Consider the following 63,673-nt stretch of genomic DNA (forward strand, 5'->3'; position numbering starts at 1 on the left):
TTCATGAACATTTACAACACCTGTAACAAACAAAAAAAAATAAACAAATCTTCAAGAACTGAAAACAGATCCTCAAATGGTGGGCGCCAAGATCCCTCTGGGATCTCTTATTTAATGTTTGTTTTGTTTATTGATGTTTGTTTTGTTTTTGATGTTTGTTTTGTTTTTTGATGTTTGTTTTGTTTATTGATGTTTGTTTTGTTTTTTGAATGTTTGTTTTGCTTTTTTAATGTTTGTTTTGCTTTGAAAATCTTTAAGTGGAAGCATTTTAAAAAAAATTTTCATCGGTTAATTTAAATTAGTTTGAGCAACTGGGGCCTGAAGGTTTAAAGTAGCCTCCTGACTATTTAATCACACTGCCAGCAGCCACTCAAGGCTCAGGGTCACACTTCATATACAACCTGAAGACACAGTATCATGTAACACTGGTGAAATACTCTTTAATTCCGACTGACACAACATCTCAATTGTGGTAGACCATTAATCTGTCTTTCTGTTCATATTTTACTTTTTTAAAATTAAGTTTGAGTTTGAATTAGAATTTTCTTGACATGTTGGCCTTGAAGACTAATCTCTTATTTATATTTATATTTATTTCTGTAGGAGAAGACTTGGCTTTGAATCTCTAACAGATTATTACAGCTGGTGCAGCTGTCAGCCATTCATGCATGACGTAAGTACCACATCATACAAAAAAACTCACTTTATTTTTGATGCTGGTATCAAATCAGTAATTTGTTACATTTCTTTAATGGTCAGCACCTTGAATGTAACATTACAGGATTTATTCTCTATTAATTTCTTTCTAAAATTAATTAAATCAATAAATAGTTCTTAACTATAAAATATTTTTAAAAAATTAAATACAGAAATAGGGAGCTTGAAAAAAGGAATATACAGAGTTACTTCCCTTATCTATTGTTTCATAACAAAGTTTTATTGAAATTTTCAATGAACATCCTTTAATAATTTATACACAAATGAGTGATAACAATTTATACATAATTATCTGTTTGATACATCATGTAAGAAACAAGCTCCTGAAGACAAAATGCATTTTTCTCTCATATCCCGCCATATTGGATAGAGTTTGCCCTTGTGAGATAGCTATGTAAGAAAATTCTATCTTACATGGGCAAACACGTGCGCGGAGTAATCTGTGTTCATGGGAGACAACTCTTACAGCGTCGTCTGCTTGTTTGCATCGATCTGTCAGCTGTCATCGTCATGTCAACAAACAACATTCAATCGAGATTTAAAAAGTTAGATGTTCAGACACTGATAGAGGACTAGGAAAATGAAAATACACTGAAGAAGATTGGTTCACATGTAAAACTTCTGCCACCATTTCATCAACATCAACAGTTACTAGGCCTACATCTGATGTCACACTGTGTTTACCATCGTCATCACAACAAGAAAAGACGGTTAACACCTACAATCCTGTATCACAGAAACAATCTGAAACTCGCATCGAATCCTTGTTTGCTGGTTCTCACATTGAAAATTGCCAAATCACCGTAAATATCACCACAAATGTTCCACCACCCAAACGTCGTCGAATGATGGTGATCGAGAGCGACAGCGACTCGGAAAAGGAGATCGTGTGACGTCACGCCTTGAATTTATGAATGGAATTCCTTTGACTATGGTGACGTCATGTCAGCGTCACAGTATTTTGAAAAAATGTTAAAACAGTAAAAAGATAAATTGATATATTTCTTAAAATGATCAAATATGTGATTTTGATGATAAAACTATGTGTTGAATTATAAAAATCCGTTCCTTGTTGATTTCTTTGAAGTATTTGACAGAACAAGTTCTTTTCGCGGATGTTTACTTACACATACTATATAATCACAGAGATCATTTTTGTTTTTTTTTCATCTGCGAATAATATATTCATCCTGCAATATACCGAAAAATGGTTTGAAATTTGACAGCAAACTGAAAGCTTGCAAATATGGGTATGATCGTTTAGAATATCCAGTTCGTTTTTTATAAAAACCTTGGATTAGAAAAATGAAAAAAAAATGAAGATAATGGCCGACAGACTGTCCTTTTCCCAAAATTTTGGTAAAGATATGAGAGAAAAAGACTCTTTCATTATGTGTGTATGTAGGATAGGGATATTCCACCCTCGGGGTTACAAAATATGGTAAAAACCTCGGCAGAGCCTCGGGTTTCACCATATTTTGTGACCCTCAGGTGGAATATCCCTATCCTACATACACGCATATGAAAGAGTCTTATAATAAACAAATTACACAGAGGCACATTGAGGGGAATCTTAATACTTTATTACATTATAATGATATGGGCTAAGGGGCTATAACAGCTGTAGTGCCTGCCAAAACTTCAGTATTACCCAGCCAACAGGTAAATGCTTAGATACACTGTCAAGATATCAAAGCTGCTGGCTGAGCTATGTACCTGAAGAGAGGCAACTTAACTATTTACAGCCAAATAGAATTCTTGGGGGACTTACGAATTACGTAATGAAGTAAAATGCCCAAATTGAAGACGTACCACAGCTGAAATACCCCCAAGAAGTGACGCATCACTTCAGAAGAAACTTCACCATACACATATGGTTTTTAAAACAGTGTCAGAAATCTGTTGCCCTTAGGGACACCGACATTTTTCTATAGAATAATGTAAATGCTTTAATAATTCTTGTTTAGTTGTAGAATAAAGGCCATGTTGCACAGAAAATTTTGTATGAACTCCAAAAGGATTGACAAGGCAACTTGGACTGTTGAGAATGGCACTCTATGTTCTTTTTAATTTGCTGATCTTATATATTTAGATAACACGATCTCTTACTTCATGACATAATTTCAAAACTTGTTTTATCTCCTTTGTAGAGTTAGATGTGTTTTTTGGGCTATTTATTTATGCAGTTTGAGTGTTGGTTACAGTGACGATGAGTCTAGACACAGCCTCTAATAAAAGACCAGATATCCATCATTTTTACATGAAAGATTAACCTGGTCTTACTTGTAAAACCAAACACAGTAAATAGCCTAAAATCACTGATTTTGTTTACAGATTGAAATTCCTTTGTTTCTACTAAATGCTGAAGATGATCCCATTGTGCCCATGACTTTGGTCGATGTAGCGAAGGACTATGCTGGTAAGAGATTTAAAATAGGACACAAATATGGTTTGTTGGTTGTTTATGAAGCCCTGTCAACAACCAGTCATTATAAAAATATTGCCCTGTTAACAGCCAGTCATTATAAAAATATTGCCCTGTTAACAGCCAAAGTTATTAATAAAAATATCCCCCTGTCAACAGCCAGTCATTATAAAAATATCGCCCTGTCAACAGCCAGTCATCATAAAAATATTGCCCTGTCAACAACCAGTCATTATAAAAATATTGCCCTGTTAACAGCCAGTCATTATAAAAATATTGCCCTGTTAACAGCCAAAGTTATTAATAAAAATATCCCCCTGTCAACAGCCAGTCATTATAAAAAAGCCCTGTCAACAGCCAGTCATCATAAAAATATTGCCCTGTCAACAACCAGTTATCATAAAAATATCGCCCTGTCAACAGCCAGTCATTATAAAAATATTGCCCTGTTAACAGCCAAAGTTATTAATAAAAATATCCCCCCTGTCAACAGCCAGTCATTATAAAAATATTGCCCTGTCAACAGCCAAAGTTATTATAAAAATATCCCCCTGTCAACAGCCAAAGTTATTATAAAAATATCTCCCTGTCAACAGCCAAAGTTATTATAAAAATATCCCCCTGTCAACAGCCAAAGTTATAAAAATATCCCCCTGTCAACAGCCAAAGTTATTATACTGCTAGTAGTAGGTGGTGAATACCTCACTGAACAACATGTGAGAGGCCCATCATTTGTTATTTATAGCAGTTGGGGTATAGGGTCTTTCGCAAGGACACAAATATGGAAATCATTTTACCTTAGTACAGAGTTACTCAACAAAAACATTTTCTCATGCTTTCTTTAATTTGAACCAAATTTTAATTCTTGCAAATGTTAAAATAAATTTATAAAAAAAAAATTCACATTACTCTACTAGAACAAGACACTCAACACCATTCCCATGCACATTCAGACTAAAGAAAATGAAATATCAATTAACAAGATTTAAATGCTGTTTATCTTAGATAATACACATACACCCTCACAGGTAAAACAAACAAAAGGAACTCTGGTCAGGTGACCAAACAGGAACTGTGGCGTAGATCACAGGTGTGACAACAGAGCCTAATGTGTGTACTTACTAATATAACACTCAACAAATTCCAAATCATTTTACTTAAGGAAGATATTCTTTTTTTGATATTAACCTCCATGTCAAAAGAGTTCCTCATAAAAGTACATGTCTTGTGGAAATTTTTCTTGTTATATTTTACTACAGAATGTGTAATCTTCATTGGTCTCTTCTATTATGTAAGCCATATAGATCACAGGAAATATTTAGAGAAATTCTCGTCCTGATAAAAACTTGAAGGAAATTCTTCTTTGGATATACAATGATATGGCTATCTATGCATCTTATCTGTATTCCTGTTGTAAATATTTAAATATAATGTCATTTCTTACATACAATAGAAAGGAAAAAAGGAGCATATAAAATAGATTATCCCACATCTGTTACCAGTGGTAGATTTGGATAGATTTTTATATTATGTATTACAGTCACCTCTTTATGATTTCAAAGATAAAATATCACAATTAAAAAATGGGGAGATAACTCCTATATATTTTTACTGCATATTTTTTATATCAATGAAAAATGTGTGCATTTATAGATTCATTTAAATACCATTTCTGTTTTTCATCTTCCTTTTTTCACATTTTCAGTTTAAAATTTCTAAAGTGCTTGGGCCCTTGTTCCTTTTTTTATGTAAAAAACAGTTTTAGTCAAATTTTCAATTTTAACAATCAATATGTCATAGATAATTTGATTTTCTTGACAGTAAAACACGACAAGAGTCTGCTAGCTGTGACGAAACATGGTGGCCATCTTGGATACTTTGAGGGGCGTGGTTTGTGGGCTGACCCTATCACTTGGCTGGATCGTTCTATTATTCAATACACCAATGCTATCATTGCCTTTCACATCCGTGGAAAATTGTGACGAAGATTGAAGTCATAGAAAGAATTAATTTTTTTGCTGCACCAGTGCTTCTTGTCAATTTTTTGATATAGATGTTGCTTTCCACATTTTTTACAAATGTTGACCAATTTAAATTTTCGTCTCTGAGTAAAAACAAATTTTGTTTATTTTTACATAAATTTTTTTTTGTACTTTAATCTTAGTGCATAAATTAGTTCTACAGTACAAGGTTTAGAGAAGAATGATACTCCAGTTATCTTGTGATCGGGGTAAAAGAAGAATGCACTAAATTTTGATCATACTTAACATAGGTCGGGTCTAAAGTATTACACACGTCTTAAAACACTAGTGTAATGGGTTTCATAAAAAACATTTTTAAAATCCAAGGGTTTTGCATAACAAACCATCTACTTTGCAATCTTGAAATATATAATAATCAAACTGATGGTAAATAGTGAGCAATGTTATTGGTTAAGAATCACAAAAACTGACCAATCACGAGGCTGATCCATTTCATTGAAAAAGAAGGGACCCCATATAAATCTGTCCCCCTTTACATTATTTTACAATTCTTTGCGTTGGAACTGACTGGTGTTTTGTAGGTTTGCGTTGGAACTGACTGGTGTTTTGTAGGTTTGCGTTGGAACTGACTGGTGTTTTGTAGGTTTGCGTTGGAACTGACTGGTGTTTTGTAGGTTTGCGTTGGAACTGACTGGTGTTTTGTAGGTTTGCGTTGGAACTGACTGGTGTTTTGTAGGTTTGCGTTGGAACTGACTGGTGTTTTGTAGGTTTGCGTTGGAACTGACTGGTGTTTTGTAGGTTTGTGTTGGAACTGACTGGTGTTTTGTAAGTTTGTGTTGGAACTGACTGGTGTTGGAACTGACTGGTGTTTTGTAAGTTTGTGTTGGAACTGACTGGTGTTTTGTAGGTTTGTGTTGGAACTGACTGGTGTTTTGTAAGTTTGTGTTGGAACTGACTGGTGTTTTGTAGGTTTGTGTTGGAACTGACTGGTGTTTTGTAGGTTTGTGTTGGAACTGACTGGTGTTTTGTAGGTTTGTGTTGGAACTGACTGGTGTTTTGTAGGTTTGGTTTGCGTTGGAACTGACTGGTGTTTTGTAGGTTTGGTTTGACGTTGGAACTGTACTGGTGTAGGTTTGTGTTTTGTAGGTTTGCGTTGGAACTGACTGGTGTTTTGTAGGTTTGTGTTGGAACTGACTGGTGTTTTGTAGGTTTGCGTTGGAACTGACTGGTGTTTTGTAGGTTTGCGTTGGAACTGACTGGTGTTTTGTAGGTTTGCGTTGGAACTGACTGGTGTTTTGTAGGTTTGCGTTGGAACTGACTGGTGTTTTGTAGGTTTGTGTTGGAACTGGTGTTTTGTAGGTTTGTGTTGGAACTGACTGGTGTTTTGTAGGTTTGTGTTGGAACTGACTGGTGTTTTGTAGGTTTGTGTTGGAACTGACTGGTGTTTTGTAGGTTTGTGTTGGAACTGACTGGTGTTTTGTAGGTTTGTGTTGGAACTGACTGGTGTTTTGTAGGTTTGTGTTGGAACTGACTGGTGTTTTGTAAGTTTGCGTTGGTAGGTTTGTGTTGGAACTGACTGGTGTTTTGTAGGTTTGTGTTGGAACTGACTGGTGTTTTGTAGGTTTGTGTTGGAACTGACTGGTGTTTTGTAGGTTTGTGTTGGAACTGACTGGTGTTTTGTAGGTTTGTGTTGGAACTGACTGGTGTTTTGTAGGTTTGTGTTGGAACTGACTGGTGTTTTGTAGGTTTGTGTTGGAACTGACTGGTGTTTTGTAGGTTTGCGTTGGAACTGACTGGTGTTTTGTAAGTTTGCGTTGGAACTGACTGGTGTTTTGTAGGTTTGCGTTGGAACTGACTGGTGTTTTGTAGGTTTGCGTTGGAACTGACTGGTGTTTTGTAGGTTTGTGTTGGAACTGACTGGTGTTTTGTAGGTTTGTGTTGGAACTGACTGGTGTTTTGTAGGTTTGTGTTGGAACTGACTGGTGTTTTGTAAGTTTTCATATCAATCAAATTGTTTCTTCCACCTGGTGGAGCACTTGATGCCCAACATAGACATATCCAGATCAGAACCCTTGGATTTTAAAGATATGTTGTCCATCCTGGCCACCCCTTCAAATGTATTTATGGAAAAGTTGTATTGTTTTTTTAATATTAGTCCATCCCATTTATCTTTTTTGGGGGACACAAGCTGAAATTTTTTATTAATTATTTTGTTTGATGTCTGATCATCTTGATTCTGTTTATAATCATGGTAAACAATAAGACTAGCTTTTTTTTTTTTTTTTATTAAAAGTGAAAACTATTGATTAAAATTTTATCTAAATCAGAAGGAAACTAGAGTTACCTCCCTTGTTCGTGACAGATATACTGGGGTAGTATATATATATATACATATATATGCATGTAAAACTTCTGATACTTTCATGAAGATATTTTTGAATCAATCTGTTGTCATAGAAACTGAATTTGTATTCTTTTATTTCACTACCATGAATATTTTTGATACACAGGTAAAAATTTTCATAACCAGAATTTGCAAATTTAATATTAGATCATAGAAAATTTGAAGAAAAATTAATAAAAAAATGAGATCTTGAATGTTGATATGAATGTGAAAATGAAATATATATGTATCTGTAAATGACTTAAATACATTGCTGGCCTTTTTCATTAGAAAAGAAAGTGTGAAACCTTGTTTTATATATGATAATATCATTGTATAGTATTGATGTCTGTTAATGTAATAGACACCAATTGGAATATTGTATTGTTGATGAAAACCTGACTTTTCATTTCTTACTTATCATTTTCTCTACATTGATCTCAGGGGACCAACAAATAAGCTTGTAAGGACTGAAGATGGCCTTCATATTCAAAAATCTTGTAAATGACTTTAGAATGTCCTCAAAGAAAAATTGCCTTAAAGATTGAATTCAACTTCAGAAATCCTGAAAAGAAGATCGCCTTTAAAAGTTCTGATACAGAAATCACCTTTAAAAAAGTTCTGATACAGAAATCGCCTCAAAAAGTCCTGATACTGAAATCACCTTTTAAAGTTCTGATACAGAAATCACCTTTAAAAAAGTTCTGATACAGAAATCGCCTCAAAAAGTCCTGATACTGAAATCACCTTTTAAAGTTCTGATACAGAAATCACCTTTAAAAGTTCTGATACAGAAATCACCTTTAAAAGTTCTGATACAGAAATTGCCTCTAAAAGTCCTGATACTGAAATCACCTTTTAAAGTTCTGATACAGAAATCACCTTTAAAAGTTCTGATACAGAAATCACCTTTAAAAGTTCTGATATGGAAATCACCTTTAAAAAAGTTCTGATACAGAAATCGCCTCAAAAAGTCCTGATACTGAAATCACCTTTTAAAGTTCTGATACAGAAATCACCTTTAAAAGTTCTGATACAGAAATTGCCTCTAAAAATCCTGATACTGAAATCACCTTTAAAAGTCCTGCAACAGAAATCTCCTTTTAAAGTCCTGATACGGAAATTGCATTTTAAAGTCCTGCAATGGAAATCACCTTTAAAAGTTCTGATACGGAAATCGCCTTTAAAAGTCCTGATACCGAAATTGCCTTTAAAAGTTCTGATATGGAAATCACCTTTAAAAGTCCTGATACGGAAATTGCCTTTAAAAGTTCTGATACGGAAATCACCTTTAAAAGTTCTGATACGGAAATCACAATTAAAAGTTCTGATACGGAAATCACCTTTAAAAGTCCTGATACGGAAATTGCCTTTAAAAGTTCTGATACGGAAATCACCTTTAAAAGTTCTGATATGGAAATCACCTTTAAAAGTTCTGATATGGAAATCACCTTTAAAAGTCCTGCAACAGAAATCTCCTTTTAAAGTCCTGCAACAGAAATCACCTTTTAAAGTTCTGATACGGAAATCGCCTTTAAATGTCCTGACACGGAAATCGCCTTTAAAAGTCCTGATACGGAAATTGCCTTTTAGTCCTGATACGGAAATTGCCTTTAAAAGTTCTGATACGGAAATTGCCTTTTAGTCCTGATACGGAAATTGCCTTTAAAAGTTCTGATACGGAAATCACCTTTAAAAGTTCTGATATGGAAATCACCTTTAAAAGTCCTGCAACAGAAATCTCCTTTTAAAGTCCTGCAATGGAAATCACCTTTAAAAGTTCTGATACGGAAATCGCCTTTAAATGTCCTGATACGGAAATCGCCTTTAAAAGTCCTGATACGGAAATTGCCTTTTAGTCCTGATACGGAAATTGCCTTTAAAAGTTCTGATACAGAAATCACCTTTAAAAGTCCTGATACAGAAATTGCCTTTAAAAGTTCTGATACAGAAACCACCTTTAAAAGTCCTAATTTAGAAATCGCCTTTAAAAGTCCTGATTTGGAAATCGCCTTTAAAAGTTCTGATACGGAAATCACCTTTAAAAGTCCTGATACGGAAATCGCCTTTGAAAGTCCTGATACGGAAATTGCCTTTGAAAGTGCTGATACGGAAATCGCCTTTAAAAGTCCTGATTTGGAAATTGCCTTTAAAAGTCCTGCAACGGAAATCGCCTTTAAAAGTCCTGATTTTGAAATTGCCTTTAAAAGTCCTGATACAGAAATCGCCTTTAACAGTCCTGCAACAGAAATCACCTTTAAAAGTCCTGATTTGGAAATTGCCTTTAAAAGTCCTTATATGGATATCGCCTTTAAAAGTCCTGATTTGGAAATTGCCATAAAAGTCCTGCAACGGAAATCACCTTAAAAAGTCAAGAAATGGAAATCATTTTAAAAAGTCCTCAAATCTGAACACAGGTATAAGCACCAGATAATTCATTTTTCACTGTTTTTCTTTGTGACTACCTATCAAGTTGCCTCCCCTTAAGTGTTGCTATGATGAATATGATGAGTTTCCCATTGTTATTCACCTATTCATATCTTAGTTGAATTCAGTTCCGACGGTATCACTGGCTTCATAATATATATTATTATACCATTCTGTCAAATTTAGGTCACTTTCATCAAATTTAGGTCACCTTCATCAAATTTAGGTAACTGTCATCAAATTTAGGTCACCGATATCTATATTTCTGCTTGCTTACTTTGATTAGACATCAAATTTAGTTTGTGCTTCATTGTATTTTAACATTATTACAATAGTAAGTCATTAAGTTCTATTTAAAAAATAATCTCTCATATCTTTCGACCTTTTGGATTTACTTTTTAATGCTGGACTTTTGCTGAACAAGTGATAACAGTGGACTTTTCCCTGTAAATATCTATGATTTTTTTTATTTCTTTTGCTGATAGTAAATACAGGATTTTTTCCAAAGTTTTTCATTTACAGAATATTTTGTCGATGGAATTTTAATTTGACCAGCATGTTTAGATTGTTGTCATTTAAGTTGTTTTTCTTTGTGTCATAAATTTCTTCATTACTATCAATGTCCAGTCTGGTATTTACTATACAGATAAATACCCAGCCTGTTATTTACTATACAGATAAATACCCAGCCTTTATTTACTATACAGATAAATACCCAGCCTGTTATTTACTATACAGATAAATACCCAGCCTGTTATTTACTATACAGATAAATACCCAGCCTTTATTTACAATTGATAACAGGCTGATTATGTGATAAAATTAATTACTCAAAGAACTTTGAAGAAAATTAATTCATTTATAAATCATGCATATTTCCAAAAAATGAGAAAAAAATCCCTGTTTGTTGATACTTTGATTTGATTAGGATTAAAGTTTCAAAAGTTGATTTTCAACATTTCTTTTTGTTCTGAATAAAAGAAGTTTAACAAACCCAATCAAAAGCAAGTCCCGGTTCCTTGTTATGTGTAAAATAATTTTAGCCAATAGAATTGTCCGTTTCAAAAAGTTAACATCTTAAGAAGATTTGTTTTTATTTAACATGTATTAATAATTTTTCATTTTACTTCCTAATAAATGTTTTTGCTGAAAATTAGAATTTAATACATGCTAACAACAACAACAGTGGCCTATTTCTGCTTTTTTGAAGGGAAAACTTGAAAGAAATAAGCTGATAAATTTTAAGCTTGTATGAAAAAAGTGTTGTTGTTTTGACTGAAAAGATTTATATATGTCTTACTTGTATGTAATGACCTGAAATTTTGTAAATGTTTCAAATCTCATTATCATATTAATTTGACTTGGTAGTGTGATGGTTTAGTTACAATTTTTTCGTTCTGAAAATAGTTTCAAATCTGATGATGAAAAAATTGTTTTTGTTATTTTAAATCTGTCCAACTTTAAACTAATGATCTTAGACTTCAAAGTCTTCACAAACTGGAGATGTTTAGCTTGAAAGTCTTCACAAACTGGAGATCTTAAGCTTGAAAGTCTTCACAAACTGGAGATCTTAAGCTTGAAAGTCTTCACAAGCTGGAGATCTTAAGCTTGAAAGTCTTCACAAGCTGGAGATCTTAAGCTTGAAAGTCTTCACAAGCTGGAGATCTTAAGCTTGAAAGTCTTCACAAGCTGGAGATCTTAAGCTTGAAAGTCTTCACAAACTGGGGATGTTTAGCTTGAAAGTCTTCACAAGCTGGAGATCTTAAGCTTGAAAGTCTTCACAAGCTGGAGATCTTAAGCTTGAAAGTCTTCACAAACTGGAGATGTAAAGCTTGAAATCTTCACAAACTGGAGATGTAAAGCTTGAAATCTTCACAAACTGGGGATGTTTAGCTTGAAAGTCTTCACAAACTGGGGATGTTTAGCTTGAAAGTTTTCACAAACTGGGGATGTTTAGCTTGAAAGTCTTCACAAACTGGGGATGTTTAGCTTGAAATTTTTCATGAATTGGGGATTGTCGGTTGTGTTGCTTAAATTGAAATATTTTTCTGTTTAAACTTCTGATGCAGTTTATGACTAGCACACTTTTACTGGTGAGGGAAAATGACAGTTTAAGCCATCAGATTTGGACCAGGTTTTTCAAACTATATTTCACAAATTAAACTTAAGGCTCCAGTCCAAAATCGGAGACATCAGAAGAAGCATCACTTTAAATAACTGTAAATTTTTTTGTTGAATAAAATTAAGATTGAAGGAAAGTAGAAGAATTACACATTTTGTAACAACAATTTTTGTTTGTGAACTTGTCATGATTTGTGCATCTTTGTTAGAATTTGGTTATTTTCTTTTTCTATTTGTTCATTTGATGTATTTGTTATACATTTATATATATATTGTTTAATAGATTTGCTTTTTTTATAATTATTTTGTGAAAAGTTAGAATTAATATATGAAATTATTCATGACTTTGTCTAAAAAACCAAATGTGTCTTTTTTGCAATAAGATAGGTGACTGGTCAGATTCCAAAGTTTTATCTTGTTAATTCACACATTGAAATGAATTCATCATACCTGTCAAAGTTTCTTCTTCATGGCAAATAATTTTTTTTTTTTTTGGGGGGGGGAGGGGGGGGGGGGGGAATGGTGCCATGAATTTTATTTTGTATTATCATGTTTTTCGGGGAAAGCAACACAATGATAACTTTGTACATCTACAGCAATACCAACTTATAAAAGATATAGAAACTGCATTCATCATGATCGTTTCAATGCAAAAAGCTGTAAAGTACATAACTGCTGAAACATGTTCACTTGAAGTATGCGGTAGTGCTTTTTGATATTAGCCACATAGGGCGGTATACATTTAGATCACAGAATTATGATGGCTGACTTGTGTTGTTTCGTTGTTTCGTTTTGTCGCCCTGACAGAACAATTATCATCTTTTCTCTAAGAATGAATATTCCTCCTCCTCTTAACCCCCCCAAGTTTTAAGAAATGTGTCGTAAGTAATAAAAATCTCTTCATACTTCTGTTCTGTATTTGCGCTTAATTTATGTGAAAAGGAAAAAAAATTAAGTTACGTAGGATGAATTTGACAATGTTATTTTGGACAAAGTTGATATGAAATCTCATGTACACTATACATAGATTTTAGTTAATTTTTATAAGATATTTACAATAAGTTTGTTGTTATTTATCTGCTTACGATTTGTTTATTGTGTTTATTTTGTGTTGTTTATGCTTTTTCAGAGTAATATTACACCATTGTTTTGTAATACCCGGCTTTATATGGTGGATTTTTATTGTCTACTAACTTTCTTGATTTTTGTATCACAACTAGTTTTAGTAATTAATGTCGCATAACTACATTGTCACCTGTAAACCACTTTGTTATTTTGTGTTGATAAACATCCATTGTTTCCATTATAAAATCTGGCAAAGTAAATTGCATTTGAGGGAAAACTATTTACAACATAGGAATTTTTATGACAGAACTATTTTTTGTCACTCTCCTAAACTGGGTGGTTCGTCATTAATTATAATCTTCCTGTTAACGTCTACATTGTTATCTTCTTTTAGAAAACTCTGTTTTCAATCATCATGGATTGATTAGGGAGAGAAATATGTTAATTTGTATCAACTAAGTTTGATTGTTGTTTCAAGTAGACTAAACAGAGATTTTAGATTTATTATTTATGATAAACATGTCTACACATATATATCTAATTATCTTCTCATTTTTTATGCATATGTAGTAAAACCTGTCTATAAAGACCAATATGATGTAATACAGTTTTAGCAATGGAACCTGTATATAAAGGTCACCAGCCTGTAAACACAACCTTTCTCTGCTTTTTCTTGAGTGATCTTAACAGACCAGTTTGACTTTCTATAATAATGATTTATTCATTCTGTACTGAAATGTCTGTTTATTTATTTATTTCTGTTTGTTTAGTATTTACAGGTTTTGTTTATGTAACAGTGTTTATTTGATTAAGCATTCAGTCCTCGGACCATTGTTTTATAAATTGTTATCAAAATGTTAAAGATCTTGGGTTGAAATGTTAAAAAGTATCAGATTATTGAAACCAATAAAACTTTATAAGGTTCATTGGTCACTAATGGTTTCAGGATTCACTTCCACTTTCTTATAAATGAGAGAATTTAAGTGATAGATATACATCAGAATTTGGTTTTGAAATTCAACATGAATTTTTAAATTTAAATTTTGAAAATACAGTCGAGCCTTGCTGGCTCAAAATCATCAGAAGTATAGAGAAGCTTAGTGTTATCCAATTATTGTTTTAAGTAACGTCAAATGTTTGGTGTGAAGTTTGGCTGGGACCACTGAAATACTTTGAACTGAAAAGGGTCTACAAGCTATGAGTTCTGGAAAATGAGGTTAAAGTTTAAATCTATAATAATAGTATGATTTATTTGATTTATTGATAAAATGTTACAATGTATAATGTCACTAGAAAGGACTTCAGCCTAGAATTAATAATTATCAGAGCTGATTTCTAGGAAGAAATTATTTTTAAAACGAAAGTGTCCGATTTGTCCAAGAAAGTCGAGAAATTATGTAAAGACTGATACTATTTCAATATTTTTCATAATTCTGGTTTGTTTTAGAAATTAATGAGATATAACTACGACTTAATTTGATATTTATTTTAGTGATTAAACATGATCTGTATTCAAATAATGATTGGAGGAAAAATAGAATTTTTATTTTGTGTTCAAATTACATATGTGTACAATTGTCTTAACATTATTATCAACAAAAAAAATCCTTATGTAAGATTTTGAAGTTTGTACAATATACTTAGTGCATGTGTGTGTTCCCTTTTTTTTTTCTTTTGGCAAAAAAATATTTAGAAATCTGTTGTTGATATAAAAAATGTTCATTTTGCAGGAATGTTTGATTTTTTACCTGTCTTATGTCTTTATTTAGTAGGTAAAACGTGATCAGGTTTGTCAGACACTCAGACATTTTTGTTCCCTAACAGAGTAATGAGTTTACTGAATAAAGTACATAAGTGCAATAATATTTCCAATGTAGTGAACACTTTATCAGTACAACTTTAATCCTATCAACATCTGTTCCAGTTGTAAAATGAAAACATGGAATTACAGGATTTTGTGTAAATCTTTATCTGAAATAAAAATTCAAAGAAACTTGAATTTCAAATGCAATGAAATTTGAATATTGAATCTTTTTGGAAGTTAAGAAATTGATATAATGTTTGTACTAATTATTATCTGAAATTAAAACTCAAAGAAATTTGAATTTGAATTTCAATGAAATTTAAAAATTGAATCTTTTCGTAAATAATGTGGGATTGATATTTGAATGCACCTGTACATATAGCTTTTTATCACAGAACAGCATTTATAGTTTTAAATGAATTTCTGTATAAAATATAAACAGACAGCATTCATACATAGATTTTAAATTACCTTGTTGTCCATGATCTGGAAGAGTTATATAAAGGGTATTTTTGTAAGTGAATAACAGCTATATTTGGTTGAGTGAGGTTGAATGTTTTATTGATGGAAGTGTCAGTTGCTAATGTCTTCTTTTGTGCTCTACTCGTTTCACACCTAAGACACAAGTACTACATCATTTATATTAAAGTGAATCAGATTTAACATTGTAATGGTTAAAGGCAGAAATCAATACAACCCTCCATTACTACAGGGACATACTTTCACAATATCTACAAGAGTTATTGTTCTTACATCTTCTGCAATGCATTTTGGGAAATATTTTCATTGGATGTGATCTGTTAGAAATGAATGAAAACTTTTATTTTCACCGTAAAACCTGATATTTCACTGCATAAAATGTACTAAAACAAGATATTTGATCAATGATTTCACGAGATAATGTTTCACCTTGACATATGCAAAATATATTCTTATCGCCTTTGTCCACTGTTGTATATGGATAAATAAAAATGTGATATTCTTATACTGTTTCTCGTTGTTGTATATTACCACTAGATGTATGTTGCTCAAGAGTAATTGAGTATTGAAAACTGAATTCGACCTCCATGGGAATTTTGGAAAAAAATAGACAAAAATGTGTTTGAAATATAAATGATCAACTCCCATTCATATCAGAATTTACAAGTACGACCTTTGACCCTTTAACTTTGACTGTTGACCGGCAAATGACGATAAGGTGTAGAACACAATGATTAAATACTATGTAGTAAATATGAACCAAATCCGATGAGTGTTCGTTCGATATATTATTTGAGAAGAAGACGGTCGGACATAATTAACACTACCTGCCCTCCACTGATGTAATGGCTTTAAAACTTGGATTTGACGGTAAACTACAATAGAGGGGTCTACTCTCGATGTTGGGGGTAACCTACAAGAGAGGGGTCAAGTCTCGATGTTGGGGGTAACCTACAATAGAGGGGTCTACTCTCGATGTTGGGGGTAACCTACAATAGAGGGGTCTACTCTCGATGTTGGGGGTAACCTACAATAGAGGGGTCTACTCTCGATGTTGGGGGTAACCTACAATAGAGGGGTCTACTCTCGATGTTGGGGGTAACCTACAATAGAGGGGTCAAGTCTCGATGTTGGGGGTAACCTACAATAGAGGGGTCAAGTCTCGATGTTGGGGATAACCTACAATAGAGGGGTCAAGTCCCGACGATGGGGGCAACCTAGAACTGAGTGGTTCACTCTCAACGTTGGGGGTAACATAAAACGGAGTGGTCCACTCTCGACGATGGGGGTGATCTACAACGGAATGGTCCACTCTCAATGTTGAGGGTAACCTAAAACGGATTAGTCTACTCTAAACATTTGGGTAACATACAACGGAGTGGTCCACTCTCGATAATGGAGGTAGCCTACAACAGAGTGGTCCACTCTCAACGTAAGGGGTAACCTTTAACGGAGCGGTCCACTCTTGACATTAGGGGTAATCTACAATGGATTGGTTCACTCTCGATAATGGAGGTAACCTACAATAGAGTGGTTCACTTCCTACGATGGGGGCAGTCTACAACTAGACCCCTCACTCTCAACGTTGGGGGTAACATACAACGGAGTGGTCCACTCTCGACGATGGGGGTGATCTACAGCGGAGTAGTCCACTCTCGATAATGGAGGTAACCTACAATAGAGTGGTTCACTTCCTACGATGGGGGCAGTCTACAACTAGACCCCTCACTCTCAACGTTTGGGGTAACATACAACGGAGTGGTCCACTCTCGACGATGGAGGTGATCTACAACGGAGTGGTCCAATCTCGATGTTGAGGGTAACCTAAAACGGATTGGTCTACTCTAAACATTTGGGTAACATACAACGGAGTGGTTCACTCTCGATAATGGAGGTAGCCTACAACAGAGTGGTCCACTCTCAACGTAAGGGGTAACCTTTAACGGAGCGGTCCACTCTTGACATTGGGGGTAATCTACAATGAAGTGGTTCACTCTCGATGATGGGGGTAACTTACAACGGAGCTGTTCAATCTCGACGTTGGGGGTAACCTACAGCGGAGTGGTCCACTCTCAACGTTGGGGGTAACCTACAACGGAGTGGTCTACTCTCAACGTTGGGAATAACCTACAACGGAGTGGTCTACTCTCAACGTTGGGGGTAACCTGCAACGGAGTGGTCTACTCTCAACGCTGGGGGTGTCCATGAACGACATTAGTTATTTTTGGTACATTGATATAGCACCCACAGTCACGCCTCTACTCCAAACCCGTACGTACATCAATTTCATCCAAACTCTCTAAAATTATAAGAAACGCTTGTACCGTTTCGTCTCTACTCCAAACCCGTACGTACATCAATTTCATTCAAACTCTCCAAAATTATAAGAAAACACTTGTACCGTTTCGCCTCTACTCCAAACCCGTACGTACATCAATTTCATTCAAACTCTCCAAAATTATAAGAAAACACTTGTACCGTTTCGCCTCTACTCCAAACCCGTACGTACATCAATTTCATTCACTCTCCAAAATTATAAGAAACCCTTGTACCGTTTCGCCTCTACTCCAAACCCGTACGTACATCAATTTCATTCACTCTCCAAAATTATAAGAAACCCTTGTACCGTTTCGCCTCTACTCCAAACCCGTACGTACATCAATTTCATCCAAACTCTCTAAAATTATAAGAAACCCTTGTACCGTTTCGCCTCTACTCCAAACCCGTACGTACATCAATTTCATTCACTCTCCAAAATTATGACAAACACTTGCACCGTTTCGCCTCTACTCCAAACCCGTACGTACATCAATTTCATTCACTCTCCAAAATTATGACAAACACTTGCACCGTTTCGCCTCTACTCCAAACCCGTACGTGCATCAATTTCATTCACTCTTCAAAATTATGACAAACACTTGCATCAATTTCATCCAAACTCGCCTCTACTCCAAACCCGTACGTACATCAATTTCATTCACTCTCCAAAATTATAAGAAACACTTGTACCGTTTCGCCTCTACTCCAAACCCGTACGTACATCGATTTCATTCACTCTCCAAAATTATAAGAAACACGTGTACCGTTTCGCCTCTACTCCAAACCCGTACGTACATCAATTTACTCTCCAAAATCAATTTCATTCACTCTCTCAAAATTATAAGAAACACTTGTCCAAACCCCGTACATCAATTTCATTCACTCTCGCCTACCGTTTCGCCTCTACTCCAAACCCGTACGTACATCGATTTCATTCACTCTCCAAAATTATAAGAAACACGTGTACCGTTTCGCCTCTACTCCAAACCCGTACGTACATCAATTTCATTCACTCTCCAAAATTATAAGAAACACTTGCACCGTTTCGCCTCTACTCCAAACCCGTTCGTACATCAATTTCATTCACTCTCCAAAACTATAAGAAACACTTGTACCGTTTCGCCTCTACTCCAAACCCGTACGTACATCAATTTCATTCACTCTCCAAAATTATAAGAAACACTTGTACCGTTTCGCCTCTACTCCAAACCCGTACGTACATCAATTTCATCCAACGTACTCAATTTCTCACTCTCCAAAATTATAAGAAAACTTGTACCGTTTCGCCTCTACTGTACTCTCCGTTTCGCCTCTACTCCAAACCCGTACGTACATCAATTTCATTAACTCTCCAAAATTATAAGAAAAACACTCCAAACCCGTTCGTACATCAATTTCATTCACTCTCCAAAACTATAAGAAACTCTTGTATCGTTTCGCCTCTACTCCAAACCCGCACGTACATCAATTTCATTCACTCTCCAAAATTATAAGAAACTCTTGTATCGTTTCGCCTCTACTCCAAACCCGTACGTACATCAATTTCATTCACTCTCCAAAATTATAAGAAACACTTGTACCGTTTCGCCTCTACTCCAAACCCGTACGTACATCAATTTCATTCACTCTCCAAAATTATAAGAAACACTTGTACCGTTTCGCCTCTACTCCAAACCCGAACGTACATCAATTTCATCCAAACTCTCTAAAATTATAAGAAACACTTGTACCGTTTCGCCTCTACTCCAAACCCGTACGTACATCAATTTCATTCACTCTCCAAAATTATAAGAAACACTTGTACCGTTTCGCCTCTACTCCAAACCCGTACGTACATCAATTTCATTCACTCTCCAAAATTATAAGAAACACTTGTACCGTTTCGCCTCTACTCCAAACCCGTACGTACATCAATTTCATTCACTCTCCAAAATTATAAGAAACACTTGTACCGTTTCGCCTCTACTCCAAACCCGTACGTACATCAATTTCATTCACTCTCCAAAATTATCCAAAAGAAACCCTTGTACCGTTTCGCCTCTACTCCAAACCCGTACGTACATCAATTTCATTCACTCTCCAAAATTATAAGAAACACTTGTACCGTTTCGCCTCTACTCCAAACCCGTACGTACATCAATTTCATTCACTCTCCAAAATTATAAGAAACACTTGTACCGTTTCGCCTCTACTCCAAACCCGTACGTACATCAATTTCATTCACTCTCCAAAATTATAAGAAACACTTGTACCGTTTCGCCTCTACTCCAAACCCGTACGTACATCAATTTCATTCACTCTCCAAAAATATAAGAAACACGTGTACCGTTTCGCCTCAACTCCAAACCCGTACGTACAAATCAAAATTACAAACACTTGTACCGTTTCGCCTCTACTCCAAACCCGTACGTACATCAATTTCATTCACTCTCCAAAATTATGACAAACTCTTGTACCGTTTCGCCTCTACTCCAAACCCGTACGTACATCAATTTCATTCACTCTCCAAAATTATGACAAACACTTGCACCGTTTCGCCTCTACTCCAAACCCCTACGTACATCAATTTCATTCACTCTCCAAAATTATGACAAACACTTGCACCGTTTCGCCTCTACTCCAAACCCGTATGTACATCAATTTCATTCACTCTCCAAAATTATAAGAAACACGTGTACCGTTTCGCCTCTACTCCAAACCCGTGCGTACATCAATTTCATCCAAACTTTCCAAAATTATAAGAAACACGTGTACCGTTTCGCCTCTACTCCAAACCCGTACGTACATCAATTTCATTCACTCTCCAAAATTATAAGAAAAATGCTTGCACCGTTTCGCCTCTACTCCAAACCCGTACGTACATCAATTTCATTCACTCTCCAAAATTATGACAAACACTTGCACCGTTTCGCCTCTACTCCAAACCCGTACGTACATCAATTTCATTCACTCTCCAAAATTATAAGCAAAATGCTTGCACCGTTTCGCCTCTACTCCAAACCCGTACGTACATCAATTTCATTCACTCTCCAAAATTATAAGAAACACTTGTACCGTTTCGCCTCTACTCCAAACCCGTACGTACATCAATTTCATTCACTCTCCAAAATTATAAGAAACACTTGTACCGTTTCGCCTCTACTCCAAACCCGTTCGTACATCAATTTCATCCAATCTCTCTACAATTATAAGAAACACTTGGACCGTTTCGCCTCTACTCCAAACCCGTACGTACATCAATTTCATCCAATCTCTCTACAATTATAAGAAACACTTGTACCGTTTCGCCTCTACTCCAAACCCGTTCGTACATCAATTTCATTCACTCTCCAAAACTATAAGAAACACTTGTACCGTTTCGCCTCTACTCCAAACCCGTTCGTACATCAATTTCATCCAATCTCTCTACAATTATAAGAAACACTTGGACCGTTTCGCCTCTACTCCAAACCCGTACGTACATCAATTTCATCCAAACTCTCTAAAATTATAAGAAACTTTTGTACCGTTTCGCCTCTACTCCAAACCCGTACGTACATCAGTTTCATCCAAACTCTCCAAAATTATAAGAAACACTTGTACCGTTTCGCCTCTACTCCAAACCCGTACGTACATCAGTTTCATCTAAACTCTCCAAAATTATAAGAAACACTTGTACCGTTTCGCCTCTACTCCAAACCCGTACGTACATCAGTTTCATTCAAACTCTAAAGTTTTGCATGAAATAAAAGTGGTGACAAAATGAGCGAAATCTGCTTTTCTCCAACACATATATAATATTGCAATATGTTGCTATATAATCTCCAGGAACAGATCATATGTCCGGTCAAAGATCTGATTTGTTGTGGGTTTAATAAGTACAGAATACCTACACCTAAAACGATTCGACTTGCGGACGACCGTAAGGATCACGTGACTCCACACCTTGATGACGAGAAGTGCAAATAAGCTCAGTGGAATATTCCAGATGTTAGCAGGTGTGAGCAGTGGTCACGTGATCACCTTATCTGCAGAAGGCCTTCGGCATTGTTAACTTGACATTAAATGACAAAATTAAAGTTTACGAAAAAAATGTCTGCTGTATTACAAAATCGTAATACATAAATATCAGAATCTTGAATCTTTTATTGAATATTGATCTCAGGACAATAACACATCTTATAAAACGATAAATGATTAATGCAGAATTTATCTATAATTAATTTTGACTAAAAAATCTGATTTTGAATTTAAATAAAATCTGTTTGATATTGAGAATATCATCTTCATGTTTATTCAAAGCAAGTGAAATACATTAAACATTGATTCTGTAATCTGTAATTACCACAAGTAAAGATATTATTTCGATAGAAACACAGAAAAATGAGCCCAGCATGCGAAACTTAAAAATTTTACGAAGATAAAGCAGTACTTCGTACTGGCAATTTGACTTAGTTTTTGCCGTCTGTCCTTCACTATGAAATATTCAATAAATAAATATACTTTCTACAAAAAATTTTTGTTGTATATATCAACAGAAATCATAAACAAGTACATTATTGAAACAAAATAAAAACAAAAACATGTAAGACTATAGTCTGTGTAAAGATGACTAGGAATGGCGCCATGCCTTGTTCGATGACCCCACAGAGGTTACAAACATTGGGAGTATAATAGCTTGAGCCAACCTTGGAACACTCACTAAAATTCTGGCAATATAACAACAGACAGCATGAACTCTTTGTTACCTCTTCTCCTTGTGGCCGGTCTGGCCTGTGTCTACGGTAAGTAACAATTCTCACAATGCTTGAAAGTATGTTTATCTTTCTTTATATTTATGTCCCATAAAACGATATTGGGGACTCCATTTCTTCTTCATTTTTCTTCTTCTTCTTCTCCTCGTTTCTCTTCCTCTGTCGGCGAGGTTTCCATCACGTTTCTCGACAACTACTGAATGGAATTTTAAACGAAACGTTACATGAGTGTTTGTTTATGAAAGACGGTGTGCAGGACTTTATCATTTTTCGATTGATCACCTAACCGGTCAACTGTGGCTTGTGACTGTGGGGGTAATGGGGGGCATCATACTTCAGTTGCCTCCTTAAATTAGTCACTGATGCCAATGACTTAAATTTGGAATCCAAGAAGGCGACTGGAGAAAATCAAAATTGATCGAAAGAAATGTCAAACTTTAGATGTTGAAGTACATTAGTCCCTCAACTACATAAACTTCAATGAATCTAGAACTTTCCATACATCTAGTGATATCAGAAAAACGTCAAGTAAATATGTAAGAATTCAAAGGTGGCAATCCTTGGAGATGACAGGTCCATCAGCAGTGTCTACTACCTGCAGAATCAACGACTGTACAAAACACACACTCGTTAATGAACTCTTTAATGCAAATTCACGATGAGACGGTATTCTTAACACAATTTTCTATAATTGCTCTAAAGCCTCTCCTTTTGTTAATGTTTAGATATTATATATATATTTACAAATATTATTGATATCATCATTTGGGGTAATGTCACGTGATGACCAGAAGGTAGACATTGGTTAAGTATTTAATTTCCTATTTACATATATTCCCTTGTAAGCTCGTAATATCTTAAAATGTTAACTGGAAATATTTTGTTTCGACATGAATGAGGTAAAGTTTGGATAGTGAATTCAAAACGAAAACTACATATTTGTGTAGTATGCACCGCTGTTCATCTCTATTAAGAATGCCACCCTCATCTTTAATAATTCAATCAATTTTAACATTTTGTAAGATAGTAACATCTCAAACGAAAAAAACATCGACGTCATTTCCGGTCTCTGAAGACAATGAAACGTAATTTCTCTGTTCAGGCGCCAATATCGATGCTGTGTTGTGTGGTCCAATGTGTATGATGTACTGTCCATACGGCAATGTGCTAAACGACAACGGTTGTCCCCTATGCAAGTGTAGTAAGTATGACGTCATCACAGAAGCCTCGTTCTCATTAAAACATTTCTGAAGTTAAATGAGGGGGGGGGGGGGGAGAGTGGGAAAACACAAGCAAATTATATGGTTAGCAACTTTGATAATTGATATTTTAGAATTTGACTTCAATCGAAATTCAAAATATGTAATTTTTTTCCGAATTCGCTATTTGGGGCATTTAAATCAGAAACCATTATGATCCAGTGAATGTACAACAAACAATAGCAATATATTTAAAATGACGCTTAGATTACACATGGTTATAACTAATATGGAAATACCATATAAGGAGATATAATTATTGGCAGCTCGACAAACCATCAGCATTATTACAGATATTTCAACTGCATGCTATCAATTCCTAACAGCTGTTAGAGACAAGTCACGGAGTAAAAAAGATAAGATTATTTAAAAGTAGGTCTAGAGTCATAACCCCCACGGGAGATAAAATTGGACACATTCTGCTATCATTTATTTCTATCACAGTTACGTAGGTTTCTTAGTTGAGAGTAATAATAGAAACATAGTTAATTCTCGAGCTGTGATTGGCTGTGATTGGCATATCAATTTTATCTCAGGTGCAATTCGGTCCCTTGCACATCTTGTTTTTTTGTTACGTCATCACGGGTGGGCGAAGCCACATTAATCACGTGACTTATTCGTCACCACGTTACCACGTGAAGTGGAGAGTTACACCAGCCGTAATTTTCGTATATCTAATATATTTCAAGCGTCATCCGGGTCATGTGTAAATTCTGAAACTGTTCGTCCCAATCTAAAACCTAACCGTAACCGTGGCACTAATCGAAATCATTAAAATGGCATGCAGTTATGGCAAACCTCGGCAATAGGGAGTATTTTCTGTTCCAGATCCTGCCCCTGAGTTGTCGAAGCTGACAACAGCGAAAGCTTGTCCACAGGTGATGTGTATGATATACTGTCCCAGTGGAAACTTGCTGGGATCTGATGGCTGTCCTCAGTGTGCCTGTAACTAAAACAGCACAGAGGATTTTCATGTCTTTTGTGTTTTTGTTCAGATGATAAAAAAACTAAAAAAAGTTTTTCAAATATTTTTGAGTCTTCTTTCTTTTGAAATGAAATTTACCACAACTAGAGAGTGTGGGCGTTCCACCTGTTTGGAAAGAGGTATTGAAGAAAACACAGTGACAAATCCAAAGGAAATAGAGGTGTCTTAGGAGAGAATGTTCAACGCTTTTAAGATTTCATTTAAATCCGAAAACCCATTAATTTTACTTCTCTTGTAAACCGCTCTTACATCACAATAAATTTGTAAGTCGGAAACGCTGAAATGCTGATGTATCGGTCAGAGTGATTGGTCAGTCAGGGTAACCAATCAGTGAAGTTACACTAGACCATCAATTAGATAGGTATCCCCAAATCAAAGTATTCAGCATTAGAGCTATATCTATTTTTAGAATCAAGGGACGTAACTGATTATTTCCTCTGGTATCAAAACGATTTCACCTGATACATAGATAATGTTTTTATGGACACTTGGTTTCGTGACGAATATAAGTTATTAAATCTCTTTATACTTGCTTCGGTGACACATGAACGCATGGATGAAGAGTTTCGACAAAATCGATCAAAATAAAACCTTCACGAAAATTAAGGATTTTACAACATACACAAAACTGAAATTGGTCTCCCCAGCATTTTTTAATTTAAATCAATGTTATTGCATAGATATTACACAAAAGGATCGGACGCAAGTTGTCACAACTTATTAATGTCCTCTCCATAATACAATTGTACACATGCACAGCTAAGCAATGGTCTAAATCAATCAGTACATAAATGAAATTTTCAAATTTTAATTAAAGAAGAAAAAGGACAGTGAAAAAGAAAGGTACAAACAACAGAAAGACAAAGGGATGCTGATATAATGAATAACATATCAGAACATAGTAGTCGTTCGCCAAGAGTTACGTCCCCTTCACATCTCCGTCGTAACAGGCTTCCCATTAGAAAGATACGACATTTGGCATGTTTTTATTAAAGTTAAGGTACAAATGGTTGTTGCTACATCTATTACATTTCGTGACAACGACACAAGGATGTTTTATGCATGCTCCAGTAGTTATAATGAAAAGTAATCAAAGGAAACATCCGTAAAATTACTCGAGTTCATCTTGCAGCTTGCTGCTATTACAACGTGAAACACCATGGCGGACGAACGGGTTTCCCCAAGTTCAATATAGGTTGCTATAAATATTTATCCAATAAGCTATTACGCTCGATATGACGCATTAGGGATTTAATCCCATCTGTCAAATGAAATTGGTCAACAGAAAATCTATTTTAAGCCCGTAATTACCGGCATGACGATGCAGTGTTGATGCAAATAGACGCCTTCAGAAATAGTTCCGGGCCAAGGAAAAACGGACCAATGACAACAAAATTGAAACAGTAACTTTATTAACAACAATAAATTGACATTCCTTGTCAAATAAAGCATATATCAAAACTAGATATACATATATCCATTATCAAAAGCCATCACTCCACAACTATTTTTTTTATTTAAAACGAAGTCAGAAACACTTGCATATTTATATGTAGCCACAATGGCTTGTCTAGATAATTAAGATAATAAAAATAATTTCGAAAAGTCCCTGTGATTTTGCTACTTCTGGTTATTAATTTTGTAAATATGTTTTTTTTTCTCACATGATGTACAAAATATTGCCCCATTAGGATATTCTGACAAGGTGAAGTTAACGACGCCATCAAAAGACCATGGCTGCAATAGTAATAATGGTATTGACTTATCTGCAAATAAATTGGCAACCATACAACTTAATGCTAGAATCACTGTAATTCCTCCACCAGTATGAGTGATTTACATTATTCTGATAGTGTAACAAACAAGCTCTGTCCCGTCAGTTTATCCTAATAGGGATCTATGAAGGTATAATGGAATGCTGACAATATTCATATATTGAACAATCATTTTAATTTGTCCCACGAAAAAAAAAAAAAAAAACAAGAGCCTGTTTCAGGTCACGAAATACGCCTGTGATTTTGTCTGACTATCACCTACACTATTTATGCTGTATATAATATATTGCATTTGTTTCAATGGTAATTGCGTAATACTTTGCAAAGTTATTGCACCGACATTGAAAAGGTTACAGACATTAATGGGCCGTAACTCTAAAAGTTGTGGATCAAAAATCATGGAAATCAAACTCAATCTAGCTTTGATTGTACTTAAGCTTGCAATGAGAGTTAAAAGAAATCTGTTAAGGCTTAATAAATTCCAAAATCGCTGGGACATTGAAATGTTTACGAACAGAGGGACATACGGACGGAAGATGGACGGATGGAAGACGAGAATACCATAATATGTCCTGTCATTTGACGGATGTATAAAATACATAAATATCAAACAAAAAAAAGAAGTAAATAAATGTAAAGATCATAAATCTAAAATAATAAGCAAAATCACTTGAGGTACGCATATTGTGCATAAAAATACATTGAAAAATTAATTTAAGATTAGAAACAAGAGGCCCATGGGCCTTATCGGTCACCTTAGAATCAATCACTTCACAAGCAATGGTAAGAACTGACAGTATTTCTGATATTGATTTACATTTATTATTAACAGCTAATAGTTGTCTGCTGTTTAAAGAATTATAAAAAAAATCATCACATGTTTTGTTTTTTATTTGTCTATTTCATTATATCTAGGAACATTTATCTTATAGTGATATAGCGACAGCTGTCAGTTGCTCACTTATTATGAGTCCATACTAGTTTATGGAGAAATTACTGAAATTAGCATGTCTATGTGTGCTTGATGATGAAGATAATGATGTTGACTGTGTCTAAGAATCTGCAGCATCCTTATGCATGGAAGTTAAAGTGTGTGAAGAAGCTGATAATGAGGATGTGTGATGCTGCTGTGTGATGCTGCTGATGTTGGTATATATGATGATGTTGAGGTGTGACGATGCTGATTTGGTATGTGATAATGCGGATGTGTAATGCTGCTGAAGTGTGATGATGCTAATGTTGATAGGTGACCATAATGATGCTGATGGTATGTGATGATGCTAATGTGAGACGAGGATGATGATTGTATATGATGACGTTGATGTCAGATGCTGATGTTGTTTGTATATGTAACAATGCTGGAGTGCTAGTATGGCTGCAAGTTATAAATATATGTTTAGAGTGATTGTGTTACATAGTGTCTATGATAGTTAAGATATAGTGTGCAACTCAAAATGCTGTGTGTTTAGTGGTGAAAATGATGCATGACTATACTCTGTAAGTGTGTGACGATGGGAGTTATAGACTGATAGTATATATGAATCTATTTATTCCTCATGTGTTTTTCGATAAATAAAAAATAAACAAATATATATAAATAAATAAAAATAAAATTGATATTATCCCTGTTAATAATTAACATTTAAAATTACTTTTGCTAAATGATTCTCTTGGCATGTTTAAATGGGTTAAAATTTCCCTTGCACCGGTTGCAGTGCGCTTCCATAAAATTCTACAACGATACTACGCGATCTCTAAAAACTACAGCTCAAGCACCATTTCATCAATTAAATAATATTAATATAATACAAAAAGAACTATTACTTACGCATAAGAACTCACCACAGTTCCCCTGTAAGCAATTTCTTTCCGTGAGGTGCGCGTAATACCCGCCATGCTTACATAAAAATAAAATCAAGTAGGAAAGCTCCGTGCGGGGAGGTAACTCTGCACGAACGTCAAAAATATTCTGATATGGAAAACAAAGTCGGCGCTAAGGGCTAGTCAAATGACACTGTCGACATGTACACATATAATGACCTGCGTTTTGCGACTTGATATAACAAATTTTACAGTGTTTCGGTCTACAGAAATCAAGTTTATAAATCCTGAAATGCATGGGTCAGATTCAAGGCCAGACGCGGGATTCTCAAAAGAAATACAGAAAATAGCACTCGAGAAAAATGTATAATTGTTCTGTTTTCATGTCGCAGAGAAAGATTCTCGGTGGTATGAAAGTCATTTAGTACAGTATTGTCTGCTAGTGTAATTACAATCTGTTGGCCATTTTCTTTAACTGTTACAACACTCTCACATCCGGCCTGGAAGATGACACGTGCGAGTCTAGGCCGCCATCAAACTGGAATAGCAGTTCAGCATTCAAGGCTCTGTCAATTATTTTCGAGAATTGTCGCTGCTGTCGACGATGGAATGAAATCGTGAGAATAAAGAACCGTAGAAAATACCATTATTTTGTTTTGTTAAAATACATATTTATATCTATTTATTTATTTATCTTTAATTTTGTATTTTCTGTATGTGTGGTTTTTTTTTGTTTCTTTGGATTTTTTTTGCTTTTTGTTTTGTTGTTTGTTTGTTTGTTTTTGTTTCTGCTCATATTTGAGGCATCTAAGAAAACGTAGCCTGTACAGTAAGTTTTGTGACCAGAACGTTGTATATTTTGACAAACGACGTCTTCGATCCTCACATATCTATAGTTTGGCACGCATCTCACGGAAAGGTCACCGGCAATGGAAATTTAAAAAAAATACTTCAGGTTATGTTATTTGTAGTGTAAACGATAACAAAAAAACTTAATACACATGAAATGTTTTAATATGATAAACTTAGGTAAAGGTCATCGGGGTTCAAAGTTCACTCATTGTGACTCATGCACTTCCATTAAGTTTACCGACGACGTCTTTGCTCTCCTGGAATTTCCTTGTAATATAGACTATGATCACCAATACAACAGTCAGTACAACTAGAACAGTGATGACACCGGCAATGAAACCTCCCTTGTTCATACAAACATCAGATTCTCTGTCCGGACCTGAAACATGTATAAAATAATCACAGAAGGGAAAATTATTAAAAACGTTAACAAACTCTGGCATTAGTAAGTCTGACCTTTCATCTTTGACTTGTCGTGACCTCTGTCATGTCAAAGTTGACCTATTCGATATGTAAACTTTTAGCGGTTGTACAAAAGACAAGCAAGTGAATAACTGCTTTCAAGAGACTTGGATACACTGGAACTTAATATTGGAGAGAGTCCTAGAAGGATGAAACTGCTGTATGATGTAACATCGCTGACGAGTCCTTGAAGGACGAAACATCTGTATGATGTAGCATTACTGACGAGTGATAGAAGAACGAAACAGCTGTATGATGTAACATCACTGACGAGTGATAGAAGAACGATACAGCTGTATGATGTAACATCACTGACGAGTCCACGAAGGACGAAACAGCTGTATGATATAGCATCACTGACGAGTGATAGAAGAACGAAACATCTGTATGATGTAGCATTACTGACGAGTGATAGAAGAACGAAACAGCTGTATGATGTAACATCACTGACGAGTCCACGAAGGACGAAACATCTGTATGATGTAGCATTACTGACGAGTGATAGAAGAACGAAACAGCTGTATGATGTAACATCACTGACGAGTCCTTGAAGGACGATACAGCTGTATGATGTAGCATCACTGACGAGTCCTAGACGGACGAAACAGCTGTATGATGAAGCATCACTGACGAGTGATAGAAAGACGAAAAAGCTGTATGATGTAACATCACTGACGAGTGATAGAAGAACGAAACAGCTGTATGATGTAACATCACTGACGAGTCCACGAAGGACGAAACAGCTGTATGATATAGCATCACTGACGAGTCCTTGAAGGACGAAATAGCTGTATGATATAGCATCACTGACGAGTCCTTGAAGGACGAAACAGCTGTATGATATAGCATCACTGACGAGTCCTTGAAGGACGAAATAGCTGTATGATATAGCATCACTGACGAGTCCGTTTATGGTATTTGGCACCCATCAAAAATGAAAATTTAATTGTAAATCGTAGGAATTTGATCTAAGAACTTTAATAACAGAATGCATTTTTGATGAGACGAAGCTAGACATAAGATAAAGATCTCTAACTAAATAATATCATTAAATCGTGATTTACGTGAACAAAATCAACCAAAATTCAAACAGTTATAGTCTGTTTCATAAAGCCTATCAAATAACATTAAATAAAAACATATCTAACTAAATAATATTAAATCAACGATAATGGCCTGTTTCATTATTCCCGTGAAAACATAATGATGTGGGTGGTCAGGTGGCGCTCGTCTTTCACCTAGCTGTCCGGGGTTCGATTCCCGGAATGGATGTGAAAAGGTATGGGTTTTACCCGGGTACTCCGGTATCCTCCCACACTAAGGCCCCTCGCGAGAGTTTGAACTAACTTTTCAGAAACTAACAATAACACGTACTCTGAAGGATGACTTCCTCTGTTGCTATGGTAACGGTGGTACCAACACTGATGTCGTCAATGGCGGGAGTGGGACTGGCTTGTCTCTTCGAGATCCCTCTCTTTTTACGACCATACCCGTTACCACTGGGACACGTTGCCTAGGTATGATAAATGGGTCCGATATTTATTTATCAGTACTATACAGAGGAATCAAAATACAAACAGGAATTGTAGAGTCAGAAATAACTGTCTAAAATAAATATCGTGTATATGTTATATTATATTATTATTATTAAAAAGAATAATAATTGGACTTAAGTAACCATATATTACAATATAAAGAAACTTTCCCTGACCAAAATTAACATTTTTCGGAGATAGATAATTAGAGACAGGAACATGTATAGGATCCATTAAAATAATTGATTATGTTGCTGTATATTGAAATGACAGCTTTTCTACAAAGCTGAAGATTTGTAAACAACACGTTTCGAATTGAAGGAAACGAAAACCCTTAGCGAGGGTTCCCTTTGTACTCATACAGCAAACTTGTGTAATTTTGTTTTCTTGTTTTTCGTGTTTTGTCCTCGATTTATTGTTTTTTGGACACGATTATATAAACTTGTTGATATTTCGTTTGTTTATGAAATTATACTTTCAGTTTTTCTATGAATAAAATCAACCTGACAAAATCCTGACATTATTCTGATTCTAAGACAGCTGAAATATCATTAAAACAAAAACTTTTGTTCTTTCCTTCAAACAATCGATTGATCAATAAATTTCTGTTGATTTCTCTAGTAAATGGTAACAATGATATTGACAAGCCTATGTAGAGTGTAAAATTTTGTAAGTAAAATATCCAGATTTCAACTTTGTAGAAATAATTTTTTAACAATAAAGAGATTAAGTTGACAATTTCAGTGATCAGTCCGCTGTCCGTAACACCATAGCACCGCGAAAAAACAAATTTAAGCTCCGACGAGAAAAAAAAATCAAATGTTATGTACAATAGAAATGTTTCTGGTTCAGTTATCGTAATAAGTTAATTTTATGTAAGTTGATATATATATACATACGGGTGCACAAGATCCCTGACACACGGTCAGTGTGCACGAGAATGTCATGGCAACTGATCCCCCGTTGAGATCAGTCGTTCTGAAGGCCCCAAAGCTATTGGAAAGGTAACCCGGAGCAGGCTTGGTGAAATCTGGAAACAGGGCAGTATCGGCGGCGCATCTGAAGATTATTCAGTTGAATGGATTGAAAATATGTTTTGTATGTAAAATTATTATGTTTTTGTTGGCACTTAATTTCCTCCATGAATAACACTCACGAAATCCGCTTTTACTAAAGTTCATGTCTTTCTTTTCATTAATTCGTGGGTGAAGTAAACAATAAGAAAAAACTTGAGTTTCTATTTTATCATAAAAGAATTTGGCAAATGTTTTACCGTATAACTATTTATTTTCGCGGGGATGATGCATACAATTTCACTTATATAATTCATACGTTTAAAAAAAATCGCGAAAATTTTGACACATGAAAATTTTGCGGTATATGGAAACACCGACACGAATCAGGTAGGTAACATTTTGCCTGTTTTATGTTAGCACATGTTTATGTAGTTTCATGTGTTTTTCATCCGGATATTTTGGTCAATATTCCAATAAAACATTGATAAGAATGGAGCGATAAATCGGTCCTGATATCGGGAAAAACTTCATTATCGATAATAAAATAAAATGAGACTTACGCAGATTGAACGATGGGTATTGTCGACGCCGAGCAATCCTTAGCGACAATGTCGAAGTCAGCTGTAGATAAAAAGGACATGTTTGTTGTTTTCTTGTTTTTGCGATCAGACAGAAAACGATACAAAGAATAGAAGGCAATTGGGATCACTTTTAAAATAAAAAAAATAATACTTTAATAAATTATATTCTACTTTTGAAAGTCTAAACATTTTTTATTTACCAAAAACAATGGACACAGGTTATAGAAGTGTTATCCACGCTCTCTACTCCAATAAATACGTCAAATCTAAACGAAAGAAACATTTGTTTTATTTTCGTTTTCGTTTTGTTTTTTTGTTTTTTTTTTTTTTTTTTTTTGGGGGGGGGGGGGGAGGGGGGAATTTTGTTGGTTCAGAAGAAAGTTTCCCGGAATTATCAAAGTGTCGAGGTACATCCAGGATATCTTTGTATTGAACTCGAAAGATGTAGCAACATCCGGGTAACAAACCTTTGTACTCAGCGTCAAGTTCAACGATCATAGTGATTTCATCAGTCAGCTGAACACTACTTCCACCAACATCTAATCCAGATCTGTATATCTTCATAGAGGCTGTCGGCTTCACCGTCAAATTTTGTCCAGCGTCGTCATCTTTGTCCCTGATAAATTAAGAAAAAAGTCACGTGACATCATTTTAAGAAAAAAATAACAAAGATATAAAAAAAAAACCCTTACCAAACAGCTTCTAAAAAATAAAATAAAAAGAACATGCCAAAGAAATTTATACTATGATAAAACTGGGGGATCAAAGATTTAGAATTTAGGTGGAGACTCCAATTTATCTATACTGATTCAACAAAAATAATCAAAGATCAAGAAAAAAACGATGAAAAAAGTCGGACATGGGTGGGAGGCGTTCCATTTGAATTACCACTGTTACCTTATATCCATTGGAGCATATATAACCTAACTTTAGTGCAGTAAGAAAAAATATCACGTTTTGTTATAAATATTGTATTCTATTTAAGAATAATGGAACCGGAAGTGATAAATATATTTAGGAGATGATTGGCTACGACAGAAATATTATTTACATAAATGTACCTGAAAGTTGATTGGTTACGACAGAATGGTTATTTGCATAATGTATGGTAGTTATTTCTGATTGGCTTACAAGGTATTGACGTCATTGCCTACAGTCAGATCCGTGAGATCCATGATACACATGATCGGGATCTGTTTGTCGTCTCCGGTCTGATACAAAGCATTCTTCTGCACAATCATTTTAAAGGAACTCGCCTACCGAAAACAAAATTAAAACAAAACATGATAAAAATCTATTTGATCTTTCAAGGATAGTTTTACTTCTGTGCCAGCTGTACATTATTCGATTTATCGAAAAAAATCACGGAAAAGAGACGGAAAAGATTATCAACAAAGTGAGTCAGTAGTCACTGGAATTTGTAAGTTTGACCTTTTACCTCTTACACGTCGTAATTTGACCTTTAACCTCTGTCATGCAGTAAGTTTGACATTCGGAATACAGACTTTAAAATGACAGCACATTTATTGTTGTCTGTCAGGCTTGATTGAGAATGAGTGTCATTATTTATCACTTTATCGCTTGTTCTCAATGTTTCATATGAAATTATTGATCTTGTATGAGTGATTTGTACCCATGTTATACCACACGAGGCGAAGTCGAACTCGTGGACGGTCACAGCAAATTGGGTTGTCTGTTTGCACGCGGACGTCTGTCCCTGGATGTAGATAATTCCACCATTTGCAGCGTTGTTTAATGTCAGTCGGAGCTTACTAGCTGTACAGCTGTTCACCGTTACTGAAAGGGAGGTAACTCGTAAAATATCGATAGATAACTCAGAGTAACATATGTCCGACAAATCACAGGTCCACGAAATGAGATAATATATATATTATAAAAAAGGACAAAGGGTGACAATACGTGATGAATATGTAGGATGAAATGTACAACTATCATCTATGTTATTTAATAGGAAAATGTTCGACTTTACTTTAAGGGAGGTAACTCGTATGATACAGAATTATATTCAATTTTAAGGTGTGTCGTGATAGCTGGTTTATGAATTGACTTCTATATATAATTTCCCCCTATTAGTTAACGAGAGAGGTTATGCTCGCTTATGAAATAACCAAGGGGAGACAATCTATGTAATATTAATCGCGATTCCTAAATACATGACGTATTGCTGTCAATCTCATTCACATTTGTCGTTCCTTTACAGTCTCTGTTAAAGGCTCACGGGCTATTAATAGTTGACATCGCGGTCAGGTTCAAAGGTTAACGTCGTGCAAAACAATGGCACCATCCATGACAACGCCAACGAAAGGTGTAAACTGTTTTGTTTACTATCGATCAATGGTAAAACACATTTGGGATTTTTGAGATGTTATGTGTCAGTAATACTGCAGTCTAATTACCACGAATTATCATTGATGTTACAGTATATCAACATGTGTCTCAAGAACAAAATGTAAACAAGACGGTTGGTGACTGTTTACTCAAATTTTATCTTCCGCGAAATAATAATGAACGTTTATAACCATATAAACAAATGGAGTGATTTTCCCCATGAAAAAAATCTATTTTCAAAATGACAATACAAATAAAAAAAACCAGAAAAAATATGAAACACTTTATCACTGGACACAAATACTTTTTTCAAGAATCCTAAAATGGAGTGAGCCGTTTACAGAGGTGTTATTGGGGTACCGCAATGCATTGTGGGAGAGATTGGTATTACTGTGCGTGAATTGAAGGGAGGTAACACTCGTATGAAGGGAGATAATTCAAAGTTTACAAACTGAAAATCTACCAATAATCTGTCATGCTGGCAATATATTCTGAATTGTATGCAATATCTTCTACAATCTTTAATTGCATAAAAAAAACCCCTGAAGGGCCGTATTTAGACAACTTATATATTTGGTGACGGGATCGTCTTCAATAAGAAAAAAAATAAAATGTATAAATTTGACAAAACTACTCAGATCAATGAGAGACCATATATTTGACATTTAAAAATTGATATTTGTATCTATTAATTACACTTACGTGTGGGCGAAAACTGGGCGTGACCATGATTTGTGTGTAAGGCGATGAAAATGAGAGCCGATATCAACCGCATTCTGTAATACAATGTACTGGAACTTGGAAACTTTTTTCTCTATGACTGTGTGAGTAGCACCAAATGAAAAAAAATCATCTCAGTTTGATCAGGTATGTTTGAATTTCAATTTTTGTGGAGCTAGTTTTTTAGTACAGAACCCAAAATATAACGGTACAATTATACACGTACTTCTGTTATAAATCATGAATATTTAACACTTAATCAAATGTTTAAAATCCTGAATCAAAATTTAATCAAAATGTTAATTATGGATTAATTACCCCGATGGTAGAAATATAACCCATCTTAATAAGAATTGGTTCAATCAATTCAAAATGATTACATGAACTAATTGTCGTATATTAATATTAATAACGTTTTGAAAGAAGGGTTTCTATTGGCTAAGAGTTCATATTTTTATCCATTCAGAAATAGCGTCATTGTTTGTTACGTGACTTTCGATTGGCTAGCAACACTAAGTTATTATTTCTCACAGGAAAGGAAGTAATGAATTATGTTCTGAGTAAAGACTCAAATGCTTTAATTACGGTAAAGAATATTTCTTTTTCTTAAAACTTCTTTTAAAGAAGAGATAATCAATAAATGAATAAATGAAAATAAACCAGAAATTTATCTATGTGTAAAAAGAATATCATACGGAAATGGAGGAAGCAGAATATAATCTATTTTTAAAATTGATTTTTCTAAAGCTTGTTTTCTCATAGTTAACCACATAACCAAATGTAAAAAAGGCTATAACATACCTTAAGTCGTGTTTTCCGAAACTAGGCGACCTGGCACGCGCGTTCAGGAGTTTGGCTGCATTTGACAACAAGACCTACCTACGTTTTATACCTAATTTCTGACTAATTAGAAGATAAAGTTACCAGCGATTATGTAAAGAAGTGATAAGTTCATTAACTATTACCTGTATTTACCTGTAATTATGACGTTATCCAATCGGAAACCACACACCGACCGATCAAATCAATATATTGTATCGTCATCTTTCGCAGAATTACGTCATCATGGATACAGAAGGTAAGATTGTTACTTCTGGTCGCGTAAAAGCAAAACGAAAACAACAAAAAATACCCTCATGTCAGCAAAATGATAACTTAAGTATATAAACATGTTTTATTGCACATAAGTAGCAATAGAATTGGGCACTAGTTTTACAACTTATCTAAAGCCCTTTCCAAACATTTGATTAAACACACGTTACATTTACAAGGTGGCAGTAGGATAGAAAATCAAACAAATGTAAACAAGTTTAGAGAATTAAAGGAAAATTAACTCCAACCTGTTGTTATAACAACATTTATTACTTCAGTTTCTATAATTTTGTACATCATTTTCAAGTAATTTGTGAATCTATTGATAGTTTGTCCCGAATTATGTCCCCTTGGCGTGGGCCATCGAGTAAACCAATGATCCTAGTCATGAAATTTAGATTTACATTTTAACTTAATTTTCTTAAGAATTATCGGAAATCGTCACGAATGTTGGATAGATATGAAAAAAAAAGATGTTTTAGAAATTTACTGTTCCTAGTTTCGGTATATCAATGGAGATTGCTTGGCTGCGTTTCTTAATTAATTGTTATATAAGTTTCTGAATAGACAATTGGTAGATGAAGAATTTAGATGATATAAGTGTCAGTAAAAATATATTACTAGATACAGTGTAGAAAAATTTAAATGCCTCGTACCGCTGTGCTGTTGGTTTCTTTAAAGACCTATTTCTTAAGGGGGTGTGGGTGGGGGAGAGAAGGTGTATAACAGTACTTTGTATGTTAAGAATGTTTTGTTTATATGTAGATTCTGCTCCTTCTCAACGCAGTCGAAACAGGGGATACACTTTCCACATACCTAAACTCACAATTTGTCAATGCCTTTGTTTGTAAAAGTAATTAATTGAGATTCGTTATGAAGTAACCATACATCTATGTGTGTTTCTTTCAAAACCTAATATTTAAGCTAGGGTCAGAATATTGAAAATTAAAAAATGCATTAAGTATCAAAAGAGGCTCTAAAACCGGGTGGCGATGAACCAATTTAATATTGTAAAGTTAAGATATGATACAGATTAAATTTAAAAGAAAGAGCGTGCGGATATTCTAAAGCCATGATACCATCCATGCTTCAGAATCCAGGAATTTTTCTAAACCTAGAAACATAAAGGGTTATACAAACGATATAGATTATCAGCAACTCTCAATACAAATATATACATTGTATATTGGTGAGTGTTTCTCTCGTAGAGACACTCATATGTTTCTTATATTGTGTACTAAATAGATAATGTTATACAAGACACAAGGGACATGTTTGTGATATTGTGTACTAAATAGATAATGTTATACAGGACACAAGGGACATGTTTGTGATATTGTGTACTAAATAGATAATGTTATACAAGACACAGGGTACATGTTTGTGATATTGTGTACTAAATAGATAATGTTATACAGGACACAAGGGACATGTTTGTGATATTGTGTACTAAATAGATAATGTTATACAAGACACAAGGGACATGTTTGTGATATTGTGTACTGAATAGATAACGTAATACAAGACACAAAGTACATGTTTGTGATATTGTGTACTGAATAGATAATGTTATACAAGACACAGGGTACATGTTTGTGATATTGTGTACTGAATAGATAACGTAATACAAGACACAAAGTACATGTTTCTCAGATATAATAAGGACTTTTCTCTCCTACATTAAATATTTGAGATCCCTTGATTTTTTCCCGGAGAAAAGGAGTTATTATATATTTTATGAGTTACTGCATTGTACTTACAAATAACACATTCTAATGATATATTTCAGGGCGCCATATTCATTCGACCGAAATGTATAGAACTGTCACAACAGGCTCGCAATTTACTGGTTTTCTGATGTTGTTGTAATTTTACAAGGCAAACGTAAACAATATATTAGTCTTATATTTCAACAACATTGATCTCATTGTTATTTCTATTTTACTTTAAAATTCTCTTTTTATCTTTATCTTTGTAGATTATTCATTTTCGTTGATTTCGGGGTGATCGTACTAAAAATATCCTATGTCTAATTGTTAAAATTCGTATATCTATTGAGACATACCTATCCGTGACTGCATTTTCAGGAGAGAGCAATTTTTGGAAACACCACGAAAATTAAACCCCTCGAAAACATGTAATTTTACAGTATTCCTGAATCTTCTCCCTCTGTAGTAAATATGAATTCAATCTTATTAAAACTTGATGTTGCTTGCTTTCACAGCGATAATATAACTTTTGTAAACCTTGCCATATAATTTTGGTTTCGCTTCCCTTAGTTTGTTATCAGTATGTGATTATAAAACCAGAGTACACGACCAGATGGTTTATTACATTGATGAAATTGACTTACTTAATGAAGTAATATCATGAATATTAATCGTCTGATTAATACTAATTCTGTTACATCCACACCAAACGAACCTGGCTGATACAGGTCGGTGTAAGATTATAAGATCGATCCTCGTTCTATTTCCTATCAGATCTAGTGTTTGTGAGTGATAATATATATTACATCCAAACTTTAAAACTATAACCAAACGCAGCAGCGACTGTTGACTCAGAACTGCGCCTCCGCCGGCTTTTCTCGTTCTATATTCTTCCGCTGATTAGCAAATCTAAACTAAAAACAAAATACAGGTCAGTGTTCCTTTATATTATGCAATCTTTCCAAACACGAAATACTAACTGATCATGCTTCCGTATTAAAATCATTTAGATTGTCTATAAATGATAAAAATACGGACCTCCCCCGTTTATATTCGATTTCTAAACGTCACAATAATCCATAAAAACCTTTTCTTTCTGGCTCGTCTAGCTGTTTAATCAAATTTCTGTCTCGAATGAAAACCCTACCTAGACATTAATCATTTTTTGTAAAGATTAAATACTGACGAATCATTCTTCAAAATTACTTATTTGTATAACTGTTGTGTCATTCTCAGTAATATCAAGCGTTTACTACAGTTTTATTGTGAAACTGCCTACTCAAGAAGTGGAAATGATAGTAGGTGGATGTTAAATCTCACATATAAACACTCTGAGAAAACGTCCTCTTGTTAATTAAACAAAGATAAGATTAAAACGTATTGAAGCTAAATAGTATCTATTAATCATTATTGTCAGCCTTTTAAAAACTTAATTGATAAATGATTAATAATAATTGATAAATTAAACAATGCAGAAATATAATTTTCCTATTTTGAAGTTAATTTTTTTTTTTCAATTTTCCGTTTTTAAAATTATCATTTGGAGTAAATTATCGGTCAATCATTCTTTACCCGTAACAGATTCAAAAATTCCTTTCCATATTTTCAGATAAAATTTGACATTGTCATCATGAGTGATGTGTTTAGAGATACATTTCGGGATAAATATATGTAAATATCCACCAATAAAATTATCACGAATTGATTAAGCAACGAAGTATCAGTGTGTGTCGCAACCACGAAATTTCAGTCCCACAAAAACGTCTATGATTACAGAATATGTCATTATAAAACACCAAAACGCGACAGTATTAATGAAATGTTGCTTCTTAACAATCTTTAACATCATATATTATCACTAAATCGTATTTCACCCACGTATGTCTGTAAATGAAATAGAACATTGATTTCATTAGTACGAGATCTGACTTGATGTATAAGATACTCGAGAACTCATTAATGAAATCAGTTTTCTGTAGACAAAGGTCACTAATGGTATTATTTAATTAGACAATAAGGTTGTATTTAAAGTGAGGTATGATTTGTTATCGACAGTTGCTGCCAAACTCCCAGATCGAGCTTAAACAGGTTGTCCAGTCCTTAATTCTCACCAACCTTGGACAGGAAGATCCTATATTAAAGGTAATTTGTTATCAGCGTGATTCTTATTTCAGGTTTGTCTCAACCTGCGTATCAAGTTTTAATTAATTCGATTAGCGGTACGATTTTAAATATACACATGCAATATATGGGTCTTTTGTACCTCCCTTTCTCCATTTTGAAATTTCTTTCATCACTTCAAATTTTCTGATGTCGTCTCCTCGGCACATGCCTATCTAGGTTTCAGTCATCTTTGCCACCGATTATAATTTTGTACTCCGTCGTTTCATAGGCATAACAATTTAGGCCTTTAGAATCATAGACGAGTCCTAGAAGGACGAAACAGCTGTATGATATAAAATCACTGACGAGTCCTACACGGACGAAACAGCTGTATGATGTAGCATCACTGACAAGTCCTAGAAGGACGAAACAACTGTTTCGTGTAACTTTACTGACGAGTCCTAGAAGGACGAAACAGCTGTATAATGTAATATACTCTATCTCATTCTTAATTTGTACCAAAAGGTGCTATTAACTTGTATGTCTTTTGTACAATTTTCCTCTTTAAGCTCAAATTCTTTCCAACAAGATTACTAAATCATTTCTTGCCATTTTTTTCAAATTTAATTTGTTAAGAATATTTTTTCTACATATGAATTCATGTTATTACGTGTTCGTTTATGTTTGTTTAACATTTTACGAATTTCCTATCAGCTTTAGTTAAAAAGAAGAGAGAAACAAACAGTCAAATTTAGAATTGAATATAGAAAATTGTCATTTCATGTACTGCAAAGTATTGATAACTTATAGATATATCAAAAATATTTCCTGCAATTAATCTTACGGCATACCGGAGTTTTGTCAAACCAAAAGCTATTTCATCCGAGCTTTATCTAGTTTAATAAATTTAAATGTGTTGCAGGATCTAAGTTTATATTAGTTTTGATAAATAAGAGCTCTTATGATTTTTCGTCAAAAGGGTCAAGTTTAATTCCTCGATGTAGTGATTCTGAACCAAATTTTAATTACAATTAATCCAACGTATTATGTAGTTTAGTATATTGTTCTACCGCAAACAACAACAACAACAACAACAACAACAACAACAACAACAACAACAACAACAACAACAACAACAACAACAACAACAACAACAACAACAACAACAACAACAACAACAACTTCAGTCAGGATTGTTCAAAAGACACGCAAGCGAAAAGCCGAACAATGAATTAAATTGCATCATACAGCTGTTCCGTCCCCCTAGGACTCGTCAATGATGTTAAGGGCCTAAATTTCGAAGCCTTGGAAGCGATTGAGGAAAATCCAAAGTGATCAAAAGAAAAGTCGAAATCTAGACGGGGAGGTGCAGCAGTCCTATAATTAAATATATTTTGTAATTTTCAAATATCGTACCATTTCAGAACAGTGTGAAGTACATGTGGATATTCAGATCCGTGACACTATTAGAACTAGATGTGTATTAAATGTGCCATTCACTTGTTTGTCTTTTGTTCAACCTAACGTACTCTATATTTAATAACAATGTTATTACTGATGTAAGGCGTTAAGCAAACTTCTGTGAAAAAGTTTCCTTTTTATAATTCCTAGCATTGTTTGTAATACATTTTACTATTTCCACTTGTATTTGTTAGTATTAATATAAACATTTTGGATTCCCTGCTTATATGTGTATTTTGTAAAGCAGAATGGAATCGACTTTCGTTTTCGTCATCATCGCTGTACTGGCAACTCTTGGACAAGCCCAATTTTCACCCACACGTAAGTTATATGTTACATTTGAATAATTGATTGATAAATCAAAATCTTATAAAATATCAAATAAAGATTATTTCGGATAAATAAGTTAATAATCAACACTGGGTTTTATACAGCGACTCCTCAAATCATACGCTCGTTTTGTTACGAAGATAAAGGTAATTACCTATGCATAATCACTTGTAAGTAAACACAGAGTTACCTCCCTTTTTACGAGATTTGCTTACCGTTGATTGTTTGTTTACTTGGCTAAGACATCACTGTCGTGATCGCGCGGTGGATGGGACTTTTCAAGATGGCGGACCAACGTAACACCGGAAGGTAAGCTCTGCTTTCAAACGGTAATATCCATAATTTATATACTATGATCATGACACATATTGTATCTGATTCGCAAACAGTGTTAATATTGTTGTACGTATCTATCTGGATGATGATAAACTTAAAATGTAATGCAATCTGCGTGCAGACTTTGTCAACATGCCGATTTGATAGATCCAAGCGGATGTGAGCTGAACTTTTGGCCCTAGCTAAAACAATCAAATAAATCCAGTCAGAGTTTTAATGTTAAATTGAAGATTAGATAAGCCTCTAATCGAATGACAATCTTCTCTGACGGAATGTGTCTTCTCTGACGGAATGTGTCTTCTAGACGGAATGTGTCTTCTCTGACGGAATGTGTCTTCTCTGACGGAATGGGAAGCGTGATTGGTAAAAAAAAAACCACAGGAAGTTTTAACCATGCGATGGCTCGGTCCTTAGTAACATGATCACAAAATGCACCGATACCGAGCCTTCGCATGGTCAAAATTTCCTGTGTTTTTTCTCTGAATTTATTCAATTGTTTTAGCTAGGGCTGATAGTTGAGTTCACACCCGCTTGGATCCAACAGATTGGCATGTTGACGAGGTTTACACGGAGATTGCATTACATTTTAAGTTTACCATCATCCAGATAGATACGTACAGCAATATTAACACTGATTGCGAATCAGATACAATATGTGTCATGATCATAGTATATAAATTATGGATATTACCGTTTGAACGCAGAGCTTACCTCCCGTGTTACGTTGGTCCGCCATCTTGAAAAGTCCCATCCATCGCGCGATCACGACAGTGGACATAACGAATTGTAATAATATACATTTGTACATTGAATTGTTTCCCCTGGATTTCATCTAAATAATGAACATCATAGATGTGAAAGATATATAATGTAAGTCATTGAACTGTCTTCTGATAAAATAGGTGTTATCTCCCTTGTAATAATGTTTAGTATCTTTCTTCATAAGGTCTTAGCATAGAAAAACAAGTTATCTACCTTGTAGTAACGTTAAAAAGTTGTCTTTCAAAGGGATTTTAAGATGAATGTTATACTCATCCCGTGTGCAAGAGCTTGTTCTGTTCTCAGCAGATATACCTCAAACAACAATTTTACATAAACACTGTGTTATCTCCCCTTGTTATGCGAGTTATCTCCCTTGTAGTGACCGTGAATAGCTGTACAGCCAGCACCCTCCAACTGACATTAGACAATGCAGCAGATGGCGGGATTATCTACATCCAGGGACAGACATCCGCTTGTAAACAGACAACCAGTTCTGCTTCAACCGTCCATGAATTTGACTTCGCATCGTGTGGTATAGCGTGGGTATGTGACAATCATTCTAACATAAGGTATAACATTTTAACCGTCTGTTCGTTGTATATATGGTCTAATTGAAAATGTTTTATATCTTTGTCCAATCTGAAGCTGGACGTGTACGATGCTCGTTAGTTTGCCCTTTGGTTCCGTTGTTGTATATCTTGTTTTCATTTGAGAACGTGACATTACCTACTTGGATTGACCAAGGTTTATTTGGCTGGTGTCGACGACGAAGTAGAAGACGCTTTCTCTTCCGGAACACCTTGTCTTATTCTCCTTGTACTTTTTCAGTCTCCGTGTAAATTCTTTTTTTTTTCATTCTTTGAGTCTGAATTATGACTATCTTGACAAGTTAGTAACATTTTTTCGAATCACAAGTCTAAATTGAGGAGCAAGATATTCTTAATTAGGGGCATAAAATTCTGTCCTTGTAAAGTGCGAAACTACAACTAATATATTCCGTAATCATTCCTGTTCGACTTGCAGGCGAGTTCTTTTAAGATGATTGTGCAGAAGAATGCTTTGTATCAGACCGGAGACGACAAACAGATCCCGATCATGTGTATCATGGATCTCACGGATCTTACCGTAGCCAACAACGTGAACGCTCTGTAAGGCGACCAACCAATCATATCGCACGAACATATTTATATTTATAAACTCATTACAAATGTTTAGATAAACTTTACCATGGTATTCAATGTTCACATTGTTTTATATTTGATCTTTATAATAAAGATGTCACGAAAGTGTATAACCTTTGCCCTTTGAATTAAATATAAAGTCACGTGGCTTTCGCTCAATTTGCCCTTCAGAGACAAAGACGATGATGTCGGTCAGAATCTGACTGTGAAGCCGACAGCTTCCATGAAGTTGTACCGTTCCGGAATAGACGTTGCCGGCAGCAGTGTTCAACTTACAGATACACTTACAATGAGTATTGAACTAGACGCCGAGTTCCAGGGTAAGTAGCCCGGATGTAAATCAACTCATTCAAATATAAGAAGCCCGGATGTAAATCAACTCATTCAAATATAAGAAGCCCGGATGTAAATCAACTCATTCAAATATAAGAAACCCGGATGTAAATCAACTCAAATAAATATAAGAAGCTCGTGTGTTAATCAAACCTTAAATACGGTACCGCTTGTCTCAACGTAATTTGACCCTGAATTCAATATATTGCTTAATGAAAATAAATTTATTCAAGTTGTCCATTTATTTTCTAACCATAAGCTGGATAGAATGTTCATGAAGATTCACTGTAGGAGATAGGTATACTGTCTGTGATACGCTAGAACATTGTGATAAAGATCAATTAAAAGTTATAATTTTGTTAAACAAACAGTCACATTATAACCTGTGTTTTCATTCGTCAATAATGGATTATCACATCACATTTTTTATATTGTCTATCAATATTTTTGAAGATGTGTCACTTTATTATTCACGTGTTTTCCTCCTCAGCTGATTTCGATATCGTTGCTAAAGATTGTACAGCCTCCACCATCTCCATCGTAAATTCGGCGTAAGTTTCATTAAAATTTACAAATCAAATACTCCTTCAGAAATGTCTTCCTTCGATGTTCGATGCAGAATTTGTAGCTTGATACATTTCTAGCCAAAGTTGATGTACGACTGTAAATCTCCTGATTAACGTAGTCATGGTTTCCCATCAGAAATGCCTATTGATACTCTGTATTTTGTTTGTTATGATAGTTATTTCAATATATGAAAAAAATTCTGCTTCTCTGGTCTGAATTATTTGTTGCCATATTTTTCTCTTAAAAGAAAGTAGGGTTTACGATAGGGAATTCTTTGACGAAAGCGTAATACTGAGCTATTGATGCTAAGCTAAATATTTCTTTAGATTTCTTTTCAATTTTAAACTAAGTTATTGCTTAAAGATCGCAAAATAAAAAAGGTTGTTTTTCACCAGGTGCGCCGCCGATACTGACCTGTTTCCAGATTTTACCAAGCCTGCTCCGGGTTACCTTTCCAATAGCTTTGGGGCCTTCAGAACGACTGATCTCAACGGGGGATCAGTTGCCATGACATTCTCGTGCACACTGACCGTGTGTCAGGGATCTTGTGCAGCCGTATGTTATCTGAAATTTTTTTCCTAATACTTCAAGTGACTGTTGCACATAGTATCTAACTGATATTAGCTCGTCAAATACCACGATTTTCTTATCATAATGTCCAAAAATACAACACCCTTGGTTTTGAGAAGTCGCTGATGACGTTTAACCTTCCGAAACACATGGTCTTATTCACTTGATAGCCTCCATTTTAATTTTAATGACGTGTTTATTATATTCATAGACAACGTGTCCCAGTGGTAACGGATATGGTCGTAAAAAGAGAGGGATCTCGAAGAGACAAGCCAATCCAGCTCCCGCCATTGACGACATCAGTGTTGGTACCACCGTTACCATAGCAGCAGAGGAAGTCATTCTTCAGAGTACGTGTTATTGAGAAGATAGTTCCAATTCTCTCTGTTTTACCTAATATTCATCGTGAAGGAAGTGGTATTTTTAACGGGAATTCTGAAGCAGACTATGGCTTTCGATATTATAATGTTCACGTATTTTTCACGGGAACAATTGTGAAATTTTTGATGTCATTTTTATGGTTTCTAATTTTCGCGATTTTATTCCATCCATAAAATAACGATTTTATTTATGGCATTTCTTAAAAAATATATTTTAGAACATAGAATTTTTTTATGAATTTTTCTTCCTTTTTTATGGTTGCTATGGTTTCCTAATCTTAAATACTATAAACTATAATACTTTTATCTTAATTTTAAAATATATTTTCTGTTTTCTTTACATTTTTTCAGCGAGTTTCATATCCATCAGATTAATATCTATAAATATCTTTTTTACTTTTTTTCTCTTTGCATTGATTTTTCTGTTATTCTAAGGAATGCTGCATTTCTGTCGTATTTCACATTTTATATATTTATATATATATATATTTTCAGCACCCGACGATGATACAGACGTTTGTATGAACCGAACTGGATTCATCGCTGGTCTTATCCTTCTAATCATCGCTCTAATCATCGTCCTGGTGACTGCAGTCTTCATGGGCAGGAAATACCACGAGAAGAAAGACGCTCTACAGAAACTGAATGGTGGCATGACCTCTGTCGCTATGGGATGAATAATGACCCTAAAACATACTAGATCATACTGGTAAAGTATATGTCATATTTTACTGATAGGAAACACTTTGTTAAAGTGTGTACAATCCAATAAAAGTGCTGTCATCAAATTGTTTGTTTTTAATTCTTATTAAAAAGTTGTGTCCGTGATCAATTCAGGACCTTACACTGAATTTTCATTTCATATGTGAAATATGAAGTCTAAAAAAAAAAAAAAAAAAAGAGGCTTTTGACGTGTTTTGTTAATCTGTAAATGAAAATGTAATATTCTGTCCATTAGATAACGAAGATATGGGGCCATGAATCATCGAAACCGAATCGGAATTACAGAGCAGGAATATGTTATTTAAAACGGACGAAATCCATGTTGAATTGTGTATACTTAAAACGGCAGATATTCCACGACATAGATAGTCTTATATCTATCTAAATAGATAACATGCATATCTAGATCCTCTCAGTTTTTATTTCACAGCACGCACTATTTTGTTACTGCGGAATGATACATTCACATGTCGGACAACCCTCTACGCCATCGACGTAACCATGGGAACATACCTTGTCACAGACTGACTTTTCACACTGGTCTGTATGCGGGCCAGGGTCTGAACAAATGACAACATACTGAAATGTTTTATTTGGCCTAGGAGTCATATCAGTACAAAAAGCCAACAAGGTAAACTTGTTCTTTCGATAAGGGAAAGCCACATGAATTAGTTTACATAAATTGAAATATTTCTAGGATATTGGCAGTTCAAGAACTAATAATTCACAACTGACATTGGTGTAACACCAAAGTATTGTGGTAGAACTTTATACAATACGATTTAAGATGTAAATTACGGTTATAAATCCGTTCTTGTCGATAAATATACTTACTGCATTTACACAAGGGACACCCTCTTTCGTCCATCACGTTACCATAGCGACAGTACATCATACAAACAGGACCGCAATCTGCGGCGTCAACATTGTTATCTTTCAAAAAGAAAGTGACGTGAGCAACAGAACAATAGCACGTGATTCAGTGAGACATACAATATCAAGAGAAAAAATAAACGGCAAAGTCTTGACATGTTAACGAAATAAAACATAGAATCCATAAAAGATTGAAATAGAATAAATATCTAGTTTTATTTTTTTTATAAATATCATCTGAACATCTATCATGATACTCTTTAGTTATAACAACAGATTTCCAAACCAAAATTTTGCAGTTTACGGTAGTTTCCGATAACTCTCGGTAGTTTTCAGTTTCTAGTTCTGAAGAATGATACTTACCGTATACCAATGAAAGGCTGACAAAGAGGAAAACAACGAGGACGGAATTCATATCGGTTGTATCAAGGTAAACTGAATTTCTCTGTGTATAACAACTATAACTTATCACGGATGTTATCGGTTGTTGTGACGTCACGCTTATGATAACTCACAACCTGATAATGTTAAGGTCACGTCAAAATTAAAAACTACGGAAGCCCGTATGTCACATAACTATATCCTACTGTACAGGTATATGACGACGGCAGCTGCAGCAGATTAAACACAGAGCCCTTTTCAAAAACTTTTCGGGCCCACCACGTCGTAATTCTATGCTATACGTTCACAGTAAAGGTACTGTGGGCAGTGTTCCATTGTAGTAGCCGGCGATCTCGCTGAACAACATACGGGAGGCCCGTCCCATGCCATACACAGCAGCTGGGATAGAGTGTCCTGCTCAAGGAAGAAACAATACAGCACATATCGGTACGTTTCTCATTTTCCTGAGAAACTTTTAAAAACACTGGGACATAGAAAGGAAAACGTGATACAGATTTCTGCAAAATCTTTAAATATTTTTTGATGATGAAACACCAGAGTAAAGTTTTATCCTGATTGCAACACTGATAAAATACAAACAAATACCAATATAAATAAATTTATTTAGGGTGGTGTCGCCCAGGCTTTATTTTCACGACAATCCTGTGATTTCTTTGAATTAACTTCAGTGATCTTTTGAAGTTTTCTGTTTAAAAAATGATTTTTTTTTTCATTGACGTCTCACTTTTCGTATCTTCGCATAGTTGATTATAGTCCTTTAGTAAGCAAAGGCAATGCCATCTAATAACATAAAATTCTCCTAACGCCAACTCCTGAACTTTATATCTGTCAACAATACCTTTATTTGTTCCGATACACAGATGTAAAATCATGTTTATATTTAACTCCTAACTTTGAAAATAAAAAATATTTCATCGAGAACACATTTACGTAGATATAATAGTCTCTCCATTTTCTTTGATAACGGTGTCAGTCTCTGTATCATTTGGCGCGAGTTTCCGGTTCCGGTCCCCCTTGTACCAGCTGAGGAGTTCCTCGAGTGTCTGTGGTAACTCCCTTCCATTGGTTTCCGGTAGCATCAGCATTCCTACAGTAACAAGAAGGGAACCCACACCGAATATCACCCCCGGCCCCCAGAACACTTGCCGAGCCTGTGTGGTGGGAAAACAAAACCTGATATTCAATAGCTGAAAGATTAATGTAAGGAATTTTGTCCAACATCTCACTTTCAAATTTTTGAAGCAATTTAAAAGAAGGTTAAAATCATCGGGATTTTGTCCTTATTTTTTTTAATCCTCACACTTTTAAAATTACTTAATCAGGGTCAAAAGGAGAACCAATCAGATCAGTTCTAAGTTAAGTAGAAAATGTCTGTCCCTGCTACTATGTGACCTGTGACCTTTCAACCTTTAACCTGATGCCAACTTGTTTGATGTTATGACACTCCGTGAGTAAATATGCAGAACATTAACTCGAAACGGGACGGATGGAATGGGACGGACAGACGGAAGGAACGACGAAAAGACGGACGGACATGGATGACAGTACAACAACACACCAGTAAATCCGCATATGGTGATAACATCCCTCCGAACCGAGCTGCAGCAGACGCGGCGCCTAGTCCAGCGTTCCTGAAAATAAAATACTGTATCTAACAAGATTTAAACATATTCCTATGTGCCCGATTATCCCTGTCGGAATGAAGTAAGACACCTGTGGTATTGGTAATATTGCTGTACAGATAGCATCAAAATAACGATTAACTGTGCTAAGGTGAAATTCAGAATCCGCAAAAAAATGTACGCTCGGACACTGTATGATTAATTAAATAATTCCAGTTATGCTGAATTGGAAAACAAAGGCATACGAGATTTACCTGAGATTTGTGGGGTAAATATACCTGAGATTGGTTGGGTAAATTTACCAGAGATTTGTGGATAGATTTACCAGAGATTTGTGGGATAAATTTACCTAAGATTGGTTGGGTAAATTTATCTGAGATTTGTTGGGAAAATTTACCTGAGATTTGTAGATAGATTTACCTGAGATTTGTGGGATAAATTTACCTGAGATTGGTTGGGTAAATTTACCTGAGATTGGTTGGGTAAATTTACCTGAGATTTGTGGGATAAATTTACCAGAGATTTGTTGGGTAAATTTACCTGAGATTTGTGGATAAATTTACCTGAGATTTGTTGGGTAAATTTACCTGAGATTTGTTGGGTAAATTTACCTCAGATTGGTTGGGCAAATTTACCTGAGATTTGTTGGGTAAATTTACCTGAGATTTGTTGGGTAAATTTACCTGAGGTTTGTTGGGTAAATTTACCTGAAATTTGTGGATAAATTTACCTGAGATTTGTTGGGTAAATTTACCTGAGGTTTGTTGGGTAAATTTACCTGAGATTTGTGGGATATATCTCTGGAGTGTAGAGGCCCATTGTTGTCCAGGACGCAGTGATGGCAAACTTTCCCAGGAAATTAAACGTAATAGAACAGATATTGGCGACTCCTGTGTCATCTGAACACAAAGTTACATGTTATTTATACAATATGTCAGAATATGTTGAATGACCAATAAAATCTGTGTACGTAAATATTGCTTACATTGCGTATACAAAAATATCAAAACAAGGAATACATATTCATCTTTATAAACAGGGCGGTTGTTTCGAATAACTTTGATTAAAGTTTTATAATCATAGAATCGTTCCCAAGTTGTTTCCCCTTTCAAATGTGAAATGATTCCGTCCTTCAGACAATTGTTAAACCTTATAACAGGTAAATGGATCCAAAGACAAACAGTGTTATACAATCTGGTTTCGAAAAAGTCATATCATGATAACAATTAGCATTTCATACCTTGAAATCATAAAGCAAAAATGAAAGCGCCACTTTTTCGTAAATTCCGTAAATGTTTACGTCACTTCCGGTGTTAGAGACAAACCTTTTGGGAGCTTCATGACAACAGAAAGAATAAGAGCGACTCCGGCGAAAGAGTGGAAGATGATGGACGTCTTCTTTCTCCCAATCCTACAAAAATATTGTTAAAAAATCACAGGGAGAACTTGATGGCCACCATTGTTTGATCTTCATTTCTTCTTGAAAAGTTGATTTTTTTTATCTTCTATTTTCCTCTTCCTCTCATTTGATTTAATCATACAAATTTGAGAATTCCTTGCAATAATTAGGTTTTATAATCCTCGTCTGTCAGTATTTTGTTTACATAACAGTCTCTAAATCAAAAGGTGACAACAAGGGACAAATGAAAACATAGAAAAAATATTTGAGAAAAAAATCATATACTACTTCTCAAGAAATAGCGAAAGTAAACTTTCAATGTCAGAATCCAAAATGGCCGGCTATAGTGTTTCTCCGAATGGAAAGAAAATTGGATGAGTAATTTCAGTGTCGGCCATGTTGTTATTCGTGTCAGTCCGAAAGTAGGACAAAACACAACTAGGGACCAAAGGGAATCAACATATAAAATTTGAAAAAAAAATATCCATGTAGTGCTTCCCCAGAAACAGCGGTGACAAGAATTGTCAAAGGATTCACGAACGGACGACGGACGACATGTCATGGACACGTGGCGATTTGATATCAGAAGATGTTAGGCTACGAAAAAGATTGCCAAATGTAGACGGAGATTCTTTATTATCAAAAGGAGAATGGGAGCAAATGTGTTACGAAAGTGATTCTTTAACATCAAAAGAACAATAAAAGCAGATGTGTTCCGGAAGTGTTTTACGTCACATGCTTCATCATCAACCCCTGCCATGGAAATCTACACAAATCTTAGAAATATCATGTACTCATAAAGAGTGATGATAACAAGTAAACCATCGGGCATACGGACAAATCGACACATCTTTGTTCTTTTTTGAGTAGAAATAAAAAAGAACAAAAACAAAAACAAAAATCCGATTGGGATCATGATGATTAAGTAACCTTCTTTGTCTTTTATTATAACTTGCTTTTCTCCGTCGTAACAGGAAATGATTTTTTCATTGAAAATATATTTCTAAAACTACCAAAACAAGAAAGGTCCATGACATGTAAATAAATAACAGAAAACAAACCTCCTCTCGACATATTTTTTAGACCTTACTAACAAACAAGGAAAAACAAAAACCTGGGTAGTTGATACATAAATCAATAAATAAGTAGATATCAATAAATAAATAGATAAAAAAATTATCTGAAACGATAAAGTGTATAAAAGTAAATGAAATGATAATCTTAGATGGCTAATTAGCTTACCTGTTAATGAGTAGCCAGACCACCACCCCTGCTGGTATCTCCAAGGCTGCGTTGATGAGGAAGTTGATATACCGGTCTGTTGATAAAGTTACGGACGAGAGATACAGACCATAATATGTCAGACTGTTGATAAACCTGCCGACATCAAAGCATTTCTATTAGTCGACATAAATGTAAGAAACATTTCTATTGGCCGATATAAGTAAGCATTGTAGATAGATATACATCCCGCAGGGTTCTATCTTGGGTCTTTTTTATTTCTAGTGTACATTAATGATATTTCCGATTTACTGATTTCTACCTCTAGGCTTTTTGCCGATGACACTTCCCTTCTACATACATCTTCTTCTTGTCGTCAATTAGAAATTGCTTTAAATCGAGATCTTGAGTCACTAAGTAAATGGGCAAAAACTTGGTTAGTAGATTTTAATGCTAAAAAAACTAGTGTTCTGTTTATATCTAACGCCCTTGACCTAGATGGAAATTTTGATCTTTATTTTGGCGAAGAGTTACTGAATTTTAGCGAATGTCATCGTCACCTGGGAGTAGTGTTAAATGCGAAAGGTAACTGGGGGGATCACATAATGTCTATACACAAATCTGTCACGAAGAAAATAAATATACTTAGAACACTAAAAAAATTTGTTGAATAGGGAAACTTTGTTAAAAATGTACTATTCGTTTATCTTGCCTATCTTTGATTACTGTTGTGAGTTCTGGGACGGGTGTACTATTCAAGAATGTGAGATGTTAGAAAAGTGTCAGCGTGTAGCAGCCCGTATTATCACTGGTCTCCCATCCTATGCTACCAACCATTCTCTGTATTATGAAACAGGATTAGAGCTACTTTCAGAGAGGAGAAATAGAAGAAAACTTCAGTTATTATACAAAATGAAAAATGGCATTACTCCTGATTTTCTAAACATAATTCTTCCTAATGTTATTCATGAATCTGTTAGATACCAATTAAGAAATAACAATGATTTCATCATACCTAATTTCAGACAATCGTCTACCATTTCATCCTTTCTTCCATCTACGCGTCGTTCCTGGAACAACCTCGAGTTAGCCACTAGGTCCTTAGAATCTTTTGCACATTTTAAAAAAGCTACATCACGTAAAGTTACTTCTGCTCCTAGCTACTTTGGATTTGGCGATCGTAAAATTAATATAATTCACACTAAATTAAGGTATAATTGCAGCCCACTCAATTACGATCTATTTAGGGTAAATATTGTTGATAGTCCTTTCTGTTCATGTGGGTTTCCTTGTGAAAATGCCTATCACTTCTTCTTGGAATGTCCGCCCTATAGACACCAGAGACTTGTTATGTTTCAGGGTTTGAACCTAGATATTGAAGTCGATGTAGACTTATTATTGTCGGGTAATCCTGATTTACCATTGCAAAATAACATTGATATTTTCAGACGGGTACACAAATTTATAAAAACCAGCAATAGATTTCAATAGATTTATATGAAAGAGAATATTTCATTAATTTCTCTCTCTCTCTCTCTCTCTCTCTCTCTCTCTCTCTCTCTCTCTCTCTTGTTAAAATAAGTTATTATTTATTATACTAATTTTGTTATCCAGTTAAGCCATATTTGTATTCTTTGTACATATTTGCGGAGAGGGCTTAAATAATGTTGTAATAACTTGTGCCCGATCCTCTTGTCTATGTTATTTTGGCAATAAATATGTTTAAACTAAACTAAAGATAGACATCCACCCCCTCATAATTATCGTCTGTTCGAAATCAATTAAGGGCTTAATGGATTAAAGATTTCACGTGATATTTTACAAACTGTTTATTTCAAAAGTGGCTTAGGGTTACCTTTAACCTTTAACCTTGACCAATGACCACCAAAGTATAATAAGATTTATTAGACCTTGGTCGGTTGATGCTATCGTGTGAATTAGAACTAAATTTATTCTAGTGTTTATGAAATAACTTTACACAAGTTTATCACGGACGGAGGGACGGACGGACTGACGGAAGGACGCACAGACAAAGTGATTACTGCCACAGAAGGGGCCATAGTAAGCGTTTTCCAACTTTTGACAGCTATTTCGGTTGGTGTTGATTCCTATAACGTCCATTAAAATTACAGTATTTCTCAGTGAACATGGACTAGATTGTGTTTTATCGATAATTTTTACACTCATGTAAATACACATGTTTTCCTTCTAAGTTTGAAATAATAACATTTGTAGCCATGTGTTTACTCACACCTAGTTTATGTATGTGATCATTGAATGACTGAATGAATGGTGAAAGAGAGAAGATTAAATGTGATGAAATGAAAATGAATAAATAAAATATGTGAAAGAGATCCACGTCGTCATTTTTTTTATGATTTTACGTTAAATATTTTCTTCATTTTTTTTTAAAATCAGATATTATCGACATACTGTCTTATCAAACGGGATTGTTCAATTAGACTTGGTGTCCTTGAGAAACAAGTTTCAGAACTTACCAAGTATACCACGTGATCAAAATATACCCAAAGTATAACACGTGATTAAAACTTACCAAGTATACCACGTGATCAGTGAGTTCCTGAGAAGCAGTTTATGTTTAAAGATATCCAGGATGGTGTATTTTTCTGCTCTTTTTTCATTCGACACTTCATCATTGCTTCGATCTAAGACGTTGTGCGCATGACCATTAGTAGTTTCCGGTTCCTTTTGATATATCAGTGGTGCTTCCCCATTACCAAACTCAGAATTTTTTCCATGTTCCGATTGCTTATTTCCAATTCTAACTTCCGCTTCAAGTTGAAACAATGACCGCTCCTTTTTACTTCCGTCATGAAATTCATTTCGCTCGTCGTGTCCTACTTCCGTTTCATTTTGAAGTAAAGATGTCTCCCCTGGGTCCGTGACGGACAGTGTTTTGAGGTCTCCGCCCCCATCTAACATACAGAGTGCTTTATAGGGATCTAGTTTGTTCCTCTTGGCGATATTCTTAATCATCTTCATTGCTTGTCGTCGTTTATTATTCGCTATCAACCATCTCAGTGATTCGTCGGCAATCCTGATTAAAAATAACGATAATGATTAAAAATAAATAGATAAATAGGAAAAAAATGAATAAAAATGAAAAGGAAAGTTACAATATAGATTTACGTAAAATCACGAAAATCACAAAATCAGAGCGAAATCCCATTAAAATCTATCAAACTTGCCACACACGTAAAACCAAAGCAGGAATGAAAAATATTCATCTTATATGGACGATAAATTAGATTTTCGTTTTATTTCACAACTCAATTTCATTTCAAATCAATGCACTTTTGAAATCGATTTGTTAAAGAATGAATGAAACTATAACACGGAAAAGTTTCTCAGCAAAATTAGTCACTCGTTTCGAAATCGTTGTTTCCATTTTTTCTTGTTTTTTTTTTTTTGTTTTTTGTTAATGACGTTTAATTTCACCAGGTGATGATTGCCTAAAATCGAACTGAACAGGTGGTGTGAGAGTAAACTTGTTCGAGAAGTCTTTACCAATGGGCGAATACACAGTGAAATGCGAGGGCTGCACAAGCTAGTTGCAAGATCCGCCACGAGAAGTTCCGAAGGACAAAAGCATATCCGGCAAAGAAAAGTGCTGCGATCGCCCAATATAAACCAGCAACGGCGGCAATGGCGCCACGATTCTCTAAGGGGAACATCTCGATACACAATGCATACATAGATAAACCAAGACCCTGAAATAAAAGAAGATCATTGCCTATTATAATGGTGTCTTTGCGTTCCTATGGGAACATCCCTGTACCAAAAACATACACAGAATTTCATAAGAGAGAGAGAGAGAGAGAGAGAGAGAGAGAGAGAGAGAGAGAGAGAGAGAGAGAGAGAGAGAGAGAGAGAGAGAGAGAGAGAGAGAGAGAGAGAGAGAGAGAGAGAGAGAGAGAGAGAGAGAGAGAGAGAGAGAGAGAGAGAGAGAGAGAGAGAGAGAGAGAGAGAGAGAGAGAGAGAGAGAGAGAGAGAGAGAGAGAGAGAGGTTTGAGTTAAGTATATATTGCTGAGTGGTTTGACATATTTTTACATTATTCATAAACTTAATTTCGAGAAATACAGATATTTGAAATTTCAAAGTTCGTAATAAACGTTTTCAATTTTACCTGCTGTATGAAACCCGTGATAATCCTTAAGATGTTGAATACAAGAAGGTTTGGCGAGAAGGCGGTCCCCGTCAGAACAGCAGTTAAGGGAATGAAAGTGACCAGAAAAACTGTCTTCCTTCCATATCTATAAAACATATTGTGGTTAGATCAATTTTCGAGGTATTCTAATGTTGATGAGCTCTTCGCAATTCGCTGATGAGATAACACGATATTAGGATGAATTTTTTCGGGATAGGTCATTTGAAAGCTGAACGAGGCTTGTAAAACAATGATATCTGACTATTCATGAAGAAGTTATTAGATATATCAACATAATTGGTTTATAACAACTTACCGGTCGGAAAGCGTGGTAAAAATTGTTGCTCCAAGCGCCTGACCGACCATGATCAGTGTCGTGGTGAGGCCCCCAAGTCCCTGTTTGTCACAGACGAGATCCCACTGTGTGATTTAGACGGTTCAGTGATATCAGTTTTTTTTTGTTTTCGATTTATTTTTAAAAAATCTAGTATTGAACAGCATTGGTGATAGGAGATGGCAATGGAAAAGACGGGGTCTAACAATGGTTTAACAATTACAGACTGTTATAGACAAAGTGATCTACTTGAGAAGTATTTCCGTTTCTTTGTACGAAGTTGGGCGTGTTTGATGCTCGTTATCGATTGGATTTCTTCCTGTATACCTTGTTCTCATTTGAGAACATGAAAGTTTACATGGAGGGTGTCGTCGAAGAAGCAGAAGGCGCTTTCTCTTCTTTCTCTTCTGGAACACCTGGATTTATTCTCCTGGTACGTTTTCAGGAGTCTCCGTGTAAATATTTTTTGTTCATATTTTGCCATAGTTTTATTAATTTTGAGTTTGGATGCGGATTATGTTGACATGTTGGTATTTTTCTTAATTTTGTTACGTTTCAAGGAATAACGTGACAGAGAAACCTTTCATCACCGACATGCTGCCTTTATCAAGCATCGGAGTTATACCCCTTGCAACGTATGTTGTTGGTTACCAGGTTGCAATGTAATTTCGAGTGTGATCTATTATCCTAAATCGTACCAACCAATCACTGCCATGCTTCAAACGACAACGCATGCGCAGATACTCTAGAAAGAGAAATATTCCTTGATCGAACCCGCCCAGTATAAACGCCATTAGTTAATAATATTCGGACATCTTCGAGCTTTTCCGGCAAACGCCGTAAACAGCTGTCAAATGAGAGTAGCGGGGGTATTACTCTATTAAAGGTCACTTACTTCGCTGACAAAAGAATATTCCTTTGTTGTCTCGTAACTATAGCCTTGTAAACAGGAAGTAGTAACCGGTGTCCAACTACTGTTGCTCTGGTTACTGCTGATGGTCAGCTCACACTGACCGTAATTGATGACGTAATCCGAGTCATTTCCCCCCGGAATTCCGAGTCTATATTCCTGCAGAGGCTTAGACAGCTCGGCACATTTGTGAGGGGGAGTGTATCCTAAGAAAAAAAAAACTGACGATCACCGCACTCACCAGAAATCAGAGAGATCACAGATAATAAAGAAAATTACAACAATCAAAATAATAATGATTGTTAGAAAGAAAAATATGTTATTTGCCAATCTTAATCTTTTGGTTTATAATTAAATCTCGTGGTTACGTGGTCGTTATTAAATCAAAGCTTATTTAAAGCAGAGATGTTCTGAAAGGAAGGTACAGAATGCGCATGCTCCGAGTTGACCTGACATCATCCACATGAAAATGATCTGGGCGGAAGTGACGTAATTGATACAAGTTTATATCTAATATGACGAGTATTGAATTCTAACGCAAAATATTTGGGAATGTATCAGTAGATAATAAGAATGAAGAATGTTTTTGTCTCCCAGAATGCAATGCGGTGATGTACAAAAGTACTGTACAGCAATGCATCACGGGAAAAATTGGCCTAACGAGGACTTACCGATAAATATAACGATGAATAAGGGAATGGCCACCGGGAGATAGGAGACGAAAAGATAAAGAAGTTGTAACACTTGGTACCTTCCCCAAGGTTTCAGTTCTCGTTGTATATCATCCACGTCGACGTACATCGTTGTCCGTTCGTCCAACACAACTTTGAAACGCTTCGCTATATAATAATTTAATCGTATTGCGCGTAGTTCTGCCCTTTCGTTCTCAAAAACGAAAAATCAGTGTATTTTTTTAGTCCAGTAATAACTGTGGCAGCAGCTATTTTCAATTCTTTGTCCCCTTGTCCGTTCATTGAGAAAAAATCAAATTCGTCCGTACGTCCGACTTTTCATACAGATAGCCATTTTCAAGTATCTGTTAAAATATTCCGTATCTGGTTTGTAGTCTATGAATTTTGCAGTATTTGTCTATCTATTTGTCTGGTCGTCCTCATTCTTTATCACTTCCAATATGATTGTTAGATTTTGATTTTTCCTCCCAAATTTCTATGGACAATTTATCCAAACTGCGTTCATATGCCAATAACTTGTTCTCTTTTCTCCAAAATATATCGCTGAATCAAAGCTGTCCTCACGGATTAACTGGTCGTCAAAGACCAGTTCACTTTAGACGTCCACTCAACTTCCACTTCGTTGTGTCTAGTTAACAACCCTTCCTTCGTTCTTTTACACTTCAACGTACCACGGGTTTTAACACATAAATCACCATTACACAACCCGCATAGAAAACGTACAGACTTGGAATTTATTCATGTAGATATATATGGTTATACACATTTTATTTCGATAACGAATTCAAACTCACATACCCTCCTACTTACATTTGTGCTTGAGAATATATACTGAAAGATTTGTCCCTGGATGTCTGACCTAGATAAATAATAAAATTGACCTATTTCTAGCACAATCATTGACGATGACCTCCGAGCATATACAAAAAATATGTCGCAAAATCCAGACAAAAAATGATTTATTGAAGAATCGAATCCAATGTGGAAAGGACATTATGTAGTAAATTCTAAAATCGTATTATATTTTCTTTTGCCTCATTTTTCCATTGTACCAGCCAGAGTACTTCCGAATGGCGTGGTCAATAGGTCAGGTGTTTGCATTTTAAGTAAGCGACCGTGGTTCGATTCCCTGACCGGATGTGAAAAGGTCAAGGCCACCTGCCTGATCATGTGGGTTTTCCCCAAGTACTCTGGTTCCTGCCAACAGATTAATCCAACGAGAGCTTAAATCGAAGCCAGTCTGAGTGATAAAGTCATTATACCTTGTTTCTACTAAATTTACTTTAAAAGTCAAAATAAATTTGCATTTAAAGTAATAAATCGGATCAATAATGATATAATACAGCCACAAAGCTGACGTTGTAATAGATATAACTCCGATATCTCGATATCTGCGGCCAAAGCTTAGTCTACGATACAGGGTACAATAAAAGGTGTGTGGCCCGATCTACAGGGTACATTACAAGGTGTGTGGCTCGATCTACAGGGTACATTACAAGGTGTGTGGCCCGATCTACAGGGTACAATAAAAGGTGTGTGGCCCGATCTACAGGGTACATTACAAGGTGTGTGGCCCGATCTACAGGGTACAATAAAAGGTGTGTGGCTCGATCTACAGGGTACATTACAAGGTGTGTGGCCCGATCTACAGGGTACAATACAAGGTGTGTGGCCTGATCTACAGGGTACAATACAAGGTGTGTGGCCTGATCTACAGGGTACAATACAAGGTGTGTGGCCCGATCTACAGGGTACAATACAAGGTGTGTGGCCCGATCTACAGGGTACAATACAAGGTGTGTGGCTCGATCTACAGGGTACATTACAAGGTGTGTGGCCCGATCTACAGGGTACAATACAAGGTGTTTGGCCCGATCTACAGGGTACAATACAAGGGGTGTGGCCCGATCTACAGGGTACAATACAAGGTGTGTGGCCCGATCTACAGGGTACAATACAAGGTGTGTGGCTCGATCTACAGGGTACAATACAAGGTGTGGGGCCCGATCTACAGGATACAATACAAGGTGTGTGGCTCGATCTACAGGGTACAATACAAGGTGTGTGGCCCGATCTACAGGGTACAATGCAAGGTGTGTGGCCCGATCTACAGGGTACATTACAAGGTGTGGGGCCCGATCTACAGGGTACAACACAAGGTGTGTGGCCCTAACTTTTTATTTATTTGTTTTCCTTTACCTATTTAACTTCTATTATCATTCTAAAGTTGATAGTTATTTAAATAACAAGAGACTTGATGGATATCTGCGTATCTATGTCTGATCGTTTTGTGATAATTTTTATTTATTTGTTTTCCTTTACCTATTTAACTTCTATTATCATTCTAAAGTTGATAGTTGTTTAAATAACAAAGAAGATTTATTCTTTATATCAGAACTAATATTTCACGACCCCGAGTTTCAAACAAAAAGTATCTATAAAAGTATGCAGAGTCATGTATAGCGACAACGTTATTTTATGTTAGATAGCAAAATGGCGCAATGAAGAATTCGTATTCGGATCATAGAGAACACAATTTTGCAAATATTCTCGAGATTTTTTTTTCATTTGAAATATTATGAGCACATGTATAGAATTCATTCCATTTCATACGTTTAATGTCTTAAACAAAATCCATTTTCCCAGGGATAATGAGGAAAAATACCTTTGAAAGTATTGACAGATTTCGTTTATTTTGAAATAACATGAGCACATTACGTTGAATAAATGCATTTTATATGTAAAATGTCGGAAACGAAATCCATATTCCAAGTCATAATGAGAAAAAATGGCGGATCGTCTTCCCACGTGTTGGTGATATTGGAAAAGCTGAGCTCGTGTCATATACCGAAATGTGATGATATTACATAGAAAACACCCGTACTCATTACCAACGGTCAATGAAAACAGGCTGGTGACTGTTTCAACATGCAGCGTTTGTGTCTTTACTGACACAAAATCACAGAAACATGGAGTCATTGAATATAGAATAGACTGCAACACTAGCTGTGTTAGGGCAGAACGATATTTCCTCATAGACAAGCAGTTTGCTGTACAACATGTATCCTAATGCGGGCGGTTTTATAGAGAAGAGTTTTGGAGGTGATGGCGGCGGGAGGAGGGTGGTTGGTTGGGTGGTTGGGGGGGGGGCAGTCATTTCAATGCAATCATACCACGTGTATTGATTTTGCTCGTCAGAAAATAAGTTTGTGTCGAAAGGGAACCAGGAGTGTTACCTTCTGGAAATGGAAAACACACAAAACACGAAAAATCCTGATCATGATACAGTTTATCGGGAATTTGTTGCTGCTGGTTTGATGTGAGGTATATCTATCAGCTGGGAATATTACCACCAAGGAAACAAAATCAAAACAATAAAATCTAGATCGTCTAAAGGCTTGAATGGGAAGAGGTATCATACAGAAAATAGAAAACGAATTCTTACAATGCAAATTTTAAAACTATGAAACATATAATAGAACGTCTGGGGAAGATATGGGTGTTCGAAACGCTTAGCAGACATGCTTCTAGAATACTGCGTAATGTATGAACACAATCATTAAAAAGCTTGCAACATAAATTTTGCGGTCTGTCATTCCTTGATTCTAATCAGCAATAATGACGTCACAATCACAAACAAAAAGAAAATGCCAGCAAAACAAACAGATATCGTAAGTTACACTCATAATCCGAAACAAGGCGAAAACAGAAAAAAAATAATAAAAAGAAAAAAAATGTGGAGACTTACAAACAAAGCTAAGAAAATAATATATTCCAGAATAGCAAGCGTTTTCTACTTCATCAACCGTGATAAATATGTGTTCAAGCAATTATTGTCACATTCTCAAATGATGTGTCATCGGTATATTTAAGTTCGTTTATACTGACAAACACTATGTTCACACAAAAAAATATCACTTCAGATTTCCAGAAATTAAATCTAAGTTTTTAATGTTTTCAAACAATTTAGCTGTCACATTAATAAATAACGTAACTACATTTTTCAATTTAGAAAAATATTCGTCGTCCTGTGGGACGGTTTCATCAAGAATAGCCGATACAATAATCATTCAATATTCAATATCACGCGCATGTGCAATACGTTTTATAGTGCGTGAGGGATTACATACATATTTTACAATCTTTGATTGAATATCAATGTTCAATAGACGCTTTCACTGGTTGTCAGCTCTTCCATTGTGGTAAAACATTGATATCACGTCGTAAACATGTTTGACCTGTTGGGGAATTGTATATGACTGTTTACAGACTAGCAAATCATACATAGATAGTGATTCAAACCTTTGTTTTCGGCAGATCCAGATTTTTGATACCCGTTTTCGATTTTTTTTTCGTTTTGATGCAAAAGAAATCTGAATGTTGATTTACTATTTCGATCTTTTCGCTCAGAGAGAGTTCAGTTTGAGGCTACTGTACCAGAGATAGTGAATCATTTTACTTTTTCACAGGAAGGTCGGTTTTAGGATATTCTTGGTGTACAATTCGTATTTGACACCTTTAACGTTCACTTCACAGATTTCCATAACAGGAGTGACTTTATGTAATTTCATTTCTTCACATCCTCGATCACAGAACTGGAAATTCAAAGCTTCTGTGATAATAGGTGTGACCGCCGCTATTGTTCATAATAGGAAAATACTCATACTGCAAAAATATACATTCATTTCGCATC

General features: G+C 35.2%; 7 protein-coding genes across 7 annotated transcripts in view; 4 read left to right on the plus strand and 3 right to left on the minus strand.

Moving 5' to 3' along the window:
* LOC132555817 (monoacylglycerol lipase ABHD2-like) overlaps positions 1 to 5,124 on the plus strand; it is a 17,817-nt gene extending 12,693 nt beyond the window's left edge. Inside the window, exons 6-8 of the mRNA XM_060220178.1 lie at positions 604 to 673; positions 3,052 to 3,136; positions 4,964 to 5,124. Of these exons, the coding sequence (XP_060076161.1) occupies positions 604 to 673; positions 3,052 to 3,136; positions 4,964 to 5,124 (316 nt within the window). The remainder of the gene's footprint in view (positions 1 to 603; positions 674 to 3,051; positions 3,137 to 4,963) is intronic.
* A 3,526-nt stretch (positions 5,125 to 8,650) lies between these two features.
* Positions 8,651 to 9,874, plus strand: LOC132555819 (uncharacterized). Its single transcript, XM_060220179.1, has 2 exons — positions 8,651 to 8,966; positions 9,153 to 9,874. Exons 1-2 carry the CDS (start codon positions 8,651 to 8,653, stop codon positions 9,872 to 9,874), a joined length of 1,038 nt encoding a protein of 345 aa, XP_060076162.1.
* Positions 9,875 to 22,434: 12,560 nt separating this feature from the next.
* Positions 22,435 to 24,668, plus strand: LOC132555820 (antistasin-like). The gene is made up of 4 exons (XM_060220180.1): positions 22,435 to 22,486; positions 23,559 to 23,661; positions 24,160 to 24,251; positions 24,544 to 24,668. Exons 1-4 carry the CDS (start codon positions 22,435 to 22,437, stop codon positions 24,666 to 24,668), a joined length of 372 nt encoding a protein of 123 aa, XP_060076163.1.
* Positions 24,669 to 29,363: 4,695 nt separating this feature from the next.
* Positions 29,364 to 35,866, minus strand: LOC132555821 (uncharacterized). Its single transcript, XM_060220181.1, has 8 exons — positions 35,794 to 35,866; positions 34,376 to 34,539; positions 33,874 to 33,998; positions 33,210 to 33,358; positions 32,722 to 32,782; positions 32,045 to 32,204; positions 30,985 to 31,123; positions 29,364 to 29,527 (listed from the first exon to the last, which is right to left on the minus strand). Exons 1-8 carry the CDS (start codon positions 35,864 to 35,866, stop codon positions 29,364 to 29,366), a joined length of 1,035 nt encoding a protein of 344 aa, XP_060076164.1.
* Positions 35,867 to 42,424: 6,558 nt separating this feature from the next.
* LOC132555828 (uncharacterized) lies at positions 42,425 to 47,312 on the plus strand. The gene is made up of 8 exons (XM_060220188.1): positions 42,425 to 42,497; positions 43,984 to 44,147; positions 44,628 to 44,752; positions 44,957 to 45,105; positions 45,609 to 45,669; positions 46,081 to 46,240; positions 46,467 to 46,605; positions 47,131 to 47,312. Exons 1-8 carry the CDS (start codon positions 42,425 to 42,427, stop codon positions 47,310 to 47,312), a joined length of 1,053 nt encoding a protein of 350 aa, XP_060076171.1.
* Positions 47,313 to 47,802: 490 nt separating this feature from the next.
* On the minus strand, positions 47,803 to 48,646 carry LOC132555810 (BPTI/Kunitz domain-containing protein 4-like). Its single transcript, XM_060220173.1, has 3 exons — positions 48,595 to 48,646; positions 48,193 to 48,291; positions 47,803 to 47,918 (listed from the first exon to the last, which is right to left on the minus strand). The coding sequence occupies exons 1-3, from the start codon at positions 48,644 to 48,646 to the stop codon at positions 47,803 to 47,805; spliced, it is 267 nt and encodes an 88-aa protein (XP_060076156.1).
* A 913-nt stretch (positions 48,647 to 49,559) lies between these two features.
* LOC132555822 (solute carrier family 22 member 16-like) lies at positions 49,560 to 59,089 on the minus strand. The gene is made up of 11 exons (XM_060220182.1): positions 58,960 to 59,089; positions 58,274 to 58,494; positions 57,361 to 57,464; positions 57,024 to 57,150; positions 56,404 to 56,606; positions 55,430 to 55,933; positions 52,897 to 53,031; positions 51,581 to 51,666; positions 51,034 to 51,154; positions 50,192 to 50,264; positions 49,560 to 49,784 (listed from the first exon to the last, which is right to left on the minus strand). Exons 1-11 carry the CDS (start codon positions 59,087 to 59,089, stop codon positions 49,560 to 49,562), a joined length of 1,929 nt encoding a protein of 642 aa, XP_060076165.1.
* Between the last annotated feature and the right edge of the window lie 4,584 nt (positions 59,090 to 63,673).

This window comes from Ylistrum balloti, unplaced genomic scaffold (assembly GCF_031769215.1).
Source record: "Ylistrum balloti isolate Yb309-2 unplaced genomic scaffold, AGI_CSIRO_Ybal_v1 Utg370518, whole genome shotgun sequence".
Classification (NCBI taxonomy): domain Eukaryota; kingdom Metazoa; phylum Mollusca; class Bivalvia; order Pectinida; family Pectinidae; genus Ylistrum; species Ylistrum balloti.

Coding starts and splice junctions, on each gene's coding strand:
- LOC132555822 (XM_060220182.1), bottom strand. CDS start 59,089: ATGTACGTCGACGTGGATGATATACAACGAGAACTGAAACCTTGGGGA. Junction 58,495..58,959: donor ATTCATCGTTATATTTATCG/GTAAGTCCTCGT, acceptor TTTTTTTCTTAG/GATACACTCCCCCTCACAAA. Junction 51,667..52,896: donor GTCTGGCTACTCATTAACAG/GTAAGCTAATTA, acceptor ATATTTTTGTAG/GATTGGGAGAAAGAAGACGT.
- LOC132555821 (XM_060220181.1), bottom strand. CDS start 35,866: ATGCGGTTGATATCGGCTCTCATTTTCATCGCCTTACACACAAATCAT. Junction 32,205..32,721: donor ATACCCATCGTTCAATCTGC/GTAAGTCTCATT, acceptor AATAATCTTCAG/ATGCGCCGCCGATACTGCCC. Junction 29,528..30,984: donor AGAGGAAGTCATCCTTCAGA/GTACGTGTTATT, acceptor TACATGTTTCAG/GTCCGGACAGAGAATCTGAT.
- LOC132555810 (XM_060220173.1), bottom strand. CDS start 48,646: ATGAATTCCGTCCTCGTTGTTTTCCTCTTTGTCAGCCTTTCATTGGTA. Junction 48,292..48,594: donor CAGCCTTTCATTGGTATACG/GTAAGTATCATT, acceptor TCTTTTTGAAAG/ATAACAATGTTGACGCCGCA. Junction 47,919..48,192: donor GTGTCCCTTGTGTAAATGCA/GTAAGTATATTT, acceptor TCATTTGTTCAG/ACCCTGGCCCGCATACAGAC.
- LOC132555819 (XM_060220179.1), top strand. CDS start 8,651: ATGGAAATCACCTTTAAAAGTTCTGATACGGAAATCGCCTTTAAAAGT. Junction 8,967..9,152: donor TATGGAAATCACCTTTAAAA/GTCCTGCAACAG, acceptor ATTGCCTTTTAG/TCCTGATACGGAAATTGCCT.
- LOC132555820 (XM_060220180.1), top strand. CDS start 22,435: ATGAACTCTTTGTTACCTCTTCTCCTTGTGGCCGGTCTGGCCTGTGTC. Junction 22,487..23,558: donor CGGTCTGGCCTGTGTCTACG/GTAAGTAACAAT, acceptor TTCTCTGTTCAG/GCGCCAATATCGATGCTGTG. Junction 23,662..24,159: donor CCCCTATGCAAGTGTAGTAA/GTATGACGTCAT, acceptor TTTCTATCACAG/TTACGTAGGTTTCTTAGTTG.
- LOC132555828 (XM_060220188.1), top strand. CDS start 42,425: ATGGAATCGACTTTCGTTTTCGTCATCATCGCTGTACTGGCAACTCTT. Junction 42,498..43,983: donor AGCCCAATTTTCACCCACAC/GTAAGTTATATG, acceptor TCTCCCTTGTAG/TGACCGTGAATAGCTGTACA. Junction 46,241..46,466: donor GTCAGGGATCTTGTGCAGCC/GTATGTTATCTG, acceptor TTATATTCATAG/ACAACGTGTCCCAGTGGTAA.